Source organism: Conger conger, chromosome 8, assembly GCF_963514075.1.
Source record: "Conger conger chromosome 8, fConCon1.1, whole genome shotgun sequence".
Classification (NCBI taxonomy): Eukaryota; Metazoa; Chordata; class Actinopteri; order Anguilliformes; family Congridae; genus Conger; species Conger conger.
Genome location: NC_083767.1, coordinates 61,410,687 through 61,482,775, shown reverse-complemented (window position 1 = coordinate 61,482,775; position 72,089 = coordinate 61,410,687). Strand labels below are relative to the sequence as shown.

The following is a 72,089-nucleotide window of genomic DNA, read 5'->3' as shown; positions in this document are numbered from 1 at the left end:
TGACGACACACACATGACTACTGTAAACCAGTGTGTCAAAGGAATGAGCCACGCAAGATATTCATTATTCAGAGATGTTCAGAATATTATGATGATACAGAACAAAGAAGAAGAACGATGCCTATTTTTCCAACCTTACATTTATTCTATTTATATATATTTATTATTTATTATTTATTGAGGCCATTTCTGTTTCGTTCACATAAGAACATAATGGACATCAGCACATTTTGCCATTTATATTATAGTAATAATTGTGATACAAAATTAAGACAAATTCATATTATACAAATTTAAATCTCGAAACTCAACATGAAAACATATCTGCATGCCCTCATAAATAAGCAGCCCTAGGCAATATCTACACCAGAGAGTTCAGTGCTCAGTCAATGACTGCCCCAATGTCAATTGGTTTAAAGCCAAAATTACCCCAAATAGCTGTCGCTTAAATGATCATACATGTCTATTTTTATCTATAGTTCAGCTAAATGACCTGTATCACTTTAAAATTGAAGTATTATTCCAACAGGTGGATCCAGGCGAAACAGCTGTGATTGGCTGCTGTAGGTTTAAGTCAAACTAAAGGGCTAATGGCAGCTCTACAGGCAGCCCCAGTGCACACTAAGGCTGTGCATTTATCCAAATGATCACGTCAAGCAAGCTTTCATCAATAGGACGATGCCAGGGTCCGTTCTGATCTGCTGTTTAACTGCCCTGGTGTAGTGCATGTGTAATCAGCATGCTTGCTCCCAGCGGACGCTCATGACCGTGCTGTCTATTTATCAGGATTCAGCTAAATGCCTCTTCCAGTTTTCAGATCCTGGGGATAATGCCCATTTCTATCTGAAAGCCAGACTGCACAAATTGGCAATTAACTTGAAATTTGGTGTGGTGTTCAAAGGCAGTTTGGGAGATATCTACAGTAGCAGGGTCTGGTCAAGGCATCCTGGGGAGTGGTGCCTGTTGCTTTTTGTTCCACCAATTACACACTCACACTCACACACTCACACACTCACAACCAATTACACACACACTCACACACTCACAACCAGTTACACACACACATCCACAACCAATTACACACACGCACACACACACTCACAACCAGTTACACACACACACACACACACACTCACAACCAATTACACACACACAAACACACAACCAATTACACACACACACACACTCACAACCAATTACACACACAAACACACAACCAATTACATACACACACACACCCACATGCACACCCACACACACAGCTACACACACAACCAATTACACACACACACACACACACACACACACACACACACACACACACACACACACACACACAAACACACCTAATTACCACAAGCTGTGTTTTCACAGCAGCGACACTATTTAACAGTACAGGGCTGTGTTATATCGGATATACACTCACAGAGCACTTTATTAGGAACATTTTTACTTTATTACACCTACTTATTCATGTGATTACCTAATCAGCCAATTGTGTGGCAGCAGTGCAATGCATAAAATCATGTAGATACGGGGTCAGGAGCTTCAGTTAATGTTCACAACCATGAGGAAATAAATGGGGAAAAAATGTGATCAAAGTGACTGGTCAAAGCTGACAGGAAGATGACAGTAACGCAGATAACCACACATTACAACAGTGGTATGCAGAAGAGCATCTCTGAACACACAACGCATCATAACTTTAAGTGGATAGGCTACAGCAGTAGGAGTCTAAAAAGCCCTGTTTGCATTTTATGACTTCAAAGGTAATTCTTTAAATATCATGCAATGTTCTGTATGACAGACAATTCCTTTAGAGAAGTCCATTGCAGGCTGATGAGTGACGTCACACAGGTCCAAAGTGCCGAAACGCGATACATGGAATAATTCCAATAGAAAATACAAAAGCAAAGAAACAGCAAGCAAACCATTTATCGTGCCATGGTACTTTGAAGTAAAGCTTTGGGTAATAACTGACAACCGTAATTAAGAGATTGTCTCTACGTAAGAAAAACCACCGTACGCTGTCGACATCCAGGACAGAGTGTGAAATCCTGCCGTAAGAATAGGAATTTGAGTAGTATACCTGTACACAATATTCAGACTTCTCACCAAACCCGGTCTGCTATTGGTAAGGTGCTGAATTGAACTGTTGCTCAGACAAAAGTGATAGCCGCCAAACGGCATAAAAGGAATCGGCTTGGGACGAACGAATCGGCCTGACAACAAGAAAGTATTGTGTTTAATGAATTGTGCTTTAATTGTGTTGCATGTCGACTATTGTACACTACGAATTGCAATCACGTCTATTATTTCCAACAAGCATTCTTTATTTGATCCACATCTCCGAGAGAAATTTCATCAAAAGACGTGTTTACTCGGCTATCCAACGTGCCCTGGGTGAGACAAGGTAGGATATGTTACATGAATGCGATGTCATTTAATGTTGGAAGCTCACCTTAGCAACAGAAATCCGGTCCACTTTGTGTCCACCGAACACCGGGCGACGAAAGGCTGGGGCGAGCGATCATCCAGAGGAAAGTCGGTGCATCTGGTGGTTTCAGGACCTCATCAGTCTGGTCAGTTCCAGGAAAGCGCTGCACTCTACCTAGCGCAATCGTACATAATAGATATTCTTGACAGCTATTTGAAATCTTGTCGATCAAGTGAAGCAGTTTCCCAAAGGCTTGTTGATTAGTTCACAACTTCATATTCGCAACATAACGAAATTAACTTTGCTGGAAGGTAATTATGTTAGAATAGCCGAGGGCGACAATATTTTATTTCTCCCAGCTAGCTTGCTAACTAACCCACTGCAGTTGCAGTTGAGTCACTGAAAGCGAAAGGGGCCGTTTTCAAGCACTGCGATTCGTTGCCAGCAATTGAGAGCATCACAAGCGTAGCCACTTTGAAAATACGAATCCAATCACCGTCAGGGGAATGATTTAGAGTTCGGACATAAACCCAAAAGAGTATCCAAAACAGAAGCCCTTTCTGCCGCGGGTAGGCTATAACAGCGCGTTTTGTTTCGTCAAGTCTATCCACAGATAAAAAACAGCATTCACGAAGACTTGATCCGCGAGATAACAAGGGACGCTTTGTCAGTCCTTAAACTGCGCAGTTTTTCCAATCACATCGCCTTGGAGCCTGGAAACCATCACTTTTCTGCACCAGGTAAGCACACTTTTTAATGGTCAGCCACTTAAGACAACAGCGATCCCCCTTCTATATTCGTTACCTTGCCCTGACTTAACCTAGGAGTGATCTCCCGCGCACGCCTTGGAAATTTCTACGGCGAGACACGTCTTTAACATAAGCAATGCCGTTTGTTTCATCCAGTTCATATAGCCCGATCTTGTTTTCAGAAGCTCGTAAAATTGCACCGATGGAACCGCCTATGACAACTGACTTCCGTTGAAGAGTTCATTTTCCTAGCAGTCGAAAAGAGACGCGTTCCTTATGTTAGCCTCATACCCACTGGCCTTGTATTTGAAAGAAGAAAAGTGTTTATTTCACAGATCCCCGAGTGGATGCGGAATTTAGATGGCATCCTCGTGTCCTGCCTGTCGGGACAGAACGCTCTTCTCAATTGCAGCGGACGTTTCTGATGTCACGATTAAATGTCAGCGACTGCGATGCATTACAAGGCGCAGCGTTCCTAACTTTAAATAATCGAGTACGAAGACCTTCTTTGATGGCGGAAATCGGTTTCCACCGCCGGATTTTTCGGAACCCTTGATGATTACGGACTTTCAGGACCGTGGCAGTTGCCATGGACGTGTACGCTTTTCCTAAGGTGCCCTCCTATATATAGAAATCCGTTGTCCCAACCTCCTCCGGTCCCGACAAACGAGAATCGTCCAATCCGCAGCCCCTCCGATCTCTCAAGCGGGTCCGAAGCAAAATATGGATTGGATTCACGAAAGGAGGATCTCAAAAGTGCACCTTACTTCAGAAAACGCAAGTCTATCGCATTGTTTTGTACAGTACAGAGGCAAATAAGGAGAGTCTTTTGTATGTATTACTTTCTCAACATTTCTCAGCGGTAATTTCTCCATAAAAGGATACTTTTTATTTTATACTCATATTCTGAAATATGAAATATTGTGGCTTACCTTGCAATTAACATGAGGAACTTGGATGCCCATCCAGTTATTCTCCCCCCTTGTCCTGAATCCTACATGACGTATTTTAATCCATCATTATCATCAAAAACAAGCCACCAATTTAAAAATGAAAAGGATGTCAAAGGTACCTACAGTATAATGATATATCTTTGATTTTCAGGATCTTTGAATCTATGGGGGTTCTGGGGTAAACTTTGGAAGCTCAAACGTGGTCCTTTCAGAAAACCAGTAAATCCAAGAAATACAGGAGCTAATAGTTAATTACAGGAGAGAACAAGGAAAAGTCCCCAGACTTAAAAATTATTGAAAATCTGTGGCGAGATCTCAAACAAGCAAGTACGCCTACAGATAGAACAAGCTAGAACAATTCTGTAGGGAGCAGTGAGAAGAAATCCAAGAGCACGAAAAGAAAGACTTAGCTGGCTGTAGGAAAGGTGTGGAAGTCGGTTATGTGCTGTAAATATCCGCTAACGGAGGTGTTACTATGTGCTATCTGACAAGGTGCCACATTTTTGCACAGGCCATGTTCACTTTAGTTTGCTATTTTTAATCTTTTATACATGCAAATAAATAGTGATAATATGTTCACATTTACAGAAAGATGTCCTGGATTAATGCACGCCATGCTTATATACACAGTGGCCACTTTATTAGGTAATAATAAACTGCAAATAGCCTACTCCTCCAAACAGCAAATCATGTGGCTGCAAATCAATATGTAAAGCATCCAGGCACAGTGAAGGGGTCTACAGGCACAGTGAAGGGGTCTACAGGCACAGTGAAGGGGTCTACAGGCACAGTGAAGGGGTCTACAGGCACAGTGAAGGGGTCTACAGGCACAGTGAAGGGGTCTACAGGCACAGTGAAGGGGTCTACAGGCACAGTGAAGGGGTCTACAGGCACAGTGAAGAGGTCTACAGGCACAGTGAAGAGGTCTACAGGCACAGTGAAGGGGTCTACAGGCACAGTGAAGGGGTCTACAGGCACAGTGAAGGGGTCTACAGGCACAGTGGATCAAGCATTAGACTGAATGATCTGAGCGTGGTCTAAGCAACTTCCTCTACAGTGTGAAGGGCATGGAGGGTCCAGGGTCTTAGAAACAGCTGCTTTCCTGGGGTTTCACACCCTACAGGCTCTGCCGTGTACAGGGAATGGTGCAACAAGCAGACACAAATAAACCATTGAGCATCGGTTCTGTCGGCAAAAAACCTTGTTAAGGAGGAAGATCAGAGGAGAATGCGCAGACTTGTGTAGGCAAACAGAAAGGCTTTGGGGGTTTTTTTGCCATTTAAAACAGTGGTGCTGAAAGGATCTGTGAATGTACAACACCTTGAGCCTTGAGGTGGATGGGCTGCAGCAACAGAACACCATGGTAACGGTATGGTGAACGAGTGAAATCTGTTATTTCCGTTCATCGATCTACAGTATGTTTGTATTTGTGGAACTTACAGAAAATGTAGGAATGTCCAAAAAGGATTGCTTTGCCTTAAATGTTTTAATTAAATATGTATTGCCTTTCAGGGATCGATCAAACACACATTCAGGCACGGCCTAGCGGACAACTGACCCATTCTGGCACCTGCCTCATATACTCCTAACACACAGTTTCACATCGAGTGACCGTACAGTACGAGGCTGAGAAGACTTCCACCCAGCTCTGGGAACAGCCTGGAGACTGAAATAGACGCAGAGAGGTAACAAAGTGTACCCGACATCTCCTGGTCTCCTTACTGTGGATCTACTCAGATTTTACAATCTTCTCATTAGTTACTGTGAGATACATATACAGACAAAAGCCTTTTACTAATTACCACTAATTTATCTTCTCTCTGCAAGCCATCTGGCATTTGGCTGCTAGTGTTCGGCGGGAATGTTGGCATATTGTTTTCTTCCTCTCAATCAAAGTGGCACTCCACACATATAAAACAGTTTTTTTTAGCACAATTATGTAACATTGTGCTAGCGCTAATGCTCACATAGCGTGTGTTCAAATGTGTTCACTTGAATACAGAAAATTACATAACCTAAAGAGGTTGCAATAAAAAGTAAGTTCCCTGTACTGGCTGTGGCATAAAGATATTGTATATAAATCATCCTTTTAACAGCTGTGTATGTGCTTGGAAACACTTGTGTGTTCATTTTCGATAAATATTTTACCAGCATCCAATTTTAATAAGCAGGGCTTCGTCTTCATTGTAGTGCAGAAGCGGGGCTATATGCAATGTGTGTCTTTGTGCAGATGTGAGAATTATTCAAGCTAAAAACAATGAAAAAGCCTTTTTCTCTCTCGATCCCTGTTCAGTGAACTCAGCCCGGGGACCCAGAGATCTACACGATTATGAACAGGAAATAGTTTTCTGTTTCAAATATTAATCCAAGTTTCCAACCTTTCCACACATAATGTATTTTGCTCACAGACTTAATAAGACATCATTTTTAAATAATAAATCAACTGTACCGCCCAAAGGTGGTCACAAAAGTATTCAGAATTGTCATTTTCTCATACTGTTTTGCGACATTATGCTTTCTATTGCCTGCTAATGAAGCAGGTTTGACTTTTGTTTGGAAACATAAACATAACTCATAACTCATAATATCCTGATTCATGCATTCACGCTGTCACACTTTACACAACTGATAAATATCCCGGCTAGCTGGGTAGCACAATAATATTTTGTTAGATTCCCAGGGCCTTTTTAATATTCATGAACATAATTATTCATATACTGAGATTTATGTACACTTCCTTACACTTCTGCCACATGCAGAATGTAATGCAATATTCATATTATCACTGTGCTGTACAGATAACTGACTAAATATTGCCCTGAGTAAAGGAGGGATATAAACTATATTGAAATCAGGAGCTCCATATGGAGTTAATGAAGCAGTTGACCAGACCTTGTTTTGGGTTCAATTACTTTTCCTTACTTTACAGCACCTGCCTGGCGAGTTGAACTACTCTCAGGAAGTACAAACCCCACTAATGCCTGGTGCACAAACCCAACTACACGACTGAAATCCTAACCCACATTGTGACCCCACACACAATGACAGATTTCACTGATTTTGAGACTCTCGGTCATCAGATTTCACTGATCTTGCACACTTAACATGTATACTCATCAATCAGAGTCCAATCTCTTAGAAACCTGCATGATCTGTGACTTTAGAGCAAAATGAACACGGAGGCGGACAGTCACACACACACACACACACACACACACACACACACACACACACATACACACACACACACACGTTGCTGCACTAGTGTGTATTTTAAATGAGCTTTCATATTGATGCCAGAATTGTTCTAGCTTGTTTTCCAGTTGTCCCATCTCAGGAAGCAGTAGGACCCCTGTTTGTATTCCCCACCATGTTTCGGCTGTGAGTTCTGCTGCATCCACGTCACAGCCCGGCTCAAACTCATCCCTTTAGCCCCTGACCGGATCCAAGCCTGCCTCATCTTACCCTCTGTCTGATGTGATAAATACAGTTTGCAGGTGATGTTGGTGGTTTTGAACACAGTCTGTAAAGCAAGACACAAACCCGGGCAATAAAACCACCGATTCCCTTTACTGTTAATTCATTTGATTAATTCTCTAGTAATCGAGATGTTGACATTGCATGTGGTTATTTTCAATTAGCACTTTTGTCTGTTGAAAAACAAACATGGTCTCGTTGATTTAAAAAAAAAAAAAAGTCAATAGAAGGGACAATTCTCAGATAGCATGTTAAAGTCATTTCAGTTGAGTCAAAGCTCAATGTTTATTGGACTACTTTCAGGGCTTTAAGAAACAAAGTTTACTTGATTATTTGGAAACACTACAGTGATTACAATGCAGTACAGTATTGCGAGAAAAATGGTGGTCAACAATAGCAATTGAGACTTCTAACATTCAGTCAATTCATGAAATTAATTCTCTTAGCACCACGGCAAATGTAAATATTAAGTTATTTAATTTAAAGCTAATTTCTGTTGGTAAGTAAAGGTTCTGCAGGTCCTGATAATCATGAACAGACTGTGGAAAACTGGATTGTGTGAATCTTTGTTACAATGGATGAATATAAAATGTAGATTTTGGGGAGAAGCTGGCCTTTAATTTCATGCTTCAGTTAGACATTCTTCTGATCAGCCGTCGGCACCCTGTCAATTAATGCAGCGTGCATATTTATTTGATCAGACAATGGCATTTTCCAGAGATAACGGGTCAGGCTCCATCTTAGCTTTGACTTCACCTCCAAACGGGCTGCTGGCTGCTCTCCTGCTGCAAACTCAAAGTCCCTCCGTGACTGCATGCCAATTTGGGGAATGTTTTTATGTTTTGACATAACAGCTCGCGGAAAATCGTCCTCGTCTCGACTCGAAAAGCGTCCGAAAGGGAATACGCTCGAAACGCTCGCTGCTACCTGACAGAAACGGATGAACTTGGCGTGTCTCTGGGGGGGGCTAGTCGTGTATCGAGACGCCCAGTGGAGGCGCAATAAAGGAAGAGGACGCCCCCGTAGAGAGTGGGTCGGTGTCATACATATGTTATGTTCCTCCGCGCATGCCCTCTATTATGTAAAACCCTTCTGTGTTTACTGCATGTTGTTGTGGGCCAGCACGGTAGCGCAGTGGGTGGCACCGTCTCATCACAGCGAGAAGTTCTGAGGTTTCAAACATGAAATAAGTGTATTATCAATGTGAAATAAGACAAGAGAATATCACTAAAACATCTGGAGAATACAGCCAGTAGACACATTACATTTTGTACTGAATGTATTGGAGCTGGATTGTGGCACCATGACTAGTCTCCCTGACTCCATAAACTGATCTAGTAGTGTGCTGTTACCAGATACTATAAATCACAAACGGGTAAGAGTGTCTCCATCAATACTGTTCTTACTGTTGTAATCGATGAACATTAATGTATTAAGATTGTAAGATGTAATATTCACTAATACTAGCTGAAAATTTTTTTCCCAACGTTAATATGGGCTTAAACTGTAAACTTTTAAACCTCAGTAGTTTTACTATTTTCAATTATAACTACTCGGTACATTCGCCATAAAATATAGTATTTTATGAACATTCTATGACACTATTATTTCTGATTGAGTGAGCTGCTTTTGATAATTATTACTTTATTAGCCAAGTTACATTTTACCTGAAAATAAATCGGGTTGCTGATTTTGAGACTCCGCTTATTTTATGGCCGCGTTGGTACCGCGTCGAGCCAACTCCTGAAAACAACAGAGGTCAGCTTGTTAGCTGATGATATACAGTGCCCTCAACAATAATTTGCACCCTTGCTAAAGATTTGGTCATCTTTAGAAGGCTGTATAGAACAAAAAATAGAGGTAATTATATTGTGTGCAAAACATTTATATTCTTTTATACTACTACAATTGCTTGGAGTTTTGTTTAACAAGTATAATATTTGTCACTGGGGCACAAAATATATATTTTTAAATACTTTTTATTTAGTGCTTTCAACACTTTGCTGGTCAGCCCTGGTTTATGATTGTTGAGCTTTTCAGCACTTTACTGGTCAGCCCTGTTGGGGGAACGCAGCAGACCTGGGTCAAATACGTAATTCTTTTGGATTCAAATACTTCTCTATGCTTGTCCTGTGTACTTTTCTGTGCATGCCTGGTGTATTGGAAGCTATAACATAAAGAGAGCACACCCCACCTCCTGGTCCTCCCGGTTGGCTCAATTGGGCCTCCAGGCAAGCTCAATCGAGCACAGAAAAGCATTTGAATCCAAAACAATTACATTTTTCACTCAGGTCTGGAGCAAAGAGGTCGGAAGTCCGGGAGCTGGTGTGGTTCTGTCTCTGTGGTCTCGGCCTGCTTCACCGGATATCTGGCATCGTTCCTGTGGTCCGTACTGCCACGGTTTTCCACAGGGTAAGCAGGAGGTGGGGGTGGGGGTGCAGGGGCGGTTTACGGAGCTCCTAATTTGGCACCAAACACGGACCTGTGTATATCCAATCCCCCCCCTAATTTGGAATGTCCAACTACCTCCCCATCTGAGTTCACGGAACAACCCCCACCGAACAGAACACAGGGGTTTCAGACCCACGGCTTTCCGTCGAAACACACACAGCTCAGCCACCTGTTTGTCCCCACGCTCCATCGGCCAGCACACACAGACGGGAATCAGAGGAGCACTGTTTGTGGCTCCGGAGATTGACATGGAGCCGTGTCCCTCCCTCCCTTTCCCGAGGAGGAGGCCTCATACTCCGGGCTTCGGCTGGTCCTTCTGGACGCTCCCTCTGCCTGCTGAGCTCTCCTCTGCCTGCTGAGCTCTCCTCTGTCTGCTGAGCTCTCCCCTGCCTGCTGAGCTCTCACCTGTCTGCTGAGCTCTCCCCTGCCTGCTGAGCTCTCCTCTGCCTGCTGAGCTCTCCTCTGTCTGCTGAGCTCTCCTCTGTCTGCTGAGCTCTCCTCTGTCTGCTGAGCTCTCTCCTGTCTGCTGAGCTCTCCTCTGCCTGCTGAGCTCTCCCCTGCCTGCTGAGCTCTCCTCTGCCTGCTGAGCTCTCCTCTGCCTGCTGAGCTCTCCTCTGTCTGCTGAGCTCTCCTCTGTCTGCTGAGCTCTCCTCTGTCTGCTGAGCTCTCTCCTGTCTGCTGAGCTCTCCTCTGCCTGCTGAGCTCTCCTCTGTCTGCTGAGCTCTCTCCTGTCTGCTGAGCTCTCCTCTGTCTGCTGAGCTCTCTCCTGTCTGCTGAGCTCTCCCCTGCCTGCTGAGCTCTCCTCTGCCTGCTGAGCTCTCCTCTGTCTGCTGAGCTCTCCTCTGTCTGCTGAGCTCTCCCCTGCCTGCTGAGCTCTCCTCTGTCTGCTGAGCTCTCTCCTGTCTGCTGAGCTCTCCTCTGTGAGCCCTGCCGGCCCTTGTCCCACCGCTGCGCTGCTAATCCTGGGAATTCTGGAATTCCCACAACAAAGATGGTATACAACATTCAACACTGCAATAAAACAAACTACAAAAGCAGTGTCTCCCAATGAACACACACATACACACACATGCACACACACACACACTCACACATACACATTCACACACACACACACACACACACACACATAGGCACACACACACACACATGCACACACTGATGTGCAGTGCTGATTTGTTACTGCAGTCCAGCGCGTTTGTGCTATAGCTCTGTTAGTGTGGATAGGCTGTTGGTATCTGATAGACACTACTGTGATTGATGCAGTCTGTATCTTTACAACTGAAGGTTTCCGGTCCAGGTTTGTATTTGCCATAGATTATAATGACACTTATATATAGTTATACATAGATATTGTTGTATTGTATTAGATATTGTATTGTTGTACTCAGGGTATTCTAGCTGCCAACCGTGGTATTCTTCAAGGGTTCCGACTGTATCTGTGTGGTCACGCTAGGACTCGGAACCGTGCTGTCCTCTAGGGTCCTCTTCACACTTGTTCCTGTGTTTGATCTGCACTTCACTGTACGTCACTCTGGATAAGAGCGTCTGCTAAATGCTCTGTAATAATGTCCAAAATGATGCTGAGGGCACTTATTTCACCACAGTTAATACTGACGCAGTTGGCATTAGATTACAAAGCAAAGGCTTGTAAATGACCTGCATACACCACCAGAAAATGCTTTGTGATTTGCTCTTACCTTCAACCAATGTGTAGGAGTCTTCAGAGAGACAATAAAGACAAAGTCAAAAGCACCTTCACTGAAAAATACCTCCTGACTCATTCGGAGATGCCTGACTTAGTTTAATCTTTAATGGAGGCATTTATGCGTCTCACTGAATTATATCCCTGACACAAAATTACAGAGGTACACAAATCATTTAAGAATGGGAGGGGATAAGTTTTCAGTCTCATCCATAACCTCTGTTTGTGGGAGCACTGAGATATGACTAATAGCTTGTTTAGCTCAGTTTTCAGACATTAAAGAATCCAAGACAAAGAATTTACTAATTTGCCTTGTGGGGTTAGATCTCAATTTATGTGCGGATTTATACCTATAATTTTGATCTAATGTGAAATGAAAGGCAACAGTTTACAGCAATGCCATTTTCAAGTTTCCTTTTGGAAAAACATGCATCACTTTATAGAAGAATGAATTGAAAAGGCAGTGAATATCCAGCCCACCCACACAATCTGTTTTAACAGGCACTTTACATTTGGAGTGTCCTTCACCCCTGTGATATTCACTGGCTGCACAGAATCTGCGCTTACACTGGCTGGCTCACTTACCATGACTCTCACACTGCCTCACTTACCATGACTCTTACCATGCCTCACTTACCATGACTCTTACCATGCCTCACTTACCATGACTCTCACACTGCCTCACTTACCATGACTCTCACACTGCCTCACTTACCATGACTCTTACCATGCCTCACTTACCATGACTCTTACCATGCCTCACTTACCATGACTCTCACACTGCCTCACTTACCATGACTCTCACACTGCCTCACTTACCATGACTCTTACCATGCCTCACTTACCATGACTCTTACCATGCCTCACTGACCATGACTCTCACACTGCCTGACTTACCATGACTCTTACCATGCCTCACTTACCATGACTCTCACACTGCCTCACTTACCATGGGGGGAGTGTGTCTATGAGGTCCTTTCACTTCCCACCATGTAGCCGAGCAGCCACAGCTCCTCTGTGACGGATCAGTGAAAAGGCCACAGCTGGGATTTGAAAGATTTCAGCCAGTCCGGGATTGACTCCTAATTAGTCGGCAGCATCTGCGAGAGAACATCATTCTGCCCCGGATACCAAGAGGAGCGACTTCTAGCCTCTTCGTGTTCATGGATATTTTTGCCCAATCGGAGAGCAGTGATTGGCCAATAGAAATGGGCAAGCAGGGTGAAACCATTTCATCTGCATTCCCCGCCCGAGCAGCCTGCCCGATGGGCCGGTACATCGGCTGGTTTTGTAAATGCTCGCACGCATGTAGAGTCATTCCTCCGGATACCTACGGAGCTGTGTGATTACTGAAGCAAAGCCTTATGAGGAGATAACCATGCCAGACGTGGCAGAGAATAGGGAGGGACATCTGGTTGCCATTTCCATCAAATTACAAATGAGCTCTCTAGAAGAAGCCAATCGATATTTAAAGGTGTACCGCAGACAAAAAAATAAGGATGGACATATGAACCACACACAACACCAGGCTTGAGCTGGAGTACCTGGTAAGCCTAAAATCTGAAGGAACTCAGTTATGCAGTAGCATTGCTTCTTATTTCTGTATTTATTCAAATCATATCTGTGGGATGATTTCATGGTCAGAGGCCTGTTCCATGAAGCAGGATAACTGAGATATCTGCACTGCTTTGTGGGTTTTACTCAGTGCAGTTATCCAGCTAACTCAGTAATCCTGCTTTGTGGGTTTTACTCAGTGCAGTTATCCAGCTAACTCAGTAATCCTGCTTTGTGGGTTTTACTCAGTGCAGTTATCCAGCTAACTCAGTAATCCTGCTTTGTGGGTTTTACTCAGTGCAGTTATCCAGCTAACTCAATAATCCTGCTTTGTGGGTTTTACTCAGTGCAGTTATCCAGCTAACTCAGTAATCCTGCTTTGTGGGTTTTACTCAGTGCAGTTATCCAGCTAACTCAGTAATCCTGCTTTGTGGGTTTTACTCAGTGCAGTTATCCAGCTAATGCCTTAATCCTGCTTTGTGGGTTTTACTCAGTGCAGTTATCCAGCTAACTCAGTAAACCTGCTCTGTGGGTTTTACCCAGTGCAGTTATCCAGCTAACTCGGTAATCCTGCTTTGTGGGTTTTACTCAGTGCAGTTATCCAGCTAACTCAGTAATCCTGCTTTGTGGGTTTTACTCAGTGCAGTTATCCAGCTAACTCAGTAATCCTGCTTTGTGGGTTTTACTCAGTGCAGTTATCCAGCTAACTCAGTAAACCTGCTCTGTGGGTTTTACCCAGTGCAGTTATCCAGCTAACTCGGTAATCCTGCTTTGTGGGTTTTACTCAGTGCAGTTATCCAGCTAACTAAGCAATCCTGGTTTGTGGGTTTTACTCAGTGCAGTTATCCAGCTAACTCAGTAATCCTGCTTTGTGGGTTTTACTCAGTGCAGTTATCCAGCTAACTCAGTAATCCTGCTTTGTGGGTTTTACTCAGTGCAGTTATCCAGCTAACTCAGTAATCATGCTTTGTGGGTTTTACTCAGTGCAGTTATCCAGCTAACTCAGTAAACCTGCTCTGTGGGTTTTACCCAGTGCAGTTATCCAGCTAACTCGGTAATCCTGCTTTGTGGGTTTTACTCAGTGCAGTTATCCAGCTAACTAAGCAATCCTGGTTTGTGGGTTTTACTCAGTGCAGTTATCCAGCTAACTCAGTAATCCTGCTTTGTGGGTTTTACTCAGTGCAGTTATCCAGCTAACTCAGTAATCCTGCTTTGTGGGTTTTACTCAGTGCAGTTATCCAGCTAACTCAGTAATCCTGCTTTGTGGGTTTTACTCAGTGCAGTTATCCAGCTAACTCAGTAATCCTGCTTTGTGGAACAGACCCCTAGTGTGCCTAGGTTCAGGATTTGGCCGTAACACTGGGTAAACTCCTCTGGGGTCTTCAATAACCACAGTGACTCAACCCCTTTGTTTTAACATGAAAGTCTGTCTCTATCCTGCCGTGCAGTTTCCCCATAATGCCACTGAGGTGCATCCTGCACTGTGTCCCCATCACTGCACCAGTGAATGGCCTTTCTGCGTATCCCGAGGGGAACCCTGTCCCTGGCTGGTCCCACATCAGCAGAAACGGGGATTTCATCATAAGACATTTACATTTTTTAACATTTTAGTCATTTCGCAGATGCTTTTAATCCAAAGCGACTTACAAGTGCATAGGTTCTTCCACAAGTTAAAGCAACACATCCATAACTAGTAAAATACACATTAAGTGCTCTTCTAAACATACAGTCATCATAAGTGTTTTTGGGTTAGACAAGAGGGATATCGGAAAGGGGGGGGGGGTAAATCAGGAGGGAGGACTATGGTACCGTTTTAAAAGGTGTGTTTTTAGTCTGCGTCGAAATAGGGGGAGGGATTCTGCTGTCCTGACAGTGGTAGGCAAGTCATTCCACCACTGAGGAACCAGAACAGAGAGGGGGTGCTCGTAGAGAGGGAACCACAAGGCGACCAGAGCTGGCAGACCGGAGTGGTCTAACTGGGGAGTAGGGAGTGATTAAGGATTGTATGTAAGGTGGGGCAGTCCCCTTAGCAGCCTAAGAGACGCTTCAACATGAACACCCCCACATAATTATTCATTGAATGCAAAAAAACAAAAAACAAATAAACAGTGCAGTATAATTTTCAACTAAAGTTCTAACCAAGCTACGTTGCCCTCATATCCAGACATTACACTAAAGAAGACATGTTGGTATGGCCACTGCCCATTTCGGTTTTTAAGAAACCAAAAGTGGAACCTTTATGTAAGAGTCATTAATCATTGGGGAGCAGACAGTATGTGGGCATGTTTTACATCTATCTGGTCTCTGTTTGATAAATATTCCAGCGCTTGAACGCAGGACAGTCAGTGTACACCCCTCCCCCCCCCCCCGGCCTAATTCAATCAGTCTGAAATTGATCAAATTAAGGGACAAATTGGGATCTATAGCCTGGGAGCCTGAGGACTACTCTATCGGCTTGTGAAAGTGCCTCTAATTCCGCTGATAGCTGACAATGACAGGAGAGGAGGACGATAAATGAGCCTGTTCGCGCAGCTGGAGGGCGGGGATCTCGCACAGCTGTGGTGCCCCTGGTGGTACAGAGGTGAAAGTGCAAGGCCGTCGTAAGGGAACATGTCATGCGATAAAAACAATAAAAATGGGTTGCAGCTTTGCAGGTTTTGTAGAGCAACAATAACAGCTGTCTTGCTCCACTGTCTCTGAAAGGTCATTGCCTACTGTTATTATTATTATTATTATTATTATTATTATTGTTGTTGTTGTTATTGTTATTATTCATTACACATGTATTACGGCTGTGGAATTTAAAGCGGGACCAATGCTAATAATACAGTCTTGAATTTGAGCCTTGATTTTTGTGCCTACGTTGTGAAAAAGGCAGCGTTGATTGTTTGTTGCGCCATTAAGTGAATGGCCAGGGTGGCCCTGATTGAGAATGGCTTCCGATTCATGCTGCAGTTCCTTATGAATTATTAACACCTGCATTGTGTGTGACGTGAGCTATGATACACCGAGTCATCCTAACCTCAGCCCTACGCCTAATCGTCTCAGTGTGCACTCCTCAGTATCTCATCCATGCTCCAACACAACGTACCTTACAGGGCATCTGAAGCACAATCACTGAAGCATATTTGTGCCTGTTGCTATGACCGCTTCAACCAATCAATACCACTATCCCCTCAGTGCGTGGAGCAGGGAGAGGCCCCGCATTCATACACTCAGGAAACCCTTTCCCTGATTGCAGCTGTCACAGACAATACAGGGACTCAAATAGCACGTGAATATGACTCGTATTCAAATACGTTATGTGTGAAGATAATGCTCTGGGAAACCATTTTTTTCCCATTTTCATAACAGCGTACGGTAGCATTGTTCAGCCTGGCATTAGATTTGAAGGACATGATGCTTTAGAGTTTCCTGCTTTACCTCTCTACTCAAAGGCTTCATTACATTCAGCTCCATAAGGAACCGACGGCCCTTTCCCTCACACACAACATGGTTTATTATACTTATAACAGTGGGGCCCCTGCTTGCAGTGCACACTGGGAGTTTAGTATTCCTGTTGCATACCAGACTAAGTTGCTTTGCCACTGTAAATGAATCTATGAATGTCTTGCCATGCCAGAGCAGTAAGAGCTGAGGGGAGTGATTTAGCTAAATCCAATTTATCTTTCCAGCGACAAATGAAAGTGTCCCGTCACATTTATGCGTTTGAGCACTGGGTTCTGGTTTGGTTATTTGGGAAACCTCTGGGGAGCATTGTGTCCCAAGTGTTTGCCATTTGCCATCCTGCCAAGTGGAGATTCCAGAACTCGATCAAATATGTAATTCTTTTGGATTCAAATACATTTCTGCGCTTTATTGATCTTGCCTGCTGCAATTGAGCCAGCCAAGAGGACCCGAATGCGGGGGAGGGGGTTTCCACTTTTTGAGAGTATTTCACAGGTTCCAGTACACCCAGTATCATGCCCAGGCAATGGTGCTCTACCACAGATTAGTGTGCGTGTTCTCAACGTGTCTGTGTGGGTTTTGCGTGTTCTCCCCGTGTCTGTGTGGAGTGTGCGTGTTCTCCCCGTGTCTGTGTGGAGTCTGCATGTTCTCCCCGTGTCTGTGTGGAGTTTGCATGTTCTCCCCGTGTCTGTGTGGAGTGTGCGTGTTCTCCCCGTGTCTGTGTGGAGTCTGCATGTTCTCCCCGTGTCTGTGTGGAGTTTGCATGTTCTCCCCGTGTCTGTGTGGGTCTCCTCTGGGCACTCCATATTCCTCCCAAGCTCAGACAGGCTGGGCTGCTTGGGAAGGCATTCTCAGGGCGGCGCTGGTTTCAGCCGTGCATAAAGACAGGTTCATACATGAGTCATGTTGGGATTGGGTTCTGCAGGCCTCCAGGGAAGCGTTCAAAACGCCACAGAGAGCCTTTCACCTCTTTAAAGCGTGTGAATTTGAGAACAGTCGAACACGGTTAAACATTTATCGTGCGCTTAATAAGTTGCCGTTGGATAGGTAAACAAACCATGCCGTGAAAGAAAATCCCCCAAAAAAACAAGCTGGATCTGCCGTGCATATAAACGAGGGAGCTTGATCTGGAGCATCGCTGCTTCATTAACAGCTGCACTGAAGGCGCTGGAGAATGGTACTTCTACAGAACACCAAACTCATTTGCATCAAAATATTACATTACATTAATGGCATTTGGCAGACGCTCTTATCCAGAGCGACGTACAGTTGATTAGACTAAGCAGGAGACAGTCCTCCCCTGGAGCAATGCAGGGTGAAGGGCCTTGCTCAAGGGCCCAACGGCTGTGCCGATCTTATTGTGGCTACACCGGGTATTCGAACCACCGACCTTGCGGGTCCCAGTCACGTACCTTAACCACCACGCTACAGGCCACCCCTTTATGCAGGATTACACAGGAAAAACTAAATCCTGCAAACTTCATTAATGTTCATTTCCTTCATAAGAGCTACACAATCCCTTCATAAGCACTACATAAGTCCTTCATAAGCACTACAGTGCATACAGTAGCACCTTTTAATCACAACACTCATGAGCAGCAACACTCCTAAACGCTTATGTCCACAGCCACAAACATATGAGCAGTGTCCCGTTTCTCATCTTGGTGAATAAACACATTTACCTTACCCTGTATTCATTTCTACAATTAATTTTGTTCACACGAATCAATTCTTTCTAATTATAATGAGAAATACACGCTGATTGATGCGACCATTAATCTGTGCGGCTCGATGAGACTATTGGATGTAGTTTAGTCATCATCTCTGTATCTGAGGAATGGGCTTAAGTGGAGGGACTGGTCATGGAGCTGTCTAGCCCTGTTCCCCACCCTCCGGGAGAAAAGATTATTCATGGCAAGATATCGAGATAATCATTTTGTAGAATCTAGGAGTTCTCGTCTTATAAAGACTTTTTTGAATGTCCATCCTCCATTTTAAGCCCTCTGTGGCGTGCACTTTCAACGCACCATCTCATTGGCTGCAACTCTTCTCCCCTCAGCCAATCCTCTGCGGGATCTCTTCCCTCCACAGCCAATCAGCAGCTGCCTCTCTGCATCTCTTCAGACCACAGCCAATCATAAGCCGCATATCATCACAGCCAACGAGCCACGTTTGTGCAGGCATGGGTCAGAGGAGGACACTTCATGTGTAGTTTCAGCGAGCAGATCATCGGCCCCTGCTCCAGCGGGGTGGGTCTGCAGACTGTGCTGAGATGCAGGTGGGTTAGCACACTGTGTTGAGATGGAGGTGGGTTAGCACACTGTGTTGAGATGGAGGTGGGTTAGCAGACTGTGCTGAGATGCAGGTGGGTTAGCACACTGTGTTGAGATGCAGGTGGGTTAGCAGACTGTGTTGAGATGCAGGTGGGTTAGCAGACTGTGTTGAGATGCAGGTAGGTTAGCAGATTGAGATGCAGGTGGGTTAGCACACTGTGTTGAGATGCAGGTGGGTTAGCACACTGTGCTGAGATGCAGGTGGGTTAGCACACTGTGTTGAGATGCAGGTGGGTTAGCAGACTGTGTTCAGATGCAGGTGGGTTAGCAGACTGTGTTGAGATGCAGGTAGGTTAGCACACTGTGTTGAGATGCAGGTGGGTTAGCACACTGTGTTGAGATGCAGGTAGGTTAGCACACTGTGTTGAGATGCAGGTGGGTTAGCACACTGTGTGGAGATGCAGGTAGGTTAGCAGACTGTGTTGAGATGCAGGTAGGTTAGCAGACTGTGTTGAGATGCAGGTGGGTTAGCACAGTGTTGAGATGCAGGTGGGTTAGCACACTGTGTGGAGATGCAGGTGGGTTAGCAGACTGTGCTGAGATGCAGGTGAGTTAGCACACTGTGTGGAGATGCAGGTGGGTTAGCACACTGTGTTGAGATGCAGGTGGGTTAGCAGACTGTGTTCAGATGCAGGTGGGTTAGCAGACTGTGTTGAGATGCAGGTGGGTTAGCACACTGTGTTGAGATGCAGGTAGGTTAGCACACTGTGTTGAGATGCAGGTAGGTTAGCACACTGTGTTGAGATGCAGGTGGGTTAGCACACTGTGTTGAGATGCAGGTAGGTTAGCGGACTGTGTTGAGATGCAGGTGGGTTAGCGGACTGTGTTGAGATGCAGGTGGGTTAGCGGACTGTGTTGAGATGCAGGTAGGTTAGCAGACTGTGTTGAGATGCAGGTAGGTTAGCACAGTGTTGAGGTGCAGGTGGGTCTGCAGACTGTGCTGAGATGCAGGTGGGTTAGCAGACTGTGTTGAGATGCAGGTGGGTTAGCAGACTGTGTGGAGATGCAGGTAGGTTAGCGGACTGTGTTGAGATGCAGGTGGGTTAGCAGACTGTGTTGAGATGCAGGTGGGTTAGCAGACTGTGTTGAGATGCAGGTAGGTTAGCACACTGTGTTGAGATGCAGGTGGGTTAGCACACTGTGTTCAGATGCAGGTGGGTTAGCAGACTGTGCTGAGATGCAGGTGGGTTAGCACACTGTGTTGAGATGCTGATCCTGCCTGGGTCAAACCTCCCGGACCCTGGGAGATGCCCTCTGCAGGTACACCCCATGGGGCTACTGCCCACCGTCAGCAGGGCCGTGGCTGACAGTCGATCCCACACTGTGGGGCTCACTCCTGGCCTGAGAACACTGGCTTCACTAAATGAGCCTTCAGCAGGCCTTTTCTCAGGTTTTGAAAAAAGATTGTTTTGTAAACTCAATTCAGTGAAATTTTATACCTGCGCTTGCTACTTTCAATCGATTTCACAGGGTTGCATAGTCCAGTACTTCTTTAATCATCCCATTACACACCAGTGTGTAGCACCCACCTGGGTGATGCAACAGCAGCCATATTGCGGCAGAATGTTCAGAGGGAGAGAACAGGCTTAATAAACAACGAGAGAGCGTTGTCTGGTTTTGGACCCTTTCTCCTGTTTCCTCCAGGGGGGACGCTGGTCAGGCCAGAGTAACGGCCACCCCCCCCCCCCCCACTGCAGAGGAAGCCCTTAAAGCCCTTAACACCACTCCTATCTCCCCTCATCAGGATAGATCCCTCCTCCCTCCACCGACCACGCCCATAATCTCTCAGTCTCAGCTTCCCAGCTCTCTGAGTCGGGGCCCAGCGGCGGGTTTCGGAGGAATGCCGTCTTCCCGGCGAATTTCCTTCAGCCTGTGGCCTTGCAGAGGAATCCCTGTGAGGAAAACGCCAATACAGTCTCTCAAAATGAGTGGCACACTGTCTTTCTCAGAACTGCTCTCTGCGTGTGAATACTAACTCTAAACTTATTTATCCTGGGTTCCACTCCGTGGGCAAATATATTTAGCCTGTGAGGTTGTCCTTCTGGGACACTGCGTCCTCAAACCAGGGTATAATGCTTTGGCTTCCCTGAGCTCTATATTTATCTTAATATAAAGGATATTCAACTAAAATGTATTAAATACTGTATATATTTTGAACAATACCTTCATTTTTGTCATCCAAACTTGCATTATGTCAAAAATATATAAGACACTTAAAACTCGGGAGGTTGAAGACTGCAGTACACAGAATATCTGAGAGATATAGAGTAATCATCCACTTGGAAGCAGAACCAGATTTCATATATTGAAGTTTTATATTCACTGATTAAAGCTGCTTTAATATAATAATCGTGTCTACAGGTTCAAAATGTGGGCCAGATTTCGACAAGAAATGCAAATTTTATGCATTTTATTTATTCTTTAGTTGTGTCTGAGCCTGTAGGCTATATGGCTGTACCAAAAAGTATTGTCTCTCCCTACTGCTTGTCAAATTAAATAGCAAAGCGATTCAAGAAAATCTAATGTGGTTTCTTATGTGTCTACATTTTATTCTAAACTTCCTGTATTTGGGTGACTGAATGGGGGGGCAGCCAGCTAATGCGTATGGTGTCAGTTACTGTAGCTAATGGAGAAATGGCTTCACTAAAGCCACCAGGAACATAGATCTACTGATACCATAATGGCAATCATTGCATTCAGGTTTCCTCTCTTGGGGAAGAACAGACGATAGCAGGAATTCAGACGAAGCAAACACTAACTTTCAGCAGAAATAAAATTATGCAGAAGAATGAATGAACTTGTTTTGATAAACAGAGTAATGATGTATGTTCAGAATCCCAGCCGCGCGTTTCCTGAATAACACAGTGGCACATTTCCTGAATAACACAGTGATGTGGACAGTAGCGGTTTTTAAACAGAACAGGCCTGCATCGGAGAAGAAAGCCTTTGTCTGCCCCTTTGTGTGATTCCACTGAACGCCTACGCAGCACAGATGGGTTCATCAACATTTACATTCTTCAAGCGTGAAATGATTAGAATTTTTTTTTATGATAATTTCTCTATTTTTTACGGTACAAAATAATTAAACCGCATTATATAATAGAAGCCAAAACATATGTTAAAGCGTCAGGTCAAAACCTCCCCTATCCCCTAACCTACCTATCACTTTAAATGTGGAGTGGTTTATACACAGTGGATAGCATTATCCCTTCACAGCAAGGAGGTCCTGGGTTGAATTCCTCCAGAGGCACTCCGGTTTCCTCCCACACTGTAGACATGCCGGTTAGGCTACTTGAGGAGCATTAGCAGGTGTTGCAGTCAATAGGCATGTGTGCTCAGTCAACCTACCCTGTATAAATAAAGGTTAAATTAGAAATTACAGACACTGTACATACCGAATTCCTATGCATACACCTGTGCACACAATGGTACAAACACAGACATAATGTACCCATAACAAGCAACGCACATAGACACACTTATTCAAAACACATTCATATCCAAACACTCAGAAATACTGACAATACACTCCTCCAATATGCATCAACCTGTACGATACATGAATTCAGATAGAAACACACACACACACACACACACACACACACACAGACACAGACACACACTCACACCCAAGCCTGGATGGAATGGAATGGAAATGAAAACCAAGTTGTTATAAGTTATATTGAAAGCAAAGCACTCGCAGAAACTCTCTGGGGCTCTTAGGTGGTTTAATTATACACCACGGGTGGTCTATAACCACAGAGTTCTCACAGTCACCAGATTTACCACAGAGACAAATCAAGCCTAGAATTACTATCAAGCTAGTTTCACACAGCACACCTATTAATCTGGACCTGAACAGCACCCTTTAGTGAGAGGAACGGTGATGTGTTCATTGTCACAAAAAATGTAATATGATGAATAAATTATTCCTGCCTGCCATTTTGGGCAGGTGCAGCTTCATATAGTCAATATTTTGCTCTTTACGTTTCACTGATTTATGTTTTTAGAACAACAGGGCTTTTCATTCATTCATTCATTCATTCATTCATTCGTTCATTCATTTGCTCATTCATTCGTTTATTCGTTCAGGTCATTCAAATTGGGGTCTGTGTGTGTGCTCATTTGATTATTGTTCATATCAAACTAAACTGATTTGTATATACATTTTCAGTAATCAGTAAATGTTTTCCTCTTTGATTTCATATTTGGAACCTGTACTTCTGCCAAAGTCCATTTGAGGCGACATTCAGAATTTTTCCATACAAAATTTAAAAATATATATAAAAGAAAAATATAACCCAGAGAAAGTACTAAGCCAATTCCACCCAAAAGGGAATTTTCTGCTTTCCCTGGATTCATCCCTGGGCGTCTTTCAGAGGGCATTACTGCAGCTTACTGTGGATGAGGGAGTGCGGAGCCGAGATAAGTGACCAGGGATCACGGGCGGAGCCTCGTGTGTGAACGAGGCCCAGGGCCTCTGTGTTAGCACAGCTGTGTGAACGAGGCCCAGGGGCTCTGTGTTAGCACAGCTGTGTGAACGAGGCCAGGGGCTCTGTGTTAGCACAGCTGTGTGAACGAGGCCCAGGCTCTGTGTTAGCACAGCTGTGTGAACGAGGCCCAGGGCCTCTGTGTTAGCACAGCTGTGTGAACGAGGCCAGGGGCTCTGTGTTAGCACAGCTGTGTGAACGAGGCCCAGGGGCTCTGTGTTAGCACAGCTGTGTGAACGAGGCCAGGGGCTCTGTGTTAGCACAGCTGTGTGAACGAGGCCAGGGGCTCTGTGTTAGCACAGCTGTGTGAACAAGCCCCAGGCTCTGTGTTAGCACAGCTGTGTGAACAAGCCCCAGGCTCTGTGTTAGCACAGCTGTGTGAACAAGCCCCAGGGCCTCTGTGTTAGCACAGCTGTGTGAACGAGGCCCAGGGGCTCTGTGTTAGCACAGCTGTGTGAACAAGCCCCAGGCTCTGTGTTAGCACAGCTGTGTGAACGAGGCCAGGGGCTCTGTGTTAGCACAGCTGTGTGAACGAGGCCAGGGGCTCTGTGTTAGCACAGCTGTGTGAACAAGCCCCAGGCTCTGTGTTAGCACAGCTGTGTGAACAAGCCCCAGGGTCTCTGTGTTAGCACAGCTGTGTGAACGAGGCCAGGGGCTCTGTGTTAGCACAGCTGTGTGAACAAGCCCCAGGCTCTGTGTTAGCACAGCTGTGTGAACAAGCCCCAGGCTCTGTGTTAGCACAGCTGTGTGAACGAGGCCAGGGGCTCTGTGTTAGCACAGCTGTGTGAATGAGGCCAGGGGCTCTGTGTTAGCACAGTTGTGTGAACAAGCCCCAGGCTCTGTGTTAGCACAGCTGTGTGAACAAGCCCCAGGGTCTCTGTGTTAGCACAGCTGTGTGAACGAGGCCAGGGGCTCTGTGTTAGCACAGCTGTGTGAACAAGCCCCAGGCTCTGTGTTAGCACAGCTGTGTGAACAAGCCCCAGGGCCTCTGTGTTAGCACAGCTGTGTGAACGAGGCCAGGGCCTCTGTGTTAGCACAGCTGTGTGAACAAGCCCCAGGCTCTGTGTTAGCACAGCTGTGTGAACAAGCCCCAGGGCCTCTGTGTTAGCACAGCTGTGTGAACGAGGCCCAGGGCCTCTGTGTTAGCACAGCTGTGTGAACAAGCCCAGCCCAAAAGTATATGAATGTGTGTGTATGTGAGCATGAACGTGTGTGAGTATGTGTGTTTGTGTGTGTGTGTGTGTGTGTGTGTGTGTGTGTGTGTGTGTGTGTGTGAGTGTGTGTGAGTGTGTGTGTGTGTGAGTGAGTGAGTGTGTGTGAGTGTTTGTGTGTGAGTGTGTGTGTGTGGTGATATGATTTATGATGGGGGCCTCTAAAGCCCTGGGTGATCATCTCCTGACAGGTGAATAATGCAACCCCCCCCCCCCCCACCCCCATGGGAAATTGGATATACTCCACCTCCCCCTCCCCAGCTATTTATCTTCTATCTCCAATTTTTTATTTAATCTATTACCTTTATTACCTTACACCACCCCTCCACACACACACACACACACACACACACACACACACACACACACACGCTCTCACGCACGTGCATGCTCACATACACACACATTCATATACCTTTGGGCTGGGCTTGTTCACACAGCTGCGCTAACACAGAGCCTGGGGCTCACACACACACACACACACAAACTCACACACGCACACGCACTCACACACACACACACACACAATGAGCTGCATTCTGAACTCAAACTATCTCAAAATGGGCTGAATAAACTCATATCTGCAGTAATACGATCATTTCAATGATCAAAACATTAAAATATTGTATTGATAACACAGTCTGGCCAATCAGTACCACTAATTGTTCAGCTAATTACCTGGGAGAAAAGAAAACCAGAGCTGATTTAGACTCAAGGTCCAGATTTGACGATTGCTGATCGTCAGTAAACACGAAACTGGCTCACCACTGAACGTTGGGCAGATCAGATGAAGTTATTGCTTTAGTGTGGAACATGAAATTACACGCTGCCTTCACAAAGTATTCACCCCCTTCACCTTATTCTACATTACTTCCTGTTACACTATTAAATATTAATGCATCGAATTTGAAATATTTTCCCATTTGCCAACACAATAAATCCAACGCATTTACGATGCAAAAATGTTTTATTCAACATTTTTGTCCCAGGGAAGTACATCAGAAAATTACACTGAATTCCAAATATTGCATGGCAGAGCTACACAGGGTGATGCAAGCACAAGCCTTTCTCAAACATGAAATGCAGCAAAGAACCGTGCGTTCAGTTTTGAATCGTCTGTGATCTTCAAAATGAAAAAGGGCCTGTCTATGGAATTTATCTCTTATCCTTTTCCAAAAAAACGACGCATTTTAAAGGAAATTATACTTTTGGTCACACTTTAAACACAATGTTACTTATAAAGACTTTATAAAGCAGATGTAAAGCCTTCATAGACACAAGATGATGGCTTCATAAACCATACATAAACACCTGTCATACTTCATAACACCTGCCAATGCAACACATTATACCAAATGTGACATAACATAACACAAGGTAATGGTGACAGGTCATTCAGCCCAACAATGCTTACCGTTTCCTGCCCCTAAGTGAACCTACTGCCTAGTTTGCCTAAAAGCTAAATAGAATCTAACACTGTATCAAGGATGGTCTTAAAAACCCCCAGTGTTTCTGCCTCCACTACATGTCCTGGCAGGCTATTCCACACATTGACCACTCTCTGTGTGAAAACATTCTTCATAATATCTGTGTGAAATTTATCCTTTGCCAATTTCCATTTATGCCCTCTGTCCTGCTACCCAACCTCACTCCAAATAATCAGATAACACTTCAAATCACACTTTACAATAAGGTTCATGAACTGGCATTAACTAATGTAGTTGTTAACATGAATGAATAAATTAATGAACAAATACCTGACTTAAGCCTGAAATTAAATTTTCATAAGTTACTGCATTTGTTAACAAACATTTGTTACAAGATATTTAAACATTAGCAAACCATAGAATTAACTTATAATTAGTTAACCATTAACAAATACATTAACTGACTTTTTCATTCAAATATGAATTGGCATTAACTAATCATGAGTCATGAATTAATGATGTGAAAATACATTAACAGAGCTCTACAGATTAACTTCTCAGTAGTAGTCAGTTAACAACTACATTAGTTCATGCCAACTCATGGACCTTATTGTAAAGCCAATTTATGAATGAAAACAGCAGCTGAGTCCATAAGACTGTCTTTGAAGATAGATGCAGGGATCAAAGAATAGGGTGTTGAAGGCAATATGAATCACGACCTGTTTACCTGAATACCAACAATGTCTGGATAAATGGATGTGTTCCTAATGCTACCGCGTGTGTGTAATGGATAATATGATTAAAGCAGCTCCACCCCTGCAGCGCCTCACTCTGAGTATCGCAACGATCACATCGATTACGCCCGCGTCAAAACATCACTCACCGCCTCGCAACGGGCTCAAAATACATACCTAAATATATCAAAATAAAACCAGCCATTGGTGTGAATAAAATAAAATAAAAAACACATGAGACTGGAGCGTGCGAGTAATAGCGTGTGATTGTTTTGGTACGGGTTTCATGGACCACAGGCTGATCTGTCCCTCTGACCCTCCCTGTGAGCAGGAAGGGCCCGATGGGGCTGGAGCCGCTCAGCTCACGCTCAGACACAGGCTCTTCAGGGTGAGGAAGGTTTGCTATATTTAACGATGGGCAGGCAGAGAGCATTCAGCTGCGTTCAGCTGCGTTCAGCTGCATTCAGCCCGGCTGCTCCACCCTGCTGAGCCCTTTCACCAGGCTGGCTGTGCCTGGCTCTGAGCCGCACCTCTCCCTTTCAGCCCCTAACCACATCCGCTCACACATCCGCTCACACTCAGGAGCTGCTGGGAGGGAGGGAGAGAGAGAGGGGGAGAGAGGGAGAGGGGGAGGGAGAGAGAGGGGGGGGAGAGAGAGGGGGAGGGAGAGAGGGGGGAGAGAGAGAGGGGGAGAGAGGGGAGAGAGAGAGGGGGGGAGGGAGGAGGGGGAGGGAGAGAGAGAGAGAGGGGGGAGAGAGGGAGAGGGGGAGGGAGAGAGAGAGAGAGGGAGGGAGAGAGAGAGGGAGAGGGGGAGGGAGAGAGAGAGGGAGAGGGGAGGGAGAGAGGGGGGGAGGGAGGAGGGGGAGGGAGAGAGAGAGGGAGAGAGGGAGAGAGAAAGAGAGGGAGAGAGAAAGAGAGGGAGGGAGAGAGGGACGGAGAGAGAGAGAGAGGGGGGAGAGAGGGAGAGAGAGAGAGAGAGGGGGGAGGGAGGGAGAGAGAGAGGGAGGAAGGAGAGAGTGAGAGGGGGGAGGGATAGAGGAAAGGGGTGAGGGAGGAGAGAGAGTGAGAGAGGGGGAGAGAGAGAGAGGGAAGGGGGAGAGAGATAGAGAGGGAAGAGGTGAGGGGGAGAGAGAGGGGGGAGAGAGGGAGAGGGGGAGGGAGAGAGAGAGAGAGGGGGGAGAGAGGGAGAGGGGGAGGGAGAGAGAGAGAGAGGGAGGGAGAGAGGGACAGAGAGAGAGAGAGAGGGGGGAGAGAGGGAGAGAGAGAGAGAGAGGGGGGGAGGGAGGGAGAGAGAGAGGGAGGAAGGAGAGAGTGAGAGGGGGGAGGGATAGAGGAAAGGGGTGAGGGAGGAGAGAGAGTGAGAGAGGGGAGAGAGAGAGAGAGGGAAGGGGGAGAGAGGGGGGAGGGAGAGAAAGAGGGAAGGGGGAGAGAGGAGGGGAGGGAGGGAGATTCTGTGAGTGCAGATCTGGTTTTCTCTGGTGATTTTTGGCATTGATTTGGCGCCAGACCGGGCCGAATGAATGAGGACATCACAAGGCCAAAGCTCCTGAAAGCACCTGTTTGAATTGCTTCAAAAATAAACGACCCAATCAATCAATCCAGAGAGCTGTGACACAACATTAAATACAATAATTCATCACTAAAAAGAGAGATGTTGTGGAGGCAAGGGTCGGCCATATTCATTCTGACATCGCCCAGCCTGCTGTCAGAAAGCTGAATACACAACAACATCCCCTGCGTTTCAGAAAATTCAGAATTCTAATGGAAATGCGAATCGGTCTGTGCAGATGCCTGTGGTATTTCAGTTCTTTAACGCACAAAACGGAACAGCTCTTACAGACTGCTCTGATGCCTGGGGGTACAGTGACAGGGACCACTCTGATGCCTGGGGGTACAGTGACTCCGGGGACTACAGGGTCTCCCGACACGATGAGCAGGGGATGAACCAGCAGTTGGAGACGAGAGGAGAGGAGTGACGCAGGTCATTATCGGGGCCAGTTTCGGCACGTTGCAAACGCTGGGATAAAAACGAATAAAAGCTCTGTTTCAGGGACTCAGGGTCATGCCTTTGTGTAGACCCACTCATTCCTGAAGGCCCCCCCCGCCTCGGGAGAAATACCACTATTCTCTGCTTTTCTGTCCGTCTTACAACACACAATCTGTTACAGCTGCAAGAAATGTACCCTCATTATTTGTCTGTGTAATACAGTTCTATCTCGGTGGAACTGTAACAGCAGCAACCATTTTGCTTCTCTCCTACAGGAGTTTTATTGAAGTGCGTGATGACCACCTGTCAAAGCAGAACTTCAGATGTCCTGGCTTCTGAAGTGGCATTTTAGGTCATTCAGTGTTTTCTGGTCTTTGTCTCCATAACGGCAGCTTGCAAGCCAGTTACCTGAAGCAACTGGAAGAGTGAACTTGGGAAATTGTGTCCCTGTGCTAGACACCTAACCCCTAATGCTCCTGACAAGCTGGTTGGTGCCTTGCATGGCAGCCAATCACCGTTGGTGTGTGTGTATGTGTGAATGTGTGAATGAGAAGCATCAGTTGTACAGCGCTTTGGTTAACGGCGCTATATAAATGCCTGCCATTTGTTTTTTCTGCTGGTGATAAACCCTGACTGTATTTCCCACAATGCCCTGAGCTCTGTCCATACCGGGGTTTGGTGTAATACCCACCCATCTGGGATAGCCTGGAGCACAGCTGTATGACAGGTGTGGATAACAGCAGTGATTCTGGCAGAATAACAGCAGCCTCAGCTGGGATATGGGGTTCAGGGGGAGGGGAGAACCTCTGTAAACACAGCACTACCCTGCTGTACAATCCACACTCAAAAAAAGTGCTGGGTTAAAAAAAACAACAACCCAATTTTGAGCACACTGCCGGGTCACTATGGGACAGGACACGCAGCAGGGATATTCACTGTGTAGAGCGTTTTCCAGCTTCACGCGAAATTGTTCGCCAAAATGTGCATTGAATCCAGTGACAAACGTTTACAGATGAGGGTGTCCGTGTGCTTCGTAGCTCACGTTGCCAGATATAAATGTGTCATTATCCCGCAATAGTTAACTAATTGTTTTTCATGAAAGTCACAAATAGCCACTCGTTTGTAGAATTGAACACTACAATGTGTACTGTCGGGTGAAAACCTGAAGTCTCAGTAGGTCAGCCGACAGGGAAGAATCGTTGACCCGCGTTATAAAAGTCAATGCACACAAACACCACATCGCTATCCTTCTAATGTCCCTGATTAAGTGCCAATTGAATGATTAGGCGGGATTGTAGCTGTGATTAATTGTTTGACTCCAGGCTTGAAAAGTATTGACCCCTGCGGAGGAGGCGGAGATGCATGTGATTATCCCAATCCCATTATTTCTCCAGACACCACCAATGAGGGCCTGCAAGCCCCTATCCTTACACCGGACATCACAGTGCATTGTGGGATAAGATCTGCTTCACAAGGGCGTTACGACCGCGAGCCTCTTAACTGTGAAAGCAAACTGCTGTTATTGCCACAGTCACCTGCAGCTCAGAGAGGACCCTGTCTTCAGTCTGGAATAAATCAAAGTCATTACAAGCACTTCAGCATTTTATTACGCTGTTTGTATTGCAGAAAATATATCCGTAAGCGTAGTCATTCACACATCTACAATCCACAGCTGTGAGCCTCCAAGAGCAACGTTTTTTTTTTTTTTGTGAAAAGGGTCCAGATCTTTACAGTCCCCTTCCTCTACCCCGTTCCACAGCACAGTTCTTCCCATCGAGAGTGTCAATGATTAAAACGGCGAGGACAGCCATCAAACACATTTTCACTCCGCTAATCCACTTCCCCTGGAAATCTCACCGTATTACTCACCGTCTGAACCTCCTGCTGCCGGCACTCACTCTGGAAGGCCCCACACTCTGAGATGGTCCTGACGCATTCTGAGATGGTCCTGACGCACTCTGAGATGGTCCTGACGCACTCTGAGATGGTCCTGACGCACTCTGAGATGGTCCTGACGCACTCTGAGATGGTCCTGATGCACTCTGAGATGGTCCTGACACACTCTGAGATGGTCCTGACGCACTCTGAGATGGTCCTGACGCACTCTGAGATGGTCCTGACGCACTCTGAGATGGTCCTGGTGCACTCTGAGATGGTCCTCACATACTCTGAGATGGTCCTGGCGGACTCTGAGATGGTCCTGACGGACTCTGAGATGGTCCTGATGCACTCTGAGATGGTCCTGATGCACTCTGAGATGGTCCTGACGCACTCTGAGATGGTCCTGACGGACTCTGAGATGGTCCTGACGCACTCTGAGATGGTCCTGGCAGACTCTGAGATGGTCCTGACGGACTCTGAGATGGTCCTGATGCACTCTGAGATGGTCCTGATGCACTCTGAGATGGTCCTGACGCACTCTGAGATGGTCCTGACGGACTCTGAGATGGTCCTGATGCACTCTGAGATGGTCCTGACGGACTCTGAGATGGTCCTGATGCACTCTGAGATGGTCCTGACACACTCTGAGATGGTCCTGACGCACTCTGAGATGGTCCTGACGCACTCTGAGATGGTCCTGACGCACTCTGAGATGGTCCTGACGCACTCTGAGATGGTCCTGACACACTCTGAGATGATCCTGATGCACTCTGAGATGGTCCTGACGCACTCTGAGATGGTCCTGACGGACTCTGAGATGGTCCTGACGCACTCTGAGATGGTCCTGATGCACTCTGAGATGGTCCTGACGCACTCTGAGATGGTCCTGACGCACTCTGAGATGGTCCTGACGGACTCTGGAAGGCCCCGCACTCTGAGATGGTCCTGATGCACTCTGAGATGGTCCTGACGGACTCTGAGATGGTCCTGACGCAGTCTGAGATGGTCCTGACGCTCTCTGAGATGGTCCTGACGCACTCTGAGATGGTCCTGACGGACTCTGGCCGCTCCACTGATTCATATTCACAGGCCATGTATGATCGAAATGTAACAAGCCTCAGGGCGGGAAAGTGATTTTTAATGAGTCGCGAACGAGTCTTCATTTGCTGAAGCGAGGCCCTTTAAACGATAACTGACAGGACACTCTCCAGTCTTTATTTATTTATTCTCTCCTGAATGGAGGAAAGCAAAGCGGAGATGTCGTCCTGTCACAGATAGTGCCAGGGCAGGGAATTAAACCCATAACTGTGGATGCTGGGAGCCTGCACAGTGAGTGACATACTCACGTTGGTCATCACAGATCCCATCACACTCTTCGCAAAGAGTAGGGGGTTCCTCGGTGTCCTGGCTAAATTCCCAACCCTGGCTCTCTCAACCTGCCACCTAATCATCCCCTGATTTATTTGGCTATGCAATTGTTGCTGACATGCGGTGAGCATTCTGGCACAAAATGGCTGCCATTGGTTGCATCGCCCAGGTAAAGAGTATGAGAAAAGCGCTACATAAATGAACATTTATATCTCTCTGCTGAAATCTACACAACACGCCTGTGTGCACTTGTATGTGTGTGTGTGTGTGCACATGTGTGAGTGTGTGTGTGAGTGTGTGTGAGAGTGTGTGTGTGTGAGAGAGTGTGTGTGTGTGTGTGTGAGAGAGAGTGTGTGTGTGTGTGTGAGAGTGTGAGTGTGTGTGTGCGTGCGTGTATAGATAATAATGTATGCTCCAGGGCTATGAGGCAGTAAAATAAAACATCATTTTTGACAATATTTTCATTTCATCATTATTTTTCATCAGACACACATTATGCCAGAGCATTTAAATTCATAAACTTTGTTGTCTGAGGAGTATGAAAACAAGAAGTCTTGTGCTGCATGTTTGTGGGTCAGTGATGTGCTGTTGAAATTTTACACGCTCGAGCTGAAAGGTTAAAGAAAAAAAGAATAAGTGCTATAAAACTTTTCTTTTTCACTTAGAGGACAAAAGCAGCAACAATAGGAGCCACTGCCCAACCCTGTTTCTAAGTAGGTTGTACAAGGTCCCTGAGACAATCAGTGCACGAAACCCACTCATGTAGGCCATGTCAAATCTCCCAGAATGCTCCTTCCAGACTCAAACCCACACCGTGATTTTTTTCTGCAAACGGTTAAGTTGGGAGCAATTGAGCAATCTGCTGTGAGATCCAGCTGTGCCAGCTTGAAAATTGAGCTGGTCTAGCTGGTCATGAGCTGGTCTAGCTGGATTTGAGCTGGTCAAGCTGGTCATGAGCAGGTCTAGCTGGATTTGAGCTGGTCAACCAGCTCCCGGCTGTCTCAAAACACAGCTTGAGCAGTTTATTTTAGGTTTTTTCAGCAGGGCAGGCACAGAAACGTGCGGTACAGCCTCCCTGACAGCGGGGAGAGTTTTGAATGCAGACGCGCAGGGGAGGAATCTCCGCTCGTGGATCAACAAAACAGACCGAGCTCCTCCCGCACCATAGCTCCGTCCTCCGAGAAATCGCAGAGGAAAGAAAAAAGAAGAAGAAAAACCTCTCAAACAAACGGGCAGGCCTGCAGAGAAACCCCCGCAGGAGCAGAACAACCTTGAAGCGAGTTCTCACCTCCCTGCGCAGGGAAAGGAGACGTCAACTCTGAATTATTAAGAATCGCGCGGAGGGGGGAAGAACCGGTGATAAAAAAAAAACAATACTGAAGCAATTGCCAATGTTTTATTCATACACCATCTTCTTTGATTGATGAAAAAAGAATACTGCGGAATTTGAAATGATGAATGTTAAAGTTGGATTGAAAATGACCGGGATACAAATGTTTCAAAGTTGGGTTTGAAACACAGTCCCAATATTAGTTGGGAGACTACCTGTGGCACATAGTTTATAAACACAGGAAAGGCCCCTCCAAGCAAGCACTTCCATCACCCACATATACTGCCCTCGTGGGAAATCCAGCCATCAGCCGTTTCAAAACACAGCTTTATGTTACATAGCTATTGAGCTGGTCATTATGCCAGCAACGGATGACAAGACAGATGGCCAAAAGGCTGCTACGCACCGATAAAACTTATTGGCCGCCAGTTTTGGACAAAAAATGGTTGTAAATATCGACAGGGATTGAATTTGTCAGACCCTATCAATTATTTATGGCTTTTTGTCCAACGCTGGCTAAAAGCAATTCAAAATGGCAGCCGATGAAGGAGGGCCCATCGGGCTGATGTACAGGCAGCTAATGAAGGCACCGGCCACAGCAGAGGGCTCTGAACGTATTTCAGTGAAGCTTCCAGTGAAGCTTAAGAAAGCTGCAGCTCTACAGCCCTGTGTGTGTCGACTGGGTCAGGGCCGTAGGCCGGGTCAGCGCTGGGTCAGGGCCGTAGGCCGGTCAGCGCTGGGTCAGGGCCGTAGGCCGGGTCAGCGCTGGGTCAGGGCCGTAGGCCGGGTCAGCGCTGGGTCAGGGCCGTGGGCTGGGTCAGGGCCGTAGGCTGGGTCAGGGCTGGGTCAGGGCCGTAGGCTGGGTCAGCGCTGGGTCAGGGCCGTAGGCTGGGTCAGGGCCGGGACAGCGCTGGGTCAGGGCCGTAGGCCGGGTCAGCGCTGGGTCAGGGCCGTAGGCTGGGTCAGCGCTGGGTCAGGGCCGTAGGCTTCAGTCCTGCTCCGAGCATGGCGTGAGTGTGAACGCGTCTCATGATGTCAGACCTCAGGAGGCTCAGGAGGCTCAGGCTCTCAGAGTTTGCACATTGTGTTTCTGTTACAGCGCCACCGCGTGGCCATTCGGTGGCACCTTATTAACACATCCGACACTTACCATGACCCTCCTGATTGCAAGAATCCGCATCAGCCGATCTCCATTCAGCACCCAATCCCCTTCAGCCGATCTCCATTCAGCGCCCAATCCCCATCAGCCGATCTCCATTCAGCGCCCAATCCCCATCAGCCGATCTCCATTCAGCACCCAATCCCCTTCAGCCGATCTCCATTCAGCGCCCAATCCCCATCAGCCGATCTCCATTCAGCGCCCAATCCCCATCAGCCGATCTCCATTCAGAACCCAATCCCCTTCAGCCGATCTCCATTCAGCGCCCAATCCCCTTCAGCCGATCTCCATTCAGCGCCCAATCCCCATCAGCCGATCTCCATTCAGAACCCAATCCCCATCAGCCAATCTCCATTCAGCGCCCAATCCCCATCAGCAGATCTCCATTCAGAACCCAATCCCCATCAGCCGATCTCCAATCTGACAACGCACCCATCACACACAAAACACACAACACACACAAAACACACAACACACAGACCAGACCCATGACATCACTCCCCTGTGACTCCCTTGGCCTCGCGTTGCTATGCCAACACACCAGGGGGAAATCCCATTAGTCACGCCCATAACACTGATTAGCCAATTAAAATGAATTTGTACACTGGCGAAACATTTCATGCACTTGTTTAATATATCTGCTTCTCATATTCACAACACATACATTTACCTTTTTTTCCTTTCATATAATACAATTTAAATTTTTTGTTTTGTTTTTTTTTGTTTTTTTTACACAGAAATAGTTTTGTCAGAGAATTTCATCTATCAAAACATTTTCACCATTTTTTCCTTTTATTTAGCCATTTGAACCAACGTTTTGTTTTTATTTCATTGTGGTCTCCATGCCTTCTCCAGCAAACTGACAAAACGTACAAATTTACAAGCAGAAATGAAAATCCCAAAAAGATGGATGGATGAGAGGTGGAGAGAGACGGGGGAGAGAGAGAGAGAGAGAGAGAGAGACGGGAGAGAGAGAGAGAGAGAGAGAGAGAGAGAGAGAGAGAGAGAGAGAGAGAGAGAGAGGAATAAGCGTGGGATCAGCCAGGGAAGGTTTGGGACGTAATCATGATGCTGGAAACACAGGAAAGAAAGCGGCGTGATTGGTGTGATTGTTGGTGTGATGGGTGTGATTGTTGGGATTGGTGTGATGGGTGTGATTGTGATGGGTGTGATTGTTGGGATTGGTGTGATGGGTGTGATTGTGATTGGTGAGATTGGTGCGATTGGTGAGATTGTTGGTGTGATGGGTGTGATTGTTGGTGTGATGGGTGAGATTGGTGTGATTGTAGGTGTGATTGGTGTGATGGGTGTGATTGTAGGTGTGATTGGTGTGATTGTAGGTGTGATTGGTGTGATGGGTGAGATTGGTGTGATTGTAGGTGTGATTGGTGTGATGGGTGTGATTGTAGGTGTGATTGGTGTGATGGGTGTGATTGGTGTGATGGGTGTGATTGTGATGGGTGTGATTGTAGGTGTGATTGGTGTGATGGGTGTGATTGTTAGTGTGATTGGTGTGATTGATGAGATTGATGAGATGGGTGATGGGTGTGATTGGTGAGATTGGTGTGATGGTTGGTGTGATTGTAGGTGTGATTGGTGAGATGGGTGATGGGTGTGATTGTTGGTGTGATTGGTGAGATTGGTGTGATGGTTGGTGTGATTGGTGAGATTGGTGTGATGGTTGGTGTGATTGGTGTGATTGGTGTGATGGGTGTGATTGATGAGATTGATGAGATGGGTGATGGGTGTGATTGTTGGTGTGATGGGTGTGATGGGTGAGATTGGTGTGATTGTAGGTGTGATTGTAGGTGTGATTGTAGGTGTGATTGTAGGTGTGATGGGTGTGATTGGTGTGATTGGTGTGATGGGTGTGATGGGTGTGATGGGTGTGATTGGTGAGATTGGTGTGATGGATGGTGTGATGGTTGGTGTGATTGTAGGTGTGATTGGTGTGATGGGTGTGATTGTGATTGGTGTGATTGGTGTGATGGGTGTGATTGTAGGTGTGATTGGTGTGATTGTTGGTGTGATTGGTGTGATGGGTGTGATGGTTGGTGTGATTGTAGGTGTGATGGGTGTGATTGGCCCATACAAAACCAGAGCAACGCCTCCATTCACCCCAAACACACTGCAGCAATACGCTCTTCTAAAAAGACAGAAAATAAAACAAGCATATTTGTACAAAATAAATAATCAATCAATCAATCAATGTTTCTGCAACACTTCACAGAAGAAAAACTAAAAGTTGCTAAAGGCAAGAGGGTCCTCTAAATAAAACAATAAAAATAAATACATCTTAAGACTTTCTACCCATATACATATTGTATCACGGTAGCGAGCGCTAGCTTAGCTAGCTAGCTTACTGCCATGTCCACCAAGTTCACCCAGGCAGAGCCGGTGAGATTACCCAGCGTTTCCTCCTGATCTCCCGCTGTGAAAAACTATTTCAACTCATCATGATATTTTAGATAAAATAATAATAACAATAATAAATATAATAAATAAATAAAATAAAAAATAATAACAAATTAGGTACATCTTTTGTGTAAGCATACTGGTATACAAAAACAACTCCCAGTATGGTGCAAACAGTTGTGCAGGTACAAGTGTGTCTCAATGCTGTACCCAAAGTTAGAGATATCCTCCTCATAGCTTATACCTTTCACTAATATATACTGTATGAACAGAGGGCACATTGACACACGTAACTGGAGACTTATGAGGTTCATGAACGATAGAAACATCCTGATCTGCTGAATGAGGAGGGGACCCCTGCAGAAAGTGGGGAGTTAACTGCACTCTGGTTAATAGTCACACGGCGCAGCTATTCACAGCTACGTCCAGGTCATCATGGCCTAGGGGGCAAAACCCCAGCAACCAGGGTAAAGTGATCCCAACACAGCGGCCCAGAGCAGGGTTTTACACCCTGAGCAAGATGCATGATCTACTGCAGAACTGCTCGTAGGACAACATCTTCAAAAACCTTCAGTCGAAATAGTACACCCTCCTAGTCAATGGGTTGATGGTCTGTATTATTTTGAAGGCAAACTAGTTGATTTTGTTACATATTCCAATTGCAAACCACTTGCTTCCCGTTGACAATAACTTTTATGGGAAGATTTGTAATACTGGTGCCAGTAGACATTATATACTGGTCAAAATGCACCTTGAGTAAAACTCAGTAACCCTCACCCTAACCCAATAAATAAGATCGCATTTTCCAGTGTGTCTGTAGGACTGGTTTTCCAGACATGGATTAAGCCAAATCCTAAACTAAAATAAAAAGTCAGTGAAGATCTCCAGTGAACAGGCTTCTTCAGTGCTGGACTGAGAGACTGAGAAACTGCCTCCTCATCTGATCCTGTGTGTTTAAGGACATTGCATCCGTCCAGCAAAATGCTCAGAAGGAACCTCTTTGAAATAATGTTTCTGAAAACTGCTTCCAGAAATCTGATAAACGACCCTCAAATAAAAAATATATTCCCATGATCCCACTTGGGAGGACTGACAATGGGCTTGGGGGGGGGGGGGTAAATAAATAAATAAATAAATAAATAACACACACAGTAGTTCCATTATTACAAAGTAGAACAGGGACTCCAAAGGCCTTATGTACGTTTGTACAGAATATGAAAGCAACATCATGTTGTTCCATTTCTGAAACTCAACAGCCGTGTCGCTAGAACAGAAGCTCCGGCCTGGCACTGCAGGTTCAAATCCAGATTCCCATAAAGGCCGTCTGTGTCAACTGTGCTGCTGGTCTCCTGTTCGCACTGGTCCAGGATCAGTCGACCCAACCCTTATCCTGACTGAATCATTCTACATACAGAAGCTAAGACAGACTGGGATCAGCGGTGGGCGGAGGGGCTGGATGGTGACATCACTACATCCTGATGGTCATAGAGACTTTCTGTGCTCAATTTGACAAGTCTCACCGGAGGACTAATGCAGGATAACAGTACTGGCACAAATTATGGATACCCTTTTTTCTCTTTTTCCCTTAAAAACTTTCTGACCCCCTTTTCTGCTGTTCTCTGGGCCATTTCCATCTGTAAAAATGTATACAGGCCCAAGAAAAAAAAAAAAAACTGTTTTCATTGCTGGAATATTATCATTTTATGTAGAAAAATACTGGGTAAATACTCGTAAATCAATCAATGTTACTGCAACGCGTCACAGCCATTGAACATAACGCATGTTAAAGCGGATTATAAAATGAATTTAAAATGAACAGTAAGATGAAATGACTGCTTAATTATGTAGCTATGAACTCATACATATAGGAAGGCAAAATTATTATTATTTTTTAACACAAATGCTAATAATTTCTTCATTTTTTGTTTTATGTTGATATTGCACTTATTACATTTATTATGCCAAAAAGAGACATTGTTGCAAAACACTGCAGTATTAGTGAAACTCTGCAGCTGTGGTGTTTCTGTAATTGGTGCCAGTACTGCAGTACATTTACAGTTATACGCTGCGACTAAACAACGGAATAAGAACCAAATTTACTTATTTATTCATTCATCAACCTTCATTTTTACAAAGGCATGCAGGTTATCCTGCTGGGGGCACTAACAGCGCATCATTAAATGAGCATGTGGGCTCAGTCAACCACCCTGTATAAATAAAGGTTCATAAATAAAGAACCAAATAAGGCCTAAATAAGGCCAAATAAAAACAGGAAATCAGGTCGCCAACTTTCAGAAGTGGCCACGCTACTCAGTAAACATTTCTGAGCTGTAAACACCAGTCAGTGTGTAACTGTACACAGCTAAGAGCTGTAAACACCAGTCAGTGTGTAACTGTACACAGCTAAGAGCTGTAAACACCAGTCAGTGTGTAACTGTACACAGCTAAGAGCTGTAAACACCAGTCAGTGTGTAACTGTACACAGCTAAGAGGAGCTGTAAACACCAGTCAGTGTGTAACTGTACACAGCTAAGAGGAGCTGTAAACACCAGTCAGTGTGTAACTGTACACAGCTAAGAGCTGTAAACACCAGTCAGTGTGTAACTGTATACAGCTAAGAGCTGTAAACACCAGTCAGTGTGTAACTGTACACAGCTAAGAGGAGCTGTAAACACCAGTCAGTGTGTAACTGTATACAGCTAAGAGCTGTAAACACCAGTCAGAGTGTAACTGTACACAGCTAAGAGGAGCTGTAAACACCAGTCAGTGTGTAACTGTACACAGCTAAGAGCTGTAAACACCAGTCAGTGTGCAACTGTACACAGCTAAGAGCTGTAAACACCAGTCAGAGTGTAACTGTACACAGCTAAGAGGAGCTGTAAACACCAGTCAGTGTGTAACTGCACACAGCTAAGAGTGCACAGTGGGGCTTTCTCAGTTTTCTCCTCATTCCCGATCCGCTCAATCCTCCCGTCCCTGGCTGTGTGAAACATGATTAATGCACCACGCCATCCCAGAATGCACCAGGGATACGCGTGATGCATTCTGCCGGCTCAAACATCAAACACAGCCGGGCTTTCAAGATGTACGACTCTGTACAAACTTCGCACCCAGAGAATACCAACAGCACAGAATGAGCCATCAAAGAAGTGTTTGAGAGGCGGGGCTGATGAGCTACGAGCTATCCCATGGTGCACCTTGCACGTGTACGCCTTGTACTAAACTTTTCTTTAGTACACGCCTCAGCACACAGGGGAACTCTGGCCCACTGCACTCACCTAATAAACGCATATGAAGCGGAACTATAGGAGCTCTGATACTCCGGAAACAAATGCAAGTGTTTCAACCAATTCAACCATTTACCAGCAGTGTGCAAAAAAAAATTAATAAGGAAAAAAAATGTTTTTGTTCCTTACATAACTTTAGGGCCATTCCTGTGTTCGACAGAGCTCTTTGGTTTGGAAACTAAGAGAAGTACTCCAGTGTACTGTACCACTGTGACTAACTGACCACTGAAAATGTCCAATATTCTAACAGGATTTTCGTGGGGAGGCCATTTTGGCTTTTGGAGAATGACCCGAGTTAAACCACCGTCACATGACTGGAGTTAAACCAGCATCACCAGGCTTTGGGCATCATGGGAGATCTCCACAACACTTCAATGACTTTCTGTACCCATAATATAATTCTGTATGCTTAAAGGGTGTAATTCCCTTTAGTAGGACAGAGAATATCAGCACAATCTTTGGCTGGCATCTGGTATGAAAAATAAAAACTGGACACATCACTTAAATTACTGACACAACCTCTAAAACAAAATAGATTTTCATTTAGAAATATGCCGCGTCACATTAAATGTGTTTCTGTACATCTATATCAGACTTCTACATCGACGATCGCGTAAGAATAAAATGTTTTAGGGAAAGCTGGGAACACACTGCTCTGTTAACACTCCCCCTGCTCCTGGGCATCCAGAGGGCCGGCACTGCCCCCTCATGGACAGCAGTGGAACAGCAGTGTGCAGGACCAACCACGTCAGGGATTCCCAAACTGTGGGTCGGGACCCCATGTTGGGTCGAGACCCCATGTCGGGTCGAGTCCCCATGTTGGGTCGAGACCCCATGTTGGGTCGAGACCCCATGTTGGGTCAAGACCCCATGTTGGGTTGAGTCCCCATGTTGGGTCGCTCGATTTCAGGATGGGGTCGCCTGAAAACGACATACGTGAACGGAGGCCACTAAATGTTTAACATGACAAGAGCCCAACTATAACAAAGCAATGAGGCAGGAGAGGTTGTGGTACATTTCCAGTGTAGTCATAGCTAAAGGGCGGTGTTAGGCACAAGATGTGTGTGGGTGGGGTGCTGGGGAACCCCTGAACTAAGAGCAGTAAAGACAGCGTGAGGGTGGGGTGGGGTGTTGGGGAACCCCTGAACTAAGAGCAGTAAAGACAGCGTGAGGGTGGGGTGTTGGGGAACCCCTGAACTAAGAGCAGTAAAGACAGCGTGAGGGTGGGGTGTTGGGGAACCCCTGAACTAAGAGCAGTAAAGACAGCGTGAGGGTGGGGTGTTGGGGAACCCCTGAACTAAGAGCAGTAAAGACAGCGTGAGGGTGGGGTGTTGGGGAACCCCTGAACTAAGAGCAGTAAAGACAGCGTGAGGGTGGGGTGTTGGGGAACCCCTGAACTAAGAGCAGTAAAGACAGCAGGCAGCAGGTGTGTTCACGTGGACGGCCATCTTCCTCAGACCTCAGAGTCTGAAGCTCTCACATTCAGCAGATCCAGTTCCATCTTTGCCGCATCTTTTCAAAGGGGACTGATATACAAAACTGACCGCGTGCTTTCAAATGCACTAGTGCAGTGATTAATCCACAGAACAAAATGGACATGCACACAGAAGAATGTGCAGGCTATATTTACATCCATCAAATAAATGATTTTAGGCAAACTGCTTCTTGACGTAAAGGCTCGAGTATTAAGTCATGTGACTGAAGAAACAGTCACTGATGTCAGATTTAAGGTTACAATTAAAACACTGCTCTGCACGGTCCTGGACACAGGCAACATTGGTTTACTACCAAAGAAGAAGAAAAAAATAAAAAAAATAAAAAAACTACATTGCCCAAGACCTTGGCATCCATTTCCTGTTCGTTTTAAATCCGCCGAAAGTAATTCAACCCAATGCAAAACCCAGCCTGTTCACAAACACAACCATTAAGGTTGTATTTTACATTTTTTACAAACAATCTTACTAAAGACAACATATCTAAAAAAATTAAGGAAAAAATATGAAGTTTCCATAAATAATTCCGACTTTGAAGGACCTGTCTGGCCATATAAAAGGCAGAATTTTGGGATATATAAATTAAATAATTAAATAATGCCCATTACCTGCAAATAATTGCAAAGATTAAAATAATAAATAAAAGAGGGTTGTTTCTGGAGGGATTTAATCCTCCGAGTTGCCTCTTACCCTGGTGCATTACGAGCATTTCATACAGGTATGCTAGCAGCCATCTTGTTTTCGACGTCACAGTCGTTTCTGGAGCACAAAACAATCCCTTCAGCGGTGCTACACCCCCCCTGTCCCTGCAGAATTCATCGGTCTAGTAGTGGAAACCAAAAACTGAAGTCACGAATAAAGCAAATTTACAGCGACGTCAGACATAGCTTATAACGAACAGCCTGACGGAGAGAAACGGCGTTTAAGCCATCGGAGCCGGTCCAGTAGGGCCCAGAGGCACAGGGGCGTCTCCACGGCCCGGTTCCCTTCACCTCCTCTTCAGCACCGTCAGCCATTACTGGCCCACTCACACACAGGTCACTGCCCCAAACTGCCCCGGACAGCCCCAAACTACCCCAAACAGCCACAAACTACCCCAAAGTGCCCCGAACAGCCACAAACTGCCCCGAACAGCCATGAACTGCCCCAAAATACCCAGAACAGAGGGAAAGCTGCTCTCCAACTCTGACTCATGCAGCTAATGGGAATAAATCGAACGCAAGCATGTGTTCCTAAGATGGCTGCTCTTCAGCGATCAAGCACACCGCCCAAAGGAGATCAGAATCTCCCTCTTTACAAGAGAACACAGGGGAACACACACGTACCCCAGTTACCCGCCCCACAGATGGACAGGGGTCCAGTGTTGCCCCAGTACCTGCCCCACAGATGGACAGGGGTCCAGTGTTGCCCCAGTACCTGCCCCACAGATGGACAGGGGTCCAGTGTTGCCCCAGTACCTGCCCCACAGATGGACAGGGGTCCAGTGTTGCCCCAGTACCTGCCCCACAGAGGGACAGGGGTCCAGTGTTGCCCCAGTACCTGCCCCACAGATGGACAGGGGTCCAGCGTTGCCCACTCTGTTGCTCCACAGAGCATTTGAAGGTGAAGCTGATTGGTTGGGATTCACCTGAGGGTGTACAGGTAAAGAGGTGTAAGAAAAAAACAACCCCTTTTTTCAGAACAAGACAACTAGACAAAAAAAAGACAAAATAATTGGTGACCCTCCCCCAATCACACGTCAAAGCAAAAAAAACAAAAAAAAAACAACAATAAACAAAATGGAATTAAAAACATAAATAAAGCATTCAAGTCATCTTCCAAACAGGGTTGACCCTGTGTCCTCTGGCGCCTCTCTGGGATTGGCTCAGACACACGCCCGTCTACCGGTGCCAGCCAATGAGCAGCCGGGGCTGAGAGCCCTCTCCAGTGCCATTGGTCAAAGTGCGGATTCCATGCTTCGGCCGGCCCGCCTCCAGACCCGCCGCCAGCCAACCGGCTGCAGGGGCCAGGATGAGGCATCGCCACGGCGACAGCAGGCCTCCGTCTCCCTTCCCCCTCCCCATTCAGTCTTCTTGCTCTCCTCCCTCATCCCTCTCTCCTGTGCGCTCCAGGGAGATCGTCTCCTACCGGGTTTATCCACACCTTCACGGTCAGGGAATTCTTATTGATTTTTATATTCTTAATTTATTTTTTGGTGGTTATCTTTAAAGTTTTTTTTTTTTTTTTTCGTTTTCTTTTTTTTGTGCTATTTTTCATTTGTCAAATTTTTCCCCATTTTCTTGAGTTTGTCCGTTTGGTTTTTGCTGCTCCGGTGTAGGAAACAGCGCACTTTAGTAGCATACGATTTTTTCTTTTTTGGATAATGGATGAACCCACGGTAGGAACACAAGACTTGTTGAAAGGTGATCAGGGATGTTCTGCTGGAATCGCCTCCGCTACTTAAAGGCAGAGAACTCCCCTGTGAAGAGAATCCAAGTAAGAAAGCAATATTAATAACATAACAATATATCATTCATATATTTTAATGCAATAGCTAAAAATATATCTCTATATGTGTTGAGTTTCGGTGGTGCTGTGTCAGTATCAGCGGTGTGCTGTTGCGAAACGGCAGCTCTTCCCACCCTGCGATAAACAGCCATATTTCATGGACCAGTTTACTGTACATTCAAATGCCACTTTGATCAACAGAAACGGCTAAAGACATTAAAAGTTATTGCACGTCATAAACCAGACGTGAGGCAAGACGAGAATTATGGTAAAGAACTACAACAAGAGCAAGATAAAAGAGCTGGATGGAGGTACAGGAACTCAGGGGCCCGAACTGGGGTCGCAACCCCAAGTAGGGTCACCATGATTTGGGGATGGGGTCGGCAAAAATTTTGGGGGAAAAGGTACAAAGAAAGAAAATTGGGGCAGGGGCTGGTGCAGGTGCAGGTGTAGGTGCAGGCGTGTGATTGGTGAGTTTGGGGCAGGCATGTGATTGGTGGGTTTGGGGCAGGCGCAGGCGTGTGATTGGTGAGTTTGGGGCAGGCGTGTGATTGGTGGGTTTGGGGCAGGTGTATGATTGGTGGGTTTGGGGCAGGCGTGTGATTGGCGGGTTTGGGGCAGGCGTGTGATTGGCGGGTTTGGGGCAGGCGTGTGATTGGTGGGTTTGAGGCAGGCGTGTGATTGGCGGGTTTGGGGCAGGCGCAGGCGTGTGATTGGTGGAGACTCACCGTAGCCCCCGGCCTGGATGGGTGTTTTGGGGGAGGCGCAGGCGTACAGGCTGAAGTCCTCGGTCTGGAACCCCGCCCGGTTCAGCGACGGCTCCGACGCGCTGCGGTGGATCTTGGGAAGGGAGCGAGCCAGCAGCTCGATGGAGGCCAGGATCTGCCACAAACAACACCGCCATTTCGGCTCAAACAACACCGCCATTTTGGCTCAAACAACACCGCCATTTCGGCTCAAACAACACCGCCATTTCGGCTCAAAAACCCGGCATTTAGGCTCAAAAACCAGCCATTTCGGCTCAAAAACCCGCCATTTCGGCTCAAAAACTCGCCATTTTGTCACGCAGACGGAAATGAGCTAGGTGCTAAAGCACCTCCTCTCATTAATTGCGATGAATGTTTTCTTGTACATCGTCGTCCCTCACAACTAAACAACTGAACTAAAAGCCCCACTCCTTAGCAAGCACCTGACAGGCACGGAGAGGGTTTGATGCGGTAACACCTCACACTTCTCAGGGCTGTGAGGGGTCAGGGGTCAGGGGTCGCCCGCGCTCACCTGCGGGAAGAGGGGCCGCTCCTCCCTCTTCTTCTTCAGACACTCGGCCATCAGCCTCTTCATGGCCTTCGGACAGTTGCTGCGAGCCTTGCTCAGGTCAGGGGACAGGTAGCCCCGCCCCACCATGAAGATTATCTACACACACAATAACAATAATAGTCATAATAACAATAATATAATAATGTGCTATTTAGCTGACACTTTTATCCCAAGGGACTTACAGTTCATTAGACTAATCAGGGCCCCACCCGACCATGAAGATAATCTATATATACATATATATAATAATAATGTCTTATTTAACTCACGCGCGCACTCACACACGTGCATTCATGCCCACACACACACTCGCACACACGCGCACACACGCGCACACACGCGCACGCACGCGCACGCACGCGCACGCACGCACACGCGCACGCACGCGCACGCACACGCACGCGCACGCACGCACACGCTCGCACACACTCGCACACACTCGCACACACACGCACACACACGCACACTCACGCCCACACGCGCACTCGTGCACACACGCGCACACACACGCCCACACACTCGCACACACGCCCACACACTCGCACACACTCGCACACACTCGCACACACGCGCACTCACGCCCACACACACGCCCACACACGCCCACACACGCCCACACACGCCCACACACGCCCACACACTCGCACACACTCGCACACACTCGCACACACTCGCACACACGCGCACACACTCGCACACACGCGCACTCACGCCCACACACGCCCACACACGCCCACACACGCCCACACACTCACACACACTCACACACACTCACACACACGCCCACACACTCACACACACTCACACACACTCACACACACTCACACACACTCACACACACTCACACACACGCCCACACACTCACACACGCGCACACACACACGCCCCCTCACCTGGTCGCGGTTGTTGATGTTGGAGTACGGCAGCGCCCCGGACATGAGCTCATACAGCACGATGCCGAAGGCGTACACGTCCGACTGGAAGCTGTACGGGTTCTTATCCTGCAGCCGGATCACCTCTGGAGCCTGGGGAACCCAGGGAGTTAAATGGTTGTGCAATTGATGCTTCTCATTCATTCACACACCAGCAGTGATTGGCTGCCATGCAAGGCACCAACCAGCTCGTCAGGAGCATTTGGGGGTTAGGTGTCTTGCTCAGGGACACGCCGACACACCCAGGGTGGGAATCGAACCGGCAACCCTCCAACTGCTCTTACCACCTGAGCCAATGAGACGACTGCCCTTACCGCCTGAGCCAATGAGACGACTGCCCTTACCGCCTGAGCCAATGAGACGACTGCTCTTACCGCCTGAGCCAATGAGACGACTGCTCTTACTGCCTGAGCCAATGAGACGACTGCTCTTACCACCTGAGCCAATGAGACGACTGCTCTTACCGCCTGAGCCAATGAGACTACTGCTCGTACCACCTGAGCCAATGTTGCCCAATGTAGGCGTGAAACCGTTTTTACAGTGACGACCGTGCAAGGACAAGCTTTGACTGATCACCAGGTTAATGCACATAGAATATCCACATTTCTTGAGAAGGAAATGAAACCGAAATTAAACTCTTAATTAGCCATCGGAACTCAGTTCCTTGATAAGACACGCGCTTCGAGGTAGACAAGACTTATTAACCTATCATATTTTATTAGCGGTTCTGTATTCAAACATTAAAGCTCTTTGCGTAGTTTTAATTCACATTTGTGAAGTTGGCATAGTTTTAACATTGGTTGAATGCAAATGTGCAATATTCTCTCATTTGTAGTCAGTGACGACAAACTACAAAACTGGGCTCAGGAAACCAGTGTCAACTACATGATAAGAGAAGAAGAAGAGCAGGGAGAGGGGCTACAGAAGTGCAGTGGAATGAGTGTTAACAAGATGGAGGCTGAGCTAAGTGAAGTAAAACAGTCCGTTTGACAAAAAATTCAATAAAAATAAAAAGTTCTGACCATCCACAGGATGGACCCAGACAGCTGCTCGAACTGGTGCGAGCCACTCCAGCGGGACTTCACTGTGGCCAGCCCGAAATCCCCAATCTTCACCGTCAGGTCCTCATGCAGGAAAATATCTGACAAGCAAGGGGGTTAAGGGGACTACAATTCCCAGAAGTCACCGCTAAACACAAATTGTCCCAATGTTACTTCTCCCCCCATTATGCGGAACACGAATAGGTTCTCACCATCCCATCTCCGTACTGTAAAATATCTGACAGCTAACAGAGTCACTGGCATCCAGTGGGACATATAGGCAATATAGACGGTTGACATGGAAGGCAGCGGCCTGACAGATGGTGGAAAGGATACTGTTGCTCTTGAGGTCTCTGTGGATGATGGACTTGGCATGCAAATAACTGCAGAGGGAAGAACAAAATATTTTAACAAAGATTTTTTTTGTTTTTTTTTTACTTTAAAACACTAAAAGATTGTACAAACACAAGCTATGTCCTGGTGACTATGTTGTACTTCAGTGCTAGTAACACACACAACAGAGTAAAGTCCAAACCAACTATTGTACAGTCAGCTGCTGATCTGACAGCAGCCCAGTCAAGTCCGCTTAAAGACAAGTGACTTCGATGATTGTTCCAAAAAGCTACTTGTTCCCATTTGCTTTTTAGCATTCACCATAGGTAACACATTTGACAGGCAGCCACTAGTTAGCGTTCATAAACAGTGCTTGCTAGTCCAAGGGTTGGTAAGTAGCTACAAAATACACCATCACTAAACATGTTGACAAGCAACTAGCAATGTCAAATCAGACTGACACTAGTAAGATGAATATTGTCCTTTTTAATTTCAAGTTGCCTGCGACATCTGCCAATCTGAGCCCTGTGAGTTGCTGGTGGGTATGCAGTATGCAGTATGCAGTGTGCAGTATGCAGTGTGCAGTATGCAGTATGCAGTGTGCAGTATGCAGTGTGCAGTGGGCAGTGGGCAGTGTGCAGTGTGCAGTGTGCAGTGTGCAGTGTGCAGTGTGCAGTGAAATGTGCAGCAGGTCGGGGCAGGTGCCCTGGGTCGCTCACTCCATGCCCTGGGCGGTCTGCCGGGCGATGTCGATGAGCTTGATCATCTCGAACTTGGTCTCGATGATGTGCAGGTGGTGGTACAGGCTGGAGCCCTCGCACCACTGCGTGACGATGGCCAGCTGGGGCTTGGTGGTGTAGCCCATGAAGAGCAGGATGTTCACGTGACGCGTCTTTCTGAGAGGGGCCAACATTACTGTGAGGTTATGGCAACGCTGCGTTTACGCTCTACGCTCTATCTGCACTCACTTGCACTTTATTCAGACCCTGGGAAAGTAGACAGGGTATGAGGTTCTACATCCTACCTGAGAGCACACCTGTATGAGGTTCTACATCCTACCTGAGAGCATACCTGTATGAGGTTCTACATCCTACCTGAGAGCATACCTGTATGAGGTTCTACATCCTACCTGAGAGCACACCTGTATGAGGTTCTACATCGTACCTGAGAGCACACCTGTATGAGGTTCTACATCCTACCTGAGAGCACACCTGTATGAGGTTCTACATCGTACCTGAGAGCACACCTGTATGAGGTTCTACATCCTACCTGAGAGCACACCTGTATGAGGTTCTACATCCTACCTGAGAGCACACCTGTATGAGGTTCTACATCGTACCAGAGAGCACACCTGTATGAGGTTCTACATCGTACCAGAGAGCACACCTGTATGAGGTTCTACATCCTACCTGAGAGCACACCTGTATGAGGTTCTACATCGTACCTGAGAGCACACCTTTATGAGGTTCTACATCCTACCTGAGAGCACACCTGTATGAGGTTCTACATCCTACCTGAGAGCACACCTGTATGAGGTTCTACATCCTACCTGAGAGCGCACATGAGGTTCTACATCCTACCTGAGAGCACACCTGGATGAGGTTCTACATCCTACCTGAGAGCGCACATGAGGTTCTACATCCTACCTGAGAGCACACCTGGATGAGGTTCTACAGCTCACCTGAGAACTCCCACTTCGTTCTTAAAGGCCTGCAGTTGCTGAGGAGTGGGGGCCGTGACGTTCAGCATCTTCACCGCCACGTCTCCTACAGACACAGCGGGAGAGAAGACATTCAGCATCTTCACCGCCACGTCTCCTACAGACACGGCGGGAGAGAAGACATTCAGCATCTTCACCGCCACGTCTCCTACAGACACAGCGGGAGAGAAGACATTCAGCATCTTCACCGCTACGTCTCCTACAGACACAGCGGGAGAGAAGACATTCAACATCTTCACCGCCACGTCTCCTACAGACACAGCGGGAGAGAAGCCGGTGATCCACTCCATCCATCCATTATCCCACCAGCCCACGCCCGGCCAGGGTGGCGTGGGGCACTGCTAACGATGGCACTTGTAATGAGTATTTTTTCGGAATGTGTGCAGTGTGATCAACCCTGTGGATCCATCTCTCCACGTGTGAAAGAGCAGGGCCTTTCCATTTGACTCACACACCACGGAGGAGCAAAGGGCAAGACGAAAGTGCTGGATGGAGATCCAGTAACTCAGGGGCCCGAACTGGGGGTCGCGACCCTACGCAGGGTCACCGGATTTGACGATGGGGGTCACCTGAAACTGTTTTGGGAGGGGAAAAAATAATTTAAGAGTGAGACAATTTAAGAGTAAGGACTTTCCATTTGACCAATACATGCTTCCTCGACTCCTCTGTCCTCGCATCGTTTCCTTGTGTCCCCCGTGGGGTCGAGCTAAGGAGCTAGGAAAGGATGCAAGGCAAGTAGCGAAAATGAGCTCCGTGTCTCACCGTGCCACTTGCCCTTGTAGACGGTTCCGAAGGAGCCGGACCCAATCCTCTGGCCCAGGGTGATCTGGCCCTCGGGGATCTCCCAGTCGTCACTGGAGTCCCGCCGACCCAGGTTATTCTGCCGGAGGGAAAGAGTCCGTCAGCGCCACCCAGCTCCACGGCCCAATGACGACTCCGTCGAAGATGCATCAAATCCACGAGCCACCGAAGTGAAGCTTGTGAAGACAAATGTTCATCCTTCCGCTCCTATTCCTCCGGCCTGCAGCGAGTGAGGAGGCAGGGCCGAGGAAGGCTCACCATTTTATTGCGGTCCTCGGAGGACGATGACGACTTTCGCTCCCTGGGCTGGCTGGGAGATTTCTGCGCCATCTTGACGCTCGTCAGCGAACCTGGGAGAGAAGCGGGCGGAGTGGCGGACAGTCCTGTCATGGAGCCTACGGGACACGAGAGGGCCAGAGAGGGAAGGGGAGAGAGGGAGAGAGGGCCAGAGAGGGAAGGGGAGAGAGGGAGAGGGCCAGAGAGGGAAGGGGGGAGAGGGAGAGAGGGAGAGAGGGAAGGGGAGAGAGGGAGAGAGGGAGAGAGGGAGAGAGGGAAGGGGAGAGAGGGAGAGAGGGCCAGAGAGGGAAGGGGAGAGAGGGAGAGAGGGAGAGAGGGAAGGGGAGAGAGGGAGAGAGGGAGAGAGGGAGAGAGGGAAGGGGAGAGAGGGAGAGAGGGCCAGAGAGGGAAGGGGAGAGAGGGAGAGAGGGAGAGAGGGAAGGGGGGAGAGGGAGAAATGGCCAGAGAGGGAAGGGGGGAGAACAGGGAGAGAGGCAGAGGTGGTATGGGGGTAGAGTGAGCTCAGAATTCATTGAGACATGCGGGTGGTTTTGCTCTTGAATTGGTGGTTGCTGCACGTAGTTTGAAAACAGACCTCTAACTGCTAAAATGATATCTGGGAATACTGCCTCCCTGTATAATTAATCATTTCTCCTTTTTTCCAATCTGCTGCACTGGTAATGCAAGTCCAAATTATTCTTGCCCTCAAGTGCCCTATATAAACTGCTTTCCCTAGTGAATTCCCCATCACATTGTCACAGTCTAATGGAACACACTTTAGTCATTTTCTCTTGTAGTTTTTTGTTGAGGGTTTATTCTCTTCGGTTGACAAGAAAAAGATGCTCAGATTGTTTCCTTGGGAGGAATTTTGCACAAATACAGATAAAATCTTCCTGAAAATGAGGAAGATCTGCATCCTGCTGACATCCATTACTCTGAATAAATCTCACACGCAGAGAGACTCAAGGTCTCAGATTAAAGAGCCAGATACAGAGCGCATCGGTTTTGCGTCCAGAATTTATACGTCTACCCTGATGTAGGCTACCCAGAATTCCACTGGGTGAACCAACTGCATCACGACCACAACAGTGATGGATTCTGGGTGAGCAGAATGCGACAACACGCCATGAGATCACGTTTTGCTGACAACAAAATGGAGATAAACGCATTCAACATGACCGTGAGTGCACTATGGCTAACCAATCGCTGAAGACTCTTACCTCCATCAGACTTCTGTAAACCATGATCGCGTATCAAGTCCTGCAAGAGAAGACCGTCACTGCGACAGCAGCCAGAGAAAACAGCGCGAGCAGCGTGTCGCAGAACTACAGGGTCGTGCCAATAATCACGCTGTCTCTACGGCAGAGCTACGCACTACACGCTACGCACTATGTACTACACACTACACGCTACGCACTACGCACTACTCACTACACGCTACGCACTATGTACTACACACTATGTACTACGCACTACACACTACACGCTACGCACTACGCGCTACACACTATGTACTACACACTATGTACTACGCACTACGCACTACGCGCTACGCACTATGTACTACACACTATGTACCACGCACTACACACTACGCGCTACGCACTATGTACTACACACTACACGCTATGCACTACGCACTATGTACTACACATTACGCACTACACACTACACACTGTGTACTACATGCTACGCGCTACGGTGCCAAATTCAATCGAGGCAACGGGCAGCGCGGCTAGGTGGTTGCGGTGCAATGTCGTCACGGTAACCTTGCAGCCTATGGCTGAACGGCACGGGGATCTGGGGAGAGGAGCTGCGATAAAGAGCGTTTTATTTCTGAAGCTGACAGACGCCGTTCTCTTTAGCAGGCGCTGCGATTGGCTCCAGTAAAGGCCTTTCAGCCCCCCCCCCCCCCCCCCTTTCATTCTAAAATGTAATGTAACAACAATCGAAATACCAAGTCAATCATCCCCACAAAAACACTCGCAATATGTGTCCATCCAACGTTTCCCCAAGTGCTTATTTGTTAAGTTATTGTGTCAGTTGGACAATATTTTAACCCGGGTCCACACCAAACTTCATGGCCATAGCGCTTGTCACGGAAAGCCGCCCGGATTTCACCAGATTTCACCGGATCTTTCCAGCGCGGGCTGCACAGCGGACTCACGTCGATGTTGACGGGCTCGATGGTGTTGATGTGCACGTTGGGGGCGGAGGAGGACCGGTCTCTCTGGCCGAACTGGTTCCGGTGCTCCTCGTCCCCCGGCCGGAAGCTCTGGGGGATCGGGATGGACTTGGACGGGGAGGCCGCAGGGTGGCACAGGGAGCTGGGGGCCCGACAACCCAAAAACACACAAACACAGGGAAGGGTATTTATCAGCACGTGATTTACCCAAAACTACATTCCCCTACACTCATTCAGACAATCATGACAGACACTACAGATACAATGCTGCACTCCTCCCCACGGACACTCATAAAACACTCTTCAATGGCATAAAACAAAACAAAAAGCCCTTGGTCAATCATGTTCCAGGGCTGGGTAGGTAATGTTCCACTATTCCCCCTGTTAATCAGCCTCTGTCTGAAAAGGCATCCCAGGACTTTGGATCTCCAGAACCAGACGACCCGGCTTCCCCCGAGACAATCTTAGCCTTGCGGCAGCGTGAATAACCGCAGCACAACGTCCTGACGCTGCTGCCCCTCGCGGTCTTACCCGGCGGAGTCGGAGGGGGGCAGGGCCGGGCACATCTCCGAAACGGGCGTGGTGCCCTCAGACGACACCTCCTCCTGCGTGATGGGGTGGTGCTCGAAAAACTTGGACACGAGTAACAGACTGCAGGGACACAGGGAACACAAGAGCAGCAGAGTCACGGCTTTAGGACACTAGTAACCACCACAATGAAAAGGCAGTGCAGATATAAGGCTTTTCACACTGTGAGGGCCTGGAGACTTCAGTTTAGTAGTAGAGGCACAAACTCTGGGGTAATTCAAGACCAGGCTTGGCAAAATCTAGTTTGTAGGTAAACTGATCACTAGGTACCTTTTACTGGAAGGAAAATGGTGAGTATTTTTTTTGTCTGTATGCTATGTTGTGCTGTGCTCTGGTATGTTATGTTACACTTTGCTATGTTCAGTTATATTACGCTGTTATTTTACACTATACTACATTCTCTTATGCTATATTATGCTCTGCTATGCGATTTTTCATAACGCTATGCTATGTTATGTAACGCTACCCTGCATAATGCTACACTAGGTTGTGTTACATTACAGCGTGCAGTGCTCCAGTGCAGGGGGGTCACAGGGTACTCACTCCAGCTGGTCGTAGTTGGGGTTAGGGGTTAGGGGTTAGGGGTTAGGGGTCACAGGGTACTCACTCCAGCTGGTCGTAGTTGGGGTTAGGGATTAGGGGTCACAGGGTACTCACTCGAGCTGGTCGTAGTTGGGGTTAGGGGTTAGGGGTTAGGGGTCACAGGGTACTCACTCGAGCTGGTCGTAGTTGGGGTTAGGGGTTAGGGGTCACAGGGTACTCACTCAAGCTGGTCGTAGTTGGGGTTAGGGGTTAGGGGTTAGGGGTAGGGTTGGGGTCACAGGTTACTCACTCGAGCTGGTCGTGGTTGGGGTTAGGGGTTAGGGGTCACAGGGTACTCACTCAAGCTGGTCGTAGTTGGGGTTAGGGGTTAGGGGTAGGGGTTAGGGGTCACAGGGTACTCACTCGAGCTGGTCGTAGTTGGGGTTAGGGGTCACAGGGTACTCACTCGAGCTGGTCGTAGTTGGGGTTAGGGGTTAGGGGTCACAGGGTACTCACTCCAGCTGGTCGTAGTTGGGGTTAGGGGTTAGGGGTCACAGGGTACTCACTCCAGCTGGTCGTAGTTGGGGTTAGGGGTCACAGGGTACTCACTCGAGCTGGTCGTAGTTGGGGTTAGGGGTTAGGGGTCACAGGGTACTCACTCGAGCTGGTCGTAGTTGGGGTTAGGGGTTAGGGGTCACAGGGTACTCACTCGAGCTGGTCGTAGTTGGGGTTAGGGGTTAGGGGTCACAGGGTACTCACTCAAGCTGGTCGTAGTTGGGGTTAGGGGTTAGGGGTCACAGGGTACTCACTCAAGCTGGTCGTAGTTGGGGTTAGGGGTTAGGGGTTAGGGGTAGGGTTGGGGTCACAGGGTACTCACTCCAGCTGGTCGTAGTTGGGGTTAGGGGTTAGGGGTCACAGGGTACTCACTCAAGCTGGTCGTAGTTGGGAGTTGGGGTTAGGGGTTAGGGGTTAGGGGTTAGGGGTCACAGGGTACTCACTCCAGCTGGTCGTAGTTGGGGTTAGGGGTTAGGGGTCACAGGGTACTCACTCGAGCTGGTCGTAGTTGGGGTTAGGGGTTAGGGGTCACAGGGTACTCACTCGAGCTGGTCGTAGTTGGGGTTAGGGGTTAGGGGTCACAGGGTACTCACTCGAGCTGGTCGTAGTTGGGGTTAGGGGTTAGGGGTCACAGGGTACTCACTCGAGCTGGTCGTAGTTGGGGTTAGGGGTTGGGGTCACAGGGTACTCACTCCAGCTGGTCGTAGTTGGGGTTAGGGGTTAGGGGTCACAGGGTACTCACTCAAGCTGGTCGTAGTTGGGGTTAGGGGTTAGGGGTAGGGGTTAGGGGTCACAGGGTACTCACTCGAGCTGGTCGTAGTTGGGGTTAGGGGTTAGGGGTCACAGGGTACTCACTCGAGCTGGTCGTAGTTGGGGTTAGGGGTTAGGGGTCACAGGGTACTCACTCCAGCTGGTCGTAGTTGGGGTTAGGGGTCACAGGGTACTCACTCGAGCTGGTCGTAGTTGGGGTTAGGGGTTAGGGGTCACAGGGTACTCACTCGAGCTGGTCGTAGTTGGGGTTAGGGGTTAGGGGTCACAGGGTACTCACTCCAGCTGGTCGTAGTTGACGCACATGAGCGGGACCTCCGTACTGCAGCGCTGGTGGAACTTGTAGCCGCAGGTCTGGCAGCGGAAGCCCTGGAAGAGAAGCTTCCGGCAGAAGTCGCAGAAGGCCAACGTGAAGAAGGTCTTTCGCACAAAGTTGTGCGTCGTCAGCGGAACGTTCTCCAGAACCTCCACGTGCAGCTCCTCCCCCGTGAGCCAGGAGATGTCCGTGTCCCAGCCAATCGGCTTCTTCTCCCTGACGGGCACACGACAACGGACATTTAACACTTTGGTGTAATGTTTTGAAGGTGAAAGTCCCGCACAGAATGCCAGTTACGGCCCCCGCTCCGGCCACCCAGGCTGCTCCAGGTGCCAGGTGGGGGGAGCAGAGGGCTGTTGGGAGTAATTCTGAGGTCTCCCTCCTTTCGTCATGGCCTTACCGGGCTGGATCAGAACCCCATGGTGCCCTCAGCATCACCAAACCGCAGTAAAACGATTTCGACACACGCGCAGCTAAAATGCAGCGGCACATACAGAAAGCCCGGGGATTTACATCTGAAAACGGAAATAATCCCAGAATACCGCTATTCTACAACAGATGATCTGATAAATCCAGACTCAACCATTTGGAACCGAACGGGACTCGTTAAATCTCTACTTCCGAGTCTGACATTTTTTTTTAAAGAGAGGGGATTAACACCCTGAGATAAATATGAAATTAAAATGAAATAAAAACAGTGTGAAGCCAGCGTTAGCGGCTCACACTGCACTGTGCGGCCCGTGTAGGCTTGTTCCCCAGGGCAAACACGGTCCTGCTCTGCAGAATTATCTCTCTGCTGACATCCTCCATCAGCTCCCTCTGTTCCGACGCCACTCCTTCAGGATGTTTCCTCCCTGTCCATCTGATGAAGTGTCAGAAATAATTAATTGCTCCCTGAAGATTGGCAGCTTTCCTGATGCTCGCAAGACCGCTACCGTGACAAGGACGCCGCCAAGAACGGAACAAACCTCCACAGCGGTGCCGACGGCACCCAGCTGCAGGTCTGTGCCGCCGTATGATGAGAACAGGTCATCCGAAAACTTCCTAAAACTAAAACTTAGTGAGGGAAAGTTTCGTAGAAAAAGAAAGCAATAATAGTGAACATGTGGGGCTCGCTCCATCTCAGCAGTGTAAACACAGAGTAGAGAATCTTGCGGTAATTTCAGACACTGATCTGAATTTGACACCACATGCAATAGCTAAAAAATTTAAAACATTTTTATTTTCTCCTTCTGAGAAAAACGTCAATATGAAACCTTTTCTTACTCCGAGGCCGCTACATGCATTTATTACACGCAGAAGAGATCACTGCAATGTTCGTTTCACTGCCCTTCCAAAAAAAAAAGTACATTTAGTAAGTACAGAAGTAGATTACAGTTTATTCAAAATAAGATCGCATGAGTATTAACCAGGGCGAAGGTCAAAGGTCAAAGGTCCCGCCCCCAGTCACAGCTACCAGAGCCTTCGGACATAGTTCTTAAAGTTCCTTTACTTTTCAAGAACTAAATATCTTAGCCTCAAAATGCACTTCTAACAGTTTATCCAAATATGGGCTTCAGATCCTAGCTCTGGCCAGCCTAACATCCCAAAAGTAAAGCTTAAAATTAGGAGGAGAGGCCTGCTTTTGAAGTGCCACTGCTACAGAAGAGTCTAGCAGAGTCTGTTTGCAGAGTCCGTTTTCGGTCCACATCATTAATAAAAAATGAATAAATAAAAACCTGAAATCACATGTAGGACAGCTTATAATTAGGACATTTATTAATATATATATATATATATATATATATATATATATATATATTTTTTTTTTTTTACCACATTTCATGATGTTGTTCCAATTTTATTTGTTTTGAAATTACTTCTTTTTTAAATTAATTGCCTTTATGTTAAGCACTGTGGGTTACCAGCTCCCTGTGGTAGAGTAATACAGTGTCCATGCTAAAAGCTTATTTCCATCAGCGATCCAATCAACTACAGTAGGAACTATAATGCTTGAACTATGAGGCAGACAGTCATTAAATGAATGACAAAAAACAACAACAACAGCAAAAAAAACGGTGATTTAACGATGCACAAAACAGTAACGTAAACGTAGCGTGGAGTGGTGGTCAAGAAGATGAGCAGCCATGAGCAGCCATGTTCCGCGCTGGTCGTACGGTCAAAGCGTACGCAGCTGAACTGACAGGGCACTGGTACAGGGCCGGAGTCAGGGTGACACACAGGCCGGAGTCAGGGTGACACACAGGCCGGAGTCAGGGTGACACACAGGCCGGAGTCAGGGTGACACACAGGCCGGAGTCAGGGTGACACACAGGCAGGAGTCAGGGTGACACACAGGCCGGAGTCAGGGTGACACACAGGCCGGAGTCAGGGTGACACACAGGCCGGAGTCAGGGTGACACACAGGCCGGAGTCAGGGTGACACACAGGCAGGAGTCAGGGTGACACACAGGCCGGAGTCAGGGTGACACACAGGCCGGAGTCAGGGTGACACACAGGCCGGAGTCAGGGTGACACACAGGCAGGAGTCAGGGTGACACACAGGCAGAGTCAGGGTGACACACAGGCAGGAGTCAGGGTGACACACAGGGCCGGAGTCAGGGTGACACACAGGCAGAGTCAGGGTGACACACAGGCCGGAGTCAGGGTGACACACAGGCCGGAGTCAGGGTGACACACAGGCAGGAGTCAGGGTGACACACAGGCAGAGTCAGGGTGACACACAGGCAGGAGTCAGGGTGACACACAGGGCCGGAGTCAGGGTGACACACAGGCCGGAGTCAGGGTGACACACAGGGCCGGAGTCAGGGTGACACACAGGCAGAGTCAGGGTGACACACAGGCAGGAGTCAGGGTGACACATAGGCAGGAGTCAGGGTGACACACAGGCAGGAGTCAGGGTGACACACAGGCAGAGTCAGGGTGACACACAGGCAGGAGTCAGGGTGACACACAGGGCCGGAGTCAGGGTGACACACAGGCAGAGTCAGGGTGACACACAGGCAGGAGTCAGGGTGACACACAGGCCGGAGTCAGGGTGACACACAGGCCGGAGTCAGGGTGACACACAGGGCCGGAGTCAGGGTGACACACAGGCAGAGTCAGGGTGACACACAGGCAGGAGTCAGGGTGACACACAGGGCCGGAGTCAGGGTGACACACAGGCAGAGTCAGGGTGACACACAGGCAGGAGTCAGGGTGACACATAGGCAGGAGTCAGGGTGACACACAGGCAGGAGTCAGGGTGACACACAGGCAGGAGTCAGGGTGACACACAGGCAGGAGTCAGGGTGACACACAGGCCGGAGTCAGGGTGACACACAGGCAGGAGTCAGGGTGACACACAGGCCGGAGTCAGGGTGACACACAGGCCGGAGTCAGGGTGACACACAGGCCGGAGTCAGGGTGACACACAGGCCGGAGTCAGGGTGACACACAGGCCGGAGTCAGGGTGACACACAGGCCGGAGTCAGGGTGACACACAGGCCGGAGTCAGGGTGACACACAGGCCGGAGTCAGGGTGACACACAGGCCGGAGTCAGGGTGACACACAGGCCGGAGTCAGGGTGACACACAGGCCGGAGTCAGGGTGACACACAGGCAGGAGTCAGGGTGACACACAGGCAGGAGTCAGGGTGACACACAGGCAGGAGTCAGGGTGACACACAGGCCGGAGTCAGGGTGACACACAGGCCGGAGTCAGGGTGACACACAGGCCGGAGTCAGTGTGACACACAGGCAGGAGTCAGGGTGACACACAGGCAGGAGTCAGGGTGACACACAGGCCGGAGTCAGGGTGACACACAGGCCGGAGTCAGTGTGACACACAGGCAGGAGTCAGGGTGACACACAGGCCGGAGTCAGTGTGACACACAGGCAGGAGTCAGGGTGACACACAGGCCGGAGTCAGTGTGACACACAGGCAGGAGTCAGGGTGACACACAGGCCGGAGTCAGGGTGACACACAGGTCGGAGTCAGGGTGACACACAGGCCGGAGTCAGGGTGACACACAGGCCGGAGTCAGGGTGACACACAGGCCGGAGTCAGGGTGACACACAGGCCGGAGTCAGGGTGACACACAGGCCGGAGTCAGGGTGACACACAGGCCGGAGTCAGGGTGACACACAGGCCGGAGTCAGGGTGACACACAGGCCCGGAGTCAGGGTGACACACAGGCCGGAGTCAGGGTGACACACAGGCCGGAGTCAGGGTGACACACAGGCAGGAGTCAGGGTGACACACAGGCCGGAGTCAGGGTGACGCACAGGCCGGAGTCAGGGTGACGCACAGGCCGGAGTCAGGGTGACGCACAGGCAGGAGTCAGGGTGACGCACAGGCAGGAGTCAGGGTGACGCACAGGCAGGAGTCAGGGTGACGCACAGGCAGAGTCAGGGTGACGCACAGGCAGGAGTCAGTGTGACACACAGGCAGGAGTCAGGGTGACACACAGGCCGGAGTCAGGGTGACACACAGGCCGGAGTCAGGGTGACACACAGGCCGGAGTCAGGGTGACACACAGGCCGGAGTCAGGGTGACACACAGGCCGGAGTCAGGGTGACACACAGGCCGGAGTCAGGGTGACACACAGGCCGGAGTCAGGGTGACACACAGGCCGGAGTCAGGGTGACACACAGGGCCGGAGTCAGGGTGACACACAGGCCGGAGTCAGGGTGACACACAGGGCCGGAGTCAGGGTGACACACAGGCCGGAGTCAGGGTGACACACAGGCCGGAGTCAGGGTGACACACAGGCCGGAGTCAGGGTGACACACAGGCCGGAGTCAGGGTGACACACAGGCCGGAGTCAGGGTGACACACAGGCCGGAGTCAGGGTGACACACAGGCCGGAGTCAGGGTGACACACAGGCCGGAGTCAGGGTGACGCACAGGCCGGAGTCAGTGTGACGCACAGGCAGGAGTCAGGGTGACACACAGGGCCGGAGTCAGGGTGACACACAGGCAGGAGTCAGGGTGACACACAGGCCGGAGTCAGGGTGACACACAGGCCGGAGTCAGGGTGACACACAGGCCGGAGTCAGGGTGACACACAGGGCCGGAGTCAGGGTGACACACAGGCCGGAGTCAGGGTGACACACAGGCCGGAGTCAGGGTGACACACAGGGCCGGAGTCAGGGTGACACACAGGCCGGAGTCAGGGTGACACACAGGCCGGAGTCAGGGTGACACACAGGCCGGAGTCAGGGTGACACACAGGCCGGAGTCAGGGTGACACACAGGCCGGAGTCAGGGTGACACACAGGCCGGAGTCAGGGTGACACACAGGCCGGAGTCAGTGTGACACACAGGCAGGAGTCAGGGTGACACACAGGCAGGAGTCAGGGTGACACACAGGCCGGAGTCAGGGTGACACACAGGCCGGAGTCAGGGTGACACACAGGCCGGAGTCAGTGTGACACACAGGCAGGAGTCAGGGTGACACACAGGCAGGAGTCAGGGTGACACACAGGCCGGAGTCAGGGTGACACACAGGCCGGAGTCAGTGTGACACACAGGCAGGAGTCAGGGTGACACACAGGCAGGAGTCAGTGTGACACACAGGCAGGAGTCAGGGTGACACACAGGCCGGAGTCAGTGTGACACACAGGCAGGAGTCAGGGTGACACACAGGCCGGAGTCAGGGTGACACACAGGTCGGAGTCAGGGTGACACACAGGCCGGAGTCAGGGTGACACACAGGCCGGAGTCAGGGTGACACACAGGCCGGAGTCAGGGTGACACACAGGCCCGGAGTCAGGGTGACACACAGGCCGGAGTCAGGGTGACACACAGGCCGGAGTCAGGGTGACACACAGGCAGGAGTCAGGGTGACACACAGGCCGGAGTCAGGGTGACACACAGGCCGGAGTCAGGGTGACACACAGGCCGGAGTCAGGGTGACACACAGGCAGGAGTCAGGGTGACGCACAGGCAGGAGTCAGGGTGACGCACAGGCAGAGTCAGGGTGACACACAGGCAGGAGTCAGTGTGACACACAGGCAGGAGTCAGGGTGACACACAGGCCGGAGTCAGGGTGACACACAGGCCGGAGTCAGGGTGACACACAGGCCGGAGTCAGGGTGACACACAGGCCGGAGTCAGGGTGACACACAGGCCGGAGTCAGGGTGACACACAGGCCGGAGTCAGGGTGACACACAGGCCGGAGTCAGGGTGACACACAGGCCGGAGTCAGGGTGACACACAGGCCGGAGTCAGTGTGACACACAGGCCGGAGTCAGGGTGACACACAGGCCGGAGTCAGGGTGACACACAGGCCGGAGTCAGGGTGACGCACAGGCCGGAGTCAGTGTGACGCACAGGCCGGAGTCAGGGTGACACACAGGCAGGAGTCAGGGTGACACACAGGCAGGAGTCAGGGTGACACACAGGCAGAGTCAGGGTGACACACAGGCAGGAGTCAGTGTGACACACAGGCAGGAGTCAGGGTGACACACAGGCCGGAGTCAGGGTGACACACAGGCCGGAGTCAGGGTGACACACAGGCCGGAGTCAGGGTGACACACAGGCAGGAGTGAGTGTGACACACAGGCAGGAGTCAGGGTGACACACAGGCAGGAGTCAGGGTGACACACAGGCAGGAGTCAGGGTGACACACAGGCAGGAGTCAGGGTGACACACAGGCAGGAGTCAGGGTGACACACAGGCAGAGTCAGGGTGACACACAGGCAGAGTCAGGGTGACACACAGGCAGGAGTTGCGTCCGGGACACAGGGGAGCAGGGGGCAGAAAGGGCGGCTGAGGGCTTACCCGTCCTGTATCCTGTAGACCGCACAGCATTCTGGGATCAGGCCCCGCATCATCAGGGCCTTCTTTAACGAGACGTGCACGGTCATCCCAGAGCGAGCTGGAACCTGGGACGGACACACACACACACACACACACACACACACACACACACACACACACACACACACACTCATCATTTCATTTGTACTGGAACAAATTAACATATCCTATCGGGGGGGCGGGAGGGGTTACTTAGGGTATAACTCCGTCGACACAGGGGGGGCCTCGGGGGAGATCCACTGCCCTACAGCACAGAAAACGACCCCAGTTCAGGCGAAACCTGATGCCCACACCCCATCAGTGACACTCACCACCGTCCTCTGTTTATTGGGCAGGAACACCCGGACGATGGGTTTCTGTGGCGATTTGGGGTTGCCCCGGGCGATGTCTATGGGGGTCTGCAGCACGGCCAATGACGAAGGGGTGGAGGGGAAGCCTGGCTTCAGCTCCAGCAGGGCGGGGCCGGGGTCAGGGGTCTCGGGGCCGCAGGAGAAGTCCGTCCCATTCCCCATGGCCTCCAGGAGCTGCTGCTCCCGCTGCTGAAGAGCATCCAGCTTACTGGTGTACTCCTCATATGCCTGTAACACACACACACACACACACACACACACACACACACAGCTTACTGGTGTACTCCTCATATGCCTGTAACACACACACACACACACACACACAGCTTACTGGTGTACTCCTCATATGCCTGTAACACACACACACACACACACACACACACACACACAGCTTACTGGTGTACTCCTCATATGCCTGTAACACACACACAGCTTACTGGTGTACTCCTCATATGCCTGTAACACACACACACACACACAGCTTACTGGTGTACTCCTCATATGCCTGTAACACACACACACACACACACACACACAGCTTACTGGTGTACTCCTCATATGCCTGTAACACACACACACACACACACACACACAGCTTACTGGTGTACTCCTCATATGCCTGTAACACACACACAGCTTACTGGTGTACTCCTCATATGCCTGTAACACACACACACACACACACACACACACACACACACACACACACAGCTTACTGGTGTACTCCTCATATGCCTGTAACACACACACACACACAAACAGCTTACTGGTGTACTCCTCATATCCCTGTAACACACACACACACACACACACACACACACAGCTTACTGGTGTACTCCTCATATGCCTGTAACACACACACACACACACACACACACACACACACACACACACACACACGCGCGCACACACACACACGCGCACACACACACACACGCGCACACACACACATACACATACACATACACAGTTTACTAATGTAGTCCTCATAAGCCTGTAGAGAAACACACACAGCTGACTGGTGTACTCCTCATATGCCTGTAACACACACAGCTACAATCCCAATATTTTACTAAACTGTTAATCTTTCTTAATTATGCGCTTTTTTAAGTTCAGAGGAATTATTTACATTCAGTCTGGCCTGGTCAGTATTGCTTGCCAAACACAACACATAGAACACCTTCAAAGTGCAATATTTTGGTACATTTACAGTCATTGTTGTACGGCCCAAGAAATACAATATGATGAAATATCATTAATTCATTCATTATCCTAACCCGCTTATCCTGAACAGGGTCGCAGGGGGGCTGGAGCCTATCCCAGCATACATTGGGCGAAGGCAGGAATACACCCTCGACAGGTTGCCAGTCCATCGCAGGGCACACGCACCATTCACTCACACACTCATGCCTACGGGCAATTTAGACTCTCCAATCAGCCTAACATGCATGTCTTTGGACTGTGGGAGGAAACCGGAGTACCCGGAGGAAACCCACGCAGACACGGGGAGAACATGGGAACTCCACACAGAGAGGCCCCGGCCGACGGGGATTCAAACCCAGGACCTCCTTGCTGTGAGGCGGCAGTGCTACCCACTGCACTGTAATTTTGCCTAAATCATTAACTATGGTAGAGTGAGGCTCAAAGGTGAGTTTGAAGGAAGAAAAAGCAACACTTCACACACGTAATGAAAAATATATTTGTGAATTTTTACCCTATAACTCACTGAAGTTACAATAAAGTCATCCCACAGTAAATGCTACACAATTAACCATATAGGCCCATATTCATGAAACAGTACAGGAGAGCTGATCTAGGATCAGATTTCCCCCGGTCATGCTGGTGCCTTCTGAACAAAGCCCGTGTCAACTCACCTCCAGGTATATCGACGGGGGATTATGTTCACCGCCAAACTTGTCCAAGAGGGCTTCAAGGTGCTCCTGTGTCAGCTTTATCATCTGTTTTATGTTCCAGATCTGCAAAAGTAGACCCTGTTACAGTGGACGTTCATAACATAAACTGATCAGAAGGTCAATTATATTTAGTATTGCATATTTTACGAATAGGGCCCCTTAAGATTGCAGTGGTTAAAATGCAACCGTCATCATGAACCAGGCGTAACAAAACATTATAGTCAGAAATTGCATCACTGTTCAGATAGTCCCACACTATCTCTGCATCACAGGCCTGTAGCAGCTTCAGCTGCAGAGGTTTTCACCTAGGTCTAAGCCAGGTCTAAGCCAGGCCTAAACCAGGTCTAAGCCAGGTCTAAGCCAGGTCTAAGCCAGGTCTAAGCCAGGTCTAAGCCAGGTCTAACCATGTCATTTTCATCAGTGGACCAATGGCCGAACGGGTGTAGTGGAAGATGGCGGTCTACTACAGTTGGCTGACAAATATCGAGACAATAAAAGGGATAATTTAACTTAAAGAGAAATATCCCTTTCAGAGCCATGGGTATTCTACAGCAGACATGCCACTAAACTCAGTAGCTTCCAAGTCCACAAACACCTAATTAACCAAATATCTTTAACCATCTTTTCAGTGATTGACTATTACTGCAAGAATCATGATTATTATTTTTTTTAAACCACAAAATGTATACCTATGTGATATTTTACAGTAGTTGTTTGTTATATAAACAGGAAATGACTATATAGCAAAAACGTACAAAAACTGCACAACCATAGGCATATATGCATAAGCCAGCAATTAAAATATTCTAAAGAATGACAATATAATTCCCTGATCGGTCTATTTAGTGTAGCAGTATGCCAGAAAACTGCAAAATAATCTTCTGAACCATATTAGCAGAAGTAATTATTTAACAATGCAGTCTTCATCCAGATAATAATCGACTGAAGCAACACAATCTTAATAAGCTAGCATAGCCCTTGACTGTGAAAACTAAAACCTTAAGAAAGCCATATAGGACTGTAGTAAAACAAAAACCAGCCCAGGGAATCTGCATGTTTGGATGGGCCAAACATTTAAAAATATTTCCCATTTCTCTCCCGACTTGGCAAACCAGAGTATCATAGAGCCTCTGTTCATCACTGCGGGACTGCAGGCACTGGCACTGGCCAGAAGGGGTCGCTAGTGAGACACTTGCGGGCATTGGCGAGTGAAGGTTGCTAACGCTATGGCCAGTTAGGCATGGCTCCCCAGGGCTGGGAGCCACAGTTGACACTGGCACAGGGTACCGGACCATGGGGCCCGTCCACACACCGTTAAAGCCTTAAAAGAACGGGCCACCCAGCACCCGTTTTTAAATCAACCCTATTCGCCAATCTGACTCAATGAACGACACTTTTAGTTTGGCTTCAATTTCAGCCGTTTTCTCCACAAAACATTAAATTAATTAGGCCAGTAAAAGCTCCAATTAGACAACCACACTCATAAATGTAAATAAACATATGGTGTATGACAAGTGCAAGGTAAAGTTCTTTATTTCAGTTTTTTTAATCTACTATATGAATCAACATCCATTTGACAGAACGATGTGCTGCTACACTGTCATTTTTATGCCAGGAAAAAGGAATTACCAATCAATCAAGCAATCAATAAATTAATGACAAAAATGATTATATTTTCAAAGTTCGCAATCATTACCTACATTGCATCATGAACATGTGGCTATAATAGATTCTCTATGAAAATAAGTCTGCCTCTCAGACAGACACCACAAACTGGCCTGGCCCTCAAAACCAGCAGGTTAAATTTTCGACCTAAATCTAGTCTCAATCAGACGATGACCACAATACAATGACAACAATACAAACCTACAGGACCACTGGCCACGGGGGGCAGAACTGAGGCTAGGCAATAGGTCAGCCATCATGAAATCTCCACCTCTAATCGAAATATAGTTTTACTGATTGGCCAGACTTTCTTCACACCTGACTCCCAGGTAAAGGGAGAGTGGAACACCTGACTCCCAGGTAAAGGGAGGGTGATCACACCTGACTCCCAGGTAAAGCGAGGGTGAACACACCTGACTCCCAGGTAAAGGGAGGGTGGTCACACCTGACTCCCAGGTAAAGGGAGGGTGATCACACCTGACTCCCAGGTAAAGCGAGGGTGAACACACCTGACTCCCAGGTAAAGGGAGGGTGATCACACCTGACTCCCAGGTAAAGGGAGGGTGGTCACACCTGACTCCCAGGTAAAGGGAGGGTGAACACACCTGACTCCCAGGTAAAGGAAGGGTGAACACACCTGACTCCCAGGTAAAGGGAGGGTGAACACACCTGACTCCCAGGTAAAGGGAGGGTGAACACACCTGACTCCCAGGTAAAGGGAGGGTGAACACACCTGACTCCCAGGTAAAGGGAGGGTGAACACACCTGACTCCCAGGTAAAGGGAGGGTGAACACACCTGACTCCCAGGTAAAGGGAGGGTGATCACACCTGACTCCCAGGTAAAGGGAGGGCGAACACACCTGACTCCCAGGTAAAGGGAGGGCGAACACACCTGACTCCCAGGTAAAGGGAGGGCGAACACACCTGACTCCCAGGTAAAGGGAGGGTGATCACACCTGACTCCCAGGTAAAGGGAGGGCGAACACACCTGACTCCCAGGTAAAGGGAGGGTGAACACACCTGACTCCCAGGTAAAGGGAGGGCGAACACACCTGACTCCCAGGTAAAGGGAGGGTGAACACACCTGACTCCCAGGTAAAGGGAGGGTGATCACACCTGACTCCCAGGTAAAGGGAGGGCGAACACACCTGACTCCCAGGTAAAGGGAGGGTGAACACACCTGACTCCCAGGTAAAGGGAGGGTGAACACACCTGACTCCCAGGTAAAGGGAGGGTGATCACACCTGACTCCCAGGTAAAGGGAGGGTGAAGACACCTGACTCCCAGGTAAAGGGAGGGTGGACACACCTGACTCCCAGGTAAAGGGAGGGTGAACACACCTGATTCCCAGGTAAAGGGAGGGTGAACACGCCTGACTCCCAGGTAAAGGGAGGGTGAACACACCTGACTCCCAGGTAAAGGGAGGGTGAACACACCTGACTCCCAGGTAAAGGGAGGGTGGTCACACCTGACTCCCAGGTAACGGGAGGGTGAACACACCTGACTCCCAGGTAAAGGGAGGGTGAACACACCTGACTCCCAGGTAAAGCGAGGGTGAACACACCTGACTCCCAGGTAAAGGGAGGGTGAACACACCAGACTCCCAGGTAAAGGGAGGGTGATCACACCTGACTCCCAGGTAAAGGGAGGGTGAACACACCAGACTCCCAGGTGAAGGGAGAGTGAACACACCTGACTCCCAGGTAAAGGGAGGGTGAACACACCTGACTCCCAGGTAAAGGGAGGGTGAACACACCTGACTCCCAGGTAAAGGGAGGGCGAACACACCAGACTCCCAGGTGAAGGGAGGGTGGAACACCTGACTCCCAGGTGAAGGGAGAGTGGAACACCAGCAGTTCTCGGATCTCGAGGACCGTGATTGCATGATGCCTGATATAGGCTATCCTAGATACTAGATACCATTTAGCTTTCAGGTAAACTAAGCAGTAGGTACACTTTAGTGGTGGGAAAAGGTGAGCATAGCTGGGATGAATGGGCTGTTCTCACCATTATGTTATGTTATAAGAGAAAGAGATACTTCAGGGCCATTGATCACGGTCAACTCATCAGTTATTTCTTCCTATAGATATATCACTCCAATATGAAAAAATTAATTTATGAATTGATACAAATATCCAATTACTCTTCGATACCTTGTTTCAGTGAGTGAGCTAGCTACAGTAGCTAGAATGGAAAGTTAAAAAAATAAAGATGTAGGATTCCTTTAGAATATAGCCATGGTTGCGCTGTATGACACGGCATACAAGGTTAGCCTGTCATCAGAGGCACTGCTCACCAGCACAAATTAGTTCATTATTCAATATGGATAATAAAGCATTCATTTTCAACAGCAACCAGGCTCAGAAAACAGGAAGCTGATGTAATCCATGAATCCAGATAATTTTGGAGAACCACGAGCCCTTCCTCCGGCAGTAAAGAGGTGCGATATCATTACAGAAACTTCAGCGTTTCAGAGCGGAATTACGGCTTAAAGGGATTAACCTGATTAAGCAGGAACATAACTGTGCACAGCAGCCACCAACTCAAAGCTGTACAGCACTTCAAAGTGCAGACATTTTACCTGCTTCGTGTCTGGAGCATGCAACTCCAGTAATACCGTTACTACGTCCAGGCCAAAGTGCTTCGGTAAAAGTTCTCTTTCTGGGTGATGATTTCTTTAGAGCTGTAGACCGCAGAAAGAGGTGCATGAGAGTTGTGCGGATATTAAAGTCACAATATCGAGCCTGTGACACCGTCCAGTTGCTGGGACACAGGCTACTGCAGGAGCAGGACGTGGGCTGATGCTGGACCGATGGGTCCACACCGATTCTGTAAGAACTTCTGACGGGAACCTGACGCAGGATGCTAAAAAGCTTGACGGTGTGAATATTTATGTTTCACATAGGTTTGTGACGTACTGCCGACGTTTGATTGATTCCGTAACTCCCCACCATGATTAGCCTTAGACTGTAACGGCACTTATGTATAGATTGTATAGATATTGTTACTTGTATAGATATTGTTGTTTTTTTATTGGCTGTTGTATTGTTGTACTCAGGGTATTCTAGCTGCCAACTGTGGTATGCTAGTTTGGAAGTTGATTGTACTCTTCAAGGGTTCTGATTATCTGTATGTTTACACTAGGACTCGGAACTGTACTGTCCTCTCAGGTCCTCTGCGCACTTGTACTTGTGTTTGATCTGCACTTCGTTGTACGTCGCTCCGGATAAGAGCGTCTGCTAAATGCCATGCAATGTAACGTAATGATTGTATTCGTATATGAATGCAAAGCAGAAGGCTGTTCTGCATGCTGAAGCAAATAACTTTCATAGCCGTGGCAGCTAGCTTTCATTAACTAGGCTAGTTTGTACTGTTACCTAGACAGCCGCACTGAAATGACCTAATTAGATCAAACAGGGTGCTGTTATTAGTCTATATTACAATGTTATGCAAGTGAATGAAACGCATTCTCTAGATTGTCGCACCTAATACATATTTAGAATAGGACGCAGGACAAGCCAAGGGGGTCTGTGCGGGCACCGACCAGTGAAGTTCCCTAGAGCTGGAGTATGGATCAGGACCTCTGTGGATCTACCTCAATGGCTTGCTGAGTACCTCCTGTTAAGAATAAACGGTGTCAAAGCTTACCACTAGATTTTCTAGTTATAGTTATTGCCCTTGAAAATGACTGTTCTTGTCTTTATATGGGGAACGCTGCTCACTGGCTTCCTTTGCATGAAATTTAGACAATATTAGTTTTACTGTAATTATTTCTCAGGACTGAAAAAAAAAAAGACATTTTAAACATTTAAACATATTTCTAATTTAATCCAAATGTTCACGGAAATTAAATCATAGATAATGAAAGTTTTTTTTTTTTTTGGCCTATATTTTCTTAGACCTTACATTCATTCATTAAATATTTATCCAAAATACTTAAATTTTTTATTCATGTTAATGCTGCCATTCTTCTTCTTCTTCTTCTTCTTCTTCGTCATATCATTATTATTAGTATTATTATTTTGTGTTTATAAAATGGTATGCATCATCATTTTAAATGCATACGCGTTGTAATTTAACTAATTATCTAAATTTGTACTGTCACAATACAAGAAAGGCTGTATCCCCACGTTGAAGCGCAATATGCTTAACGGTATACAGCCGAGCCACTCGTGCTAAATTATAAGACAAGTGAATACTTCAGTAGTAAATATTTTAAAACGATGAGGAAAAATAAATAATGTATGCATAAATCAAACAAACCGTTTGTCCTCTTAAGCATCGGAACACAGCGGTTAAAATCTGTGCTGCGACTGTAAGATCATTACTAGTAATGAAATAATTAAATGAAAACACAGAAACACTTCAAGCACGTACTTGCGTCAGATAGCTACAATCTTGAAGCCATCGCTAGCTGAAATAACCAGAAACGAAAACCTCTATCCGCATAACTAGCAAGCTTGCTGAATAACTTTGACGCAAATCGCCAGTTGGCTACAGTAGCTCCCTTGCTAGCTAGCTAGCTAGCTAGCATAGTAAACCGCCGCTGCAGCCGCTGAGAACATTGGAAAAGAGCAAGAAATATTGCAGGCCCTCGCAATAAACACCGGAGTTGCGAACGACAGTGAAAATGCACTAACCAACATGTACCATTGCTGAATATATACATTCCTTTGTCAACCAAATATGCATGTTCACTAACGCAGAACATATAGCATAATCGTCAGAAATATAGTGCATCATCTGCTGCCCCCTGCAATGCATCCCCACGACAGCTAGTAAGCTAGCTAGCTACATAGGCTAGTACAGCCGGCGTTTCCTGAGGATTTACATCCAGCCAGGACCGCTCAGTATTCGACTCCCTCTTTTCCATCTATACCGTATCCCTCTGCATACCTCCTCGGGAATATCCTGCTCGCTCTCCGGGATCCCCCCGGAGCATATGGGGTCGAGCCCCGCTCCCAGTTCGTCCAGTCCCCTCTCCCGCTCGGGATCACGATCCATGGCGTCTCCGTTGAAGACGGGCGGTGGGGACTCGGCGCTGCTCAACGCCGCCATTTTAAACTGCAAGAAGCAGAGTGTAAAATAAAAGAGACATAAAGGCAGATACAGAAGGGGGAGACAGAGAGAAGCCAGGAGACGGCAGGAATAGGGTAGGTGGTTAAAGCTGGGTACCAATTCATCATTGATATCTGTAAAATAAATAAATAAAATTACAGAACGCTTCGTGCAGATTTCACTTAAAAATATCTTGCATCATCACCTGACCACTTCTAATCACGTGGCGAAAAACAGACTACATTTCCACTGCTGATTCTGTTCTCCATTCGACTGCAACTTTGCAGCAGCAGGTAGCATAATAATAATAATAATAATAATAATAATAATAATAATAATAATAATAATAATAATCACAACAAAAACAGGAATACTTGAGACTATAATTGGTAGCATTTCCCATATGTCGCAATTTCTAACTACCATGTATCACAATATGAATATTAAAATAATTTCATTTAAAATATTATGGATAAAACTGTACGATATTGTACCCGGAACAAATGTGAAAATACAAATTGGTAACTCCTGTCAGGTTCAGCTTCTACACCTCAGTCCGTTGTCCAGT

General features: G+C 47.9%; 2 protein-coding genes across 2 annotated transcripts; both read right to left on the bottom strand.

Annotated features, from left to right (window-relative positions):
• Positions 1 to 35,303: 35,303 nt before the first annotated feature.
• On the bottom strand, positions 35,304 to 43,951 carry LOC133134550 (mucin-2-like). The gene is made up of 4 exons (XM_061250750.1): positions 43,773 to 43,951; positions 43,264 to 43,386; positions 36,399 to 36,839; positions 35,304 to 36,359 (listed from the first exon to the last, which is right to left on the bottom strand). The coding sequence occupies exons 1-4, from the start codon at positions 43,949 to 43,951 to the stop codon at positions 35,522 to 35,524; spliced, it is 1,581 nt and encodes a 526-aa protein (XP_061106734.1). The 3' UTR covers positions 35,304 to 35,521.
• LOC133134877 (serine/threonine-protein kinase B-raf-like) lies at positions 43,925 to 71,536 on the bottom strand. Its single transcript, XM_061251437.1, has 18 exons — positions 71,360 to 71,536; positions 64,759 to 64,860; positions 62,846 to 63,112; positions 62,496 to 62,599; positions 55,693 to 55,944; positions 53,511 to 53,630; positions 52,962 to 53,121; positions 52,015 to 52,054; positions 50,777 to 50,913; positions 50,480 to 50,597; positions 49,679 to 49,763; positions 48,717 to 48,893; positions 48,001 to 48,047; positions 47,647 to 47,765; positions 46,586 to 46,717; positions 45,654 to 45,788; positions 45,104 to 45,257; positions 43,925 to 44,346 (listed from the first exon to the last, which is right to left on the bottom strand). Exons 1-18 carry the CDS (start codon positions 71,519 to 71,521, stop codon positions 44,324 to 44,326), a joined length of 2,334 nt encoding a protein of 777 aa, XP_061107421.1. The 5' UTR covers positions 71,522 to 71,536; the 3' UTR covers positions 43,925 to 44,323.
• Between the last annotated feature and the right edge of the window lie 553 nt (positions 71,537 to 72,089).

Bases quoted from the DNA above. Each gene is read 5' to 3' on its own strand.
- LOC133134550 (XM_061250750.1), bottom strand. From the start codon at position 43,951: ATGGGGAGGGGGAAGGGAGACGGAGGCCTGCTGTCGCCGTGGCGATGC. The intron at 43,387-43,772 runs GTAGACGGGCGT...TCTGTGGGGCAG, and splicing joins CTGCTCATTGGCTGGCACCG to GTACTGGGGCAACACTGGAC. The intron at 36,360-36,398 runs CACCAATCACAC...TCACACCAATCT, and splicing joins CTCATCAATCACACCCATCA to CACCAATCACACCAACCATC.
- LOC133134877 (XM_061251437.1), bottom strand. From the start codon at position 71,521: ATGGCGGCGTTGAGCAGCGCCGAGTCCCCACCGCCCGTCTTCAACGGA. The intron at 64,861-71,359 runs GTATGCAGAGGG...CTACTTTTGCAG, and splicing joins AGCAGGATATTCCCGAGGAG to ATCTGGAACATAAAACAGAT. The intron at 63,113-64,758 runs GTGAGTTGACAC...TGTGTGTTACAG, and splicing joins CCCCGTCGATATACCTGGAG to GCATATGAGGAGTACACCAG.